At 43.6% G+C, this 60,948-nt stretch overlaps 2 protein-coding genes across 2 annotated transcripts; both read left to right on the forward strand.

Annotated features, from left to right (window-relative positions):
• On the forward strand, positions 6,095-49,712 carry PKD2L1 (polycystin 2 like 1, transient receptor potential cation channel). The gene is given in 15 exon segments (XM_005698393.3): positions 6,095-6,426; positions 6,826-6,939; positions 40,929-41,056; positions 41,521-41,774; positions 42,717-42,941; positions 43,106-43,334; positions 44,003-44,173; positions 44,356-44,537; positions 44,825-44,945; positions 45,820-45,918; positions 46,120-46,241; positions 47,551-47,677; positions 48,809-48,930; positions 49,179-49,302; positions 49,611-49,712. Coding segments are annotated over 15 exon segments (2,355 nt in total). The 5' UTR covers positions 6,095-6,191.
• On the forward strand, positions 52,062-60,729 carry BLOC1S2 (biogenesis of lysosomal organelles complex 1 subunit 2). Its single transcript, XM_013975173.2, has 5 exons — positions 52,062-52,153; positions 52,531-52,647; positions 57,733-57,852; positions 58,551-58,655; positions 60,243-60,729. Exons 1-5 carry the CDS (start codon positions 52,099-52,101, stop codon positions 60,272-60,274), a joined length of 429 nt encoding a protein of 142 aa, XP_013830627.1. The 5' UTR covers positions 52,062-52,098; the 3' UTR covers positions 60,275-60,729.

Below are 60,948 nucleotides of genomic sequence, written 5' to 3' on the forward strand. Positions count from 1 at the left end.
TGGGAAGCAAATCTACTGTGTGATGACTCCCATGTCAAGAAACAAACACACTGATGTTTCACTGATATGGACAGCAGGTGTTGTGAAGGCAACCAGCCAAGAGGTTCTCTGAGTCTGAAATAAAAATGAACCTCAGATTTTTATGAACATAACTACTGACAACTGGCTTTTTAAAAATAATTATTTTTTCCAAATATGAAAGTACTCATAATCATTGTAGAAAAAATTAGCAAAACAATAAGCATCTATAATCACACCATCCAGAGCTACCATTACTAAATATTTTTATTCTTCAATATTCGTCCTTTTTTTGATGCATCTATCTAAGTACATACAGAGAAAATTTGAATTCTGTACATGTATATGCCAGAAGTTTTAACATAGCTTTTAACTGAGCTTTTTCTTACGACATTAAATGTTACTCAAAAATGTTGCTAATTTCTGCACAACAATCCATTATGTGAATGTGTCTTAATTTACTGGATCTTTTTTTCTGTTGTTCGATATTTGAGCTTCCTCTTTTCCAGCTTTTTAAAAACTTAATAACTGTTATCAATCACGCTGATAGAGATACCAAGCTAGATTTCTCGATTTGAGATAACAGGGCCAGTGGAACAAAAGAAAAGAAAGCTCTTGGTTCTGAATTCCTGTTCAGGAAGTTTTTTTAAAAAAATTTTGAAAAACGATTGACCTTTATTGAGGTGTGATTGCCGTACAAAAAGCTGTATTAATGTGTACCGCGTAGTGAGTTTGGCAATAAGTATACAGCTTTAAAACCATCACCTCAGGAAATTTTAATCAATTTGTAGTTTCACCAGCTGCTCTAGATCTTTTATTCATCTGTCTCTTTTTCAGCTTTTGAAGAGATAACCAATTTCAGGAGTGAAAAAGTGATTGGATTCCCTGATTTTGGAAAGAAGCTAAGGCATGAGTAATTCAAGCTTAGCTCAGCTCCCATTCCAGTGACCATGAGGGACAAAGATGGCTGTAAGTTTCACTGTTTCTTGCAGTGTTGTGACTTTCTTCTCGTTTCATCTTTTAATTTGGTCTGTTTCCTTGTGCGTACTATCAATAAAGCATGTCTGCCTCTCAGAAAATGTGGTGTGCTGCAGGGACAAGGAGCAGGAGGAGAGAGAGAAATCATCATTCCGTTCCTCATTGATCTCAGAATGCTGGATCTCCTGCTGCAGAGCCACACAGCGCCTGTTGCTTCTCCCTTGCAGTACTTTTTATGATGATAAACCATCAATGATTTGTATATTTGTTTAATGTTTCTCTTCCTCAACAGGATGTAAATTTCATGAGGCAGGTGGCCCTAATGATCTCCTTTGCTATTTCAGTAAACATCTGTGGAGTGAATTATGATTAGAATGAGAACTCAGGATGGAAAAAGATGTGGCTTCTCTAATGGGGCTTTCAGAGGGAGGGACAAGGAGGTATGGTGAATGTTTGCCCTGAGAGCCTGAGGTGATGCTGGAAGACTGAACCCTGAGGGACCTGCCCTGGGGCTCCAGTCTCCCCTCTTCACAGGCTTGGGACAGTCAGTCAAAGTGCCTTATGTGAAATGTGGTGAGTGGCTCTGAGGAGAAGAACCTCATTCTCTCACGTCCTCTTCCTCGAGCCTCTCTATCCTCCATCTCCTTTCCCTCTCATGCCCTTCTTTCTCCTCTCCTCCTCTTTCTTTCTAGCCTGATGTCTCCTACTCATGCGGAGCTCTTTCCTTCCCTAATCCACCCCCTCCAGCAGGTGGCCTGATTAACACTCCACGAACACACCTGCTAAAGAACACTGCCTACCACAGCAGGAGCTCTGCCTAGAAAGGAAACTGCTGATGGATTATGTCAGGACATGTGAGCTCAGATCCATTTTCCAGGGCTTAGTCTAGTGACAACCTCTTTATTTTTGTTTGTTTATTTTTTGGCTGAACTGCGTGGCATGCAGGGTCTTAACCACTGGTCCAACAGGCAAATCCTAACTTTCTTGTTTTTGGAGATAGTGTCATCTGTCTCTTACCACCTAGGTTTGATTGCTTTCCTCCATCTGTCTAAACCTCTGTAGAAGGTATGGACAGATGGACATCAATGTCCAGGGGGATCCTCTAGAAATGGGAGGGAAGCTGAGGGTCTCGTTCACAAGGATTCCTTTTAGAGAGATGGAAGGTGCAAAATGTATTCCAGAAGGACTCTGAAATCAGGGACGTAAAAGGAAAGGATGAAAAGGCTAACGTGGGTCCTTTTAATGAAGAGGTGGGTCACGTCCAGCCTCTCTGTGAGGTGTCTGATGAAATAAGACAGAGGCTATTTTCTTGCTGTCTGGGCTGGGATAGCTGCTACAGGACTTCATATACCTGGACCTTCCAACAGAACTGACTTGTTCACGTTAATATGTTATGGAGAAGCTGGGGCTTGTGGAGGCCCCCTGGTGTAGTGCTGTGGTGTTCGTTACACGGAAAAAGGCAGGGGAGGAGTCCCTTTGGCTTAGCTTACTCAGCTTGGTTTGCTTGATCCACCATATTTGTTTGTTGTCGAAAACTTGGGCTACTCAAATTTCAGCATTTTTACCAGGCAGATGACTGTGGTGGTATATCAGTGAAGGTTAAGCTCTTATACCAGGCTTCTTTCTTATAGATGAGTGATTTCCAGTGTCTTCCATTGAGAATCACTGCCATAGTGAGCCACTGTTACTTATAAAAGGCTTCTTACTGTTTATGTCTATTCGGGTGAAAAACGTTGAGTCACTCTGTACAGTGCAGAAGGTGGTTTGCAGCTTGCTTCACCCTGTAGAACCTGGACTATGAATCACCCTAGAATTCCTTTCTCTAAAGTATGGAAAGTGTCCTATCTCAGAGGAACTTCCAAGGAAAACTTATAAGGAGATGGACCACAAGATTCCATCTTGAAGACTTTGATGTCTCTGAACTCTTTGTCAAGGCCTATCAAATCCCGGAAACCCTGGAGAAGCTGGCTGGGATGGGGAGGCTGTGAAAAGGAGTGTACTGGTGGAAGGCATGGGGTAACCCTCTTTCTGGTGACTGCATGAGGAGAATATGTGATCAAAAATTTTATCTCACGGAAGCAACGGGACCAAGTCATTGAGTGGTTCATGATGAAGAGGTACTTTTGGTTTGAATGAGTCACAAGGCTTGTCATGTGGTTGTAAAACTCTTCTAAGAGGTGCTTTCATTTAAAGACTACTTGTATAATACTTTCCAGGTGAAATGCTATCATTCCATTCTGTTGGTGTCAGCTGAAGTGGAATGGGTGTGGACACAGAGAGTTCTTGGACCCCACTTGTCCTTCAGGGGGCAATGATAACAGAGTCCTGGCTGAAGGTGTCTATCTTAACCATGAACTGCTGTGTCTGAGTGGAATGCACTCAGGTGGGTGTAATGCCAGGATTATTCAATTCGTTGTGTGCTTTGTAGTGCACAGATTATAAAGACTTCTATTTCAGTTCTAAAATAATCCTTAAGTTTAGCAGGACAGGCCTTATTATCAACACTTTGCGCATAGGTAAGCAGAGCCTCAGAGGGACTCTTATTGTTACCCAGGACCATCTGATTAGTGTGTTTTTCAGCCAAGAGTTAAACCCGGGAGTTTTGGTTTCAAGTTCAAGCCGCTTGGGTTTTGCTGAGCCGATAAGAGGCAGTCTGAGCCACAGGACTCCCCTGAAATCAGTTGCTTTTTTTTAACAGAGCAAAGTCAAGTGCCAGTAAGGAGCTGGAGGGCATGGAGAACTGCTGGTCATTGAATCATCAGGAGATCCCACTTCATTACCACATTTGCAACTTCTTGAGTAAGATTTAGCATCCTGAGAATGCAGAATGCCTTTTGAGAAAATTTCTCAAGCTCTGTTGCATAACCCGTGCCCACTGTGGGCCTTATAGTATCCTCCATGGGGAGTGCTCAGGACTGAGCAGGGAAACACGTTGGCCAGGTAGGTGACCGAGACAGGTCTCATATCCCTGGCCTTAAGCTCCCTGGGGCCTAGGACCTGTCACGTGATGAACCTCCTTGAGTCCATCCAAACCCCTGCTGATCATAAGCCTCCTTTAGGATATAAAATCACCCCAAAGGAATCAGAAACCGTCTCCATTTCCTCTCCCCACTTCTTTGGACTCTAGCTTCCTTTTCATCGCCTCTGTCCCAGAGCTCAGTTTTGCAGGCCAAGGGTCCTTTTGCAATTGTTTGAAAAGCCTGTGGGTGAGAGGTAGAAACTCTTGTTCCTTCACTGTCAGATGGTTTCAGAGCAGATGGGCAGTACAGGCCCGAGTCCTGATCTTTTGTCTTCCCAAAGAAAACCATCACCTTGGAATGTGTCTCATTAACCAGTAAAATGCAAAGAGGGGAAGTCTTCTGTCTGGGAGAGCTCACAGAGTTGCTACAGCCCAGTCAGCTACAGTCCAGATGGAGAGTTCATTCCCTCCATAGTGTCCTGGACTGGGGTGGGAGAGCCATGCAGCAGGCCCCGGGGGTAGGACTGCTGCTGTCTCAGATGCTGTAGATGAGAGGAGCTCACTCATGAGGAGCTGAGCCCAGCCCTGAGTTGTCTGGGATCAGGATCTCTTTGTGGGGATACCTAAGACTGCTCACTTCCACCAGGCTGATGTTTTACTGAGCACAAAGGTGGGTGGGTTTCAGGCCAAAACAGCAGTAGAATAGCCCAGAGAGGGAGTCAGGAGCAGGAGAGAGGGCAGCCCCTACTGCAGCCATCAAGGAGGAGGTAAGCATCTGCACCTGTAGGGCCAGCCCTGTTCTGAGCCACAGCACATGCCTGTAGGCAAGCCAGGGCACTTGCTCAGGGGCTGGAGCTAGGCGCAGGCAAGTATTGCTGGGAGTCTTTGCTAGGGTTTTAATTCAGAAACCTAAGATTGGGGGGGAAAAGCCAATCAGCCTTGCTATTTCTCCTGCTGCATTTTGTGCTCCTGCTCACTGTTCTAGGTCCAGCATTAAGCAGAGGCTAAGATAAGCTTGTCAGCTGAGCTGGCTTCAGATGTACACTCCCTTTAAGGAGTCCCAGGTCACACAGCCCTGCCCTTTGCTCTCTGGTCATCTTCCCAATCAGTGCTTAGCCTCTTCCCTAAACAGCTCTCCACCCTGCAGGAAGACCTTTCTGGCAGTATAGCTCAGCTGTGAGCTAGTAAGTAAGTAAGTAAGTGAAGTCGCTCAGTCGTGTTCGACTCTTTGCGACCCCATGGACTGTAGCCCACCAGGCTTCTCTGTCCTTGGGATTCTCCAGGCAAGAATCTTGGAGTGGGTTGCCATTTCCTGCTCCAGGGGTTCTTCCCGACCCAGGGATCGAACCCGGGTCTCCCGTATTGCGGGCAGGCACCTCTGATCCACCAGGGAAGAGTGTGGACCATCTAAGAGGTCAGGCCTCAGAAAAAAGGATGCAGGTGATCTGGACCTCTGCAGGCATTCCCCCTCCTCATCTGCGGTCAGAGACCCTGTTACATAAGTGCCTAAAACAGGGGGACCTCCTCTCATGATCCTTTCCCCCAGCTGTGGGGGTGGAATGAGGGGGAAGAGCCCCCCTTCTTCACCCCACCAGGGCTCAGCTCAAGGAGAGACCATAACAGAGCCTCAGACACCATTGACTGGGCCTGGAGGCAGGCAGCACTTTTCCGTCCCTGTGCCTGGCCTGGGTCCCCACCCCGATCCACGGTGGCCCTTTCCACTCATTTTAGTGGAAATGAGTTCAGACCTGCAGTGAAGTTCCAAGGCCTCCCTCTGCTCTCAGCCCCACCCATTGCTCTTTCATTACCTCTTCTACCAGGTCGGGGAGCATCCTTCCCAGGCCCCATCTGCAAACAGCCCTGCTCTCCCCAGTGTTCAGCTCTCTTGCCCCACCTTCCTTCCAAACCCAGTCTCCACACCTTCCTATTCCCCCATCAAACCCCTGCCTCCCAGCTCCCTCCCACCCTCTTTCTTCTTGTCCCCTGCACTTGCTGAGGCGAGAGAGCCCCTGACACAGCACTGACGTCATTCCCCACCCTCCACCTCCTCTGCTCCCTCCCTGCAGCGGGCACAGACTCCCCTACAGAAGGCTGCAGGCAGAGGCTGCAGGAGACCAGCTGTTCTCACATTCCCTTCCCTTTGCCCTCTGCTGGCTAGGCTAACCTGTGCCTTTGTTCTCTCTTTCTCCAGGTGAGAGTGGGTACCTGAGGTGCCAGGTCCCCTGCCTCATCCCCCATGAATGCTGTGGGAAGCCCCGAGGAGCAGGAGCTTCAAGAGCTGGGGAGCGGAGCCTGGGACAACCCCACCTACAGCGGCACTCCCTCCCCTCAAGGGACCCTCCAGATCTGCACCATCTCCAGTGCAGTGCTGCCTCAACCCCAGCCCAAGCAGCCTGAAGATGGACCCCAGGAGAAGGCACACAGGACCCTGGTGTCCAGCTGCTGCCTTCGCATCTGTCGTGGCATCAGAGGTGCCTGGTTGGGGGAGGCACCTCCTGAGATACTGGGGTTGGGAGAAGGGACCAGCTGAGGCTTTGGGAAGGGGATACAGTATGAAGAAGATGTATCTTTGGGGTTTGTGAATGGTCTGTGTCAGATCTGAATGCCTCAGAGTACAGAGGCTAGTGTGGTGGTCTCTCAGAGGGAAAGCCTGGCACGGTCATCTCTTGGGGACCCAGACGCATATGTGGGAGCTAGTTTGAGGGAAGACATGGGTGTGATGATACCCTAGCCTGCCCCACCTGGGGTAAGGTGATGGGAAAAGGGGCTGGGGTGGAAACGAGCATAAATTCCAGGGACTGGTTGTGGGATAACTGGAAGGAACCCTGCTGTGGGAATTCTGGACATCTTTCCAATGCCCCTCCCTTTAGGACTGTGGGGAACGACCTTGACTGAGAACACAGCTGAGAACCGGGAGCTGTATGTCAAGACCACCCTGCGGGAGCTTTTGATATACGTCGTGTTCCTGGTGGACATCTGTCTCTGTGAGTAACGTCTGTCTCTGTGTACATCTGTGTGTGATCAGCACCTGTGTGTACAGCAACTGTGTACACACCTCTGTGGGCAGCGTCTGTGGAGACAGCTTCCTCTACTTGTGTGAGCAGAGGATCCTAGGATCCTTGGATTCACCGTGTCCTAGGATCTTTATATCAATAATAACATTCTATTTTATACCTTTCCAGCTTCAGGCCTTTTAATTAAAAAGAACACGTCACTGAGTTCAGGAGAAAAAGGCAGACTGTGGGAAAACTTCATACAAGTTGCTTTGCCAAGAGTTACAAGGGGGAATCCACTTTTTTGTTGTTGTTTGTTTCATTTTTAGGGGAATCCACTTTTTAAGTTCAAGTTCTTGATACTGACTTAGCAACCACTGTTCTCTGTTAGTAGGTGGAAGTTTTTAACCTTCTGTAAAGAGTGGATGACACTCTTTTCTGTTCAGAAAAAAATAGTTTTGGTGGGTTTCACATAGGTATCATGGACTAGGTTTGATCCACGTTTCTTTGGAGGCGGGAAGAAAAAGATTCAGGCAGGCCTTAGAACTCACGTCCCTAATAAAAGGGTTAAAGATGCAAATGGTGTGGTAATCAGTGCAGCTAGGATTCTCCCATGTGAGAGAGCACCATGCCACAGGTATGGAGGAAAGCTTATCTGAAGCTCTATCTATGGATATAAGCTGGGAAGGTTTGGTCTGTCCCTTGAGAGAAGCAAGTGAAAATCTAGATCAATGAGTCATGGAAGAACAAATAACTGGAGTTCGTGATAAAGATGGATTGAACAGATGCTATAAGGCCTATAGGTAAGCGTGCTTTGAACTTGGTTAATTGCTGCTTTAAGTTCTCACATAAGTGAATTTTGGTTAGTTTGATAGAGTTGTGTGGGTACGTGTGTGTTGACTTGAAGCTGCAGCTTAGATCATACAGCTAAGGTGCCTCCGCTACTAGGTGACTTTATACCTCACAGAGGGCTTGCCTGGTAGCTCAGCTTAAAGAATCCACTTGCAATGCAAGAGACCCCAGTCGATTTCTGGGTCAGGAAGATCCCCTGGAGAAGGGTTAGGTTACCCACTTCAGTATTCTTGGGCTTCCCTGGTGGCTCAGATGGTTAAAAAAAATCTCCCTGCAATGCAGGAGACCTGGATTTGATGCCTGCGTTGGGAAGATCCCCTGGAGGAGGGTATGGCAACTCAGTCTAGTATTCTTGCCTGGAGAATCCCCATGGGTAGAGAAGCCTGATGGGCTACAGTCCACAGGGAGGCAAAGAATCAGACACGACTGGGCAGCTAAGCACAGCACATACCTCACAGAAGTCTCTGTTCTTTCTAGGTTGCATAAATATTCTGCAAGTAGAATCTGAAGATCTGATAATATAATTTTGGTTAAAAATTTCATCATGTTTGTGAGCTATCCACATCTATATGAGCCCTCTAGGAAAGCTGAGGGCTGTTTTGGTTGTACTCAGTTGGGACTCATTCTGTGGGGAGAGGAGGGTGGTTCTATGTTTACCATAGGCCATCAGCACGGGCTGAGACAGAGTACATGGGGAGCAACAGTCGACCCAGGGCATGTTTTGTGGGACCCATTTTATTCCTCTCGGCAAATGACTTTCACAAATTCATTTGTTGACATACTGTCTTTTTGTCTCAACCATCTGCTAGGAAGGAGTGTTTCTCTCCGTTTTCAGATCCTATGACAGCAGCTGTAACATGCAGGCAGAGCCTTTCTTTATAAATGACTGGAAAGTCTCTATTTCCAGAGCAAGATTGGGAGGTTTCTGGATCCCCACAGTTAGACTGAACCATTCTGGCTTCAGGGTGGGAAGCTACAGTTCTCAGAGCCCAGTAGTCCATCTGCTCACATTCTCCACTTTTTGAGATCCCAACGCACTGCCGAACACTAGGTGGTCTGTAACTTGCCAAAGTCTGAGTCATAGACTCAATCCAATGATCACAGAATCTTTGAGTGGCCAGGAGCTTTACAGGTCATCTAGTTCAAAGAGAAGGAAACGGCAACCCACTCCAGTGTTCTTGCCTGGAGAATCCCAGGGACGGGGGAGCCTGGTGGGCTGCCGTCTATGGGGTCGCACAGAGTCGGACACGACTGAAGCGACTCAGCAGCAGCAGCAGCAGCAGCAGCAGCTCAAAGAGATAGAAATCCTTTCTCCTTGACCCTCCCTGTGGTGCTCTGTCAGGTGACTACAACCTGTGGTGCATCCGTGAGAGTTCCACTGTTTCACGGGGCAGCCCTATTTCCTTCCATCCACGGAGCTCCCCCTTCTGTACCAGACCCTGGACCGAGATACGCAGAGATGACTGATCCTTGGGCCTTTCAGGGGCTCAACCTTCTCCTTTTGAGAAGTCCCCTCTATTGAGCCATCTACTTCCCTGTTACTCTCCAAAGTGACAATTCTTCAGCTGTGTGAATGAATGTGGTGATCTGTTCTCTGAATTAGATACCTGCTAATTTCCCACTAAACCAATCATTATAAAATGGTTTCCAGAAGTGGTATTATGCTGAGATTGAAGGCATGGGCTCAAACACAGACTTGGGTTCAAACACCATGTTCTACCATTTACCAGGTGAGGGACCTTGAGTAAGTAGCTTAACTTCTTTGAGTTTTTGTTTTCTCTTCTATACCTACCCAGTCTAATAGGATTCTTACATGAGATACAAGAAGTAAGATCCATGGACTCATTACTTCCATGCCTAGCATATATATTCCATAATGCTCACCATCCTGATTGCCTGTCTCCAGGCCTGATCTATGTGATACCCCTAATGGACAAAATACTCCATAGTCAATCCAACCAGTTCAGAGTTCTATGATGCTGTTACTCCAGAACTGAGGGATGTATGAGGACAGGCAGAGGAAGTAATGTCTGAACTAAAACCTGAATGAGGAGGAGAATTCCGCTCCCTGAAAGGTGAAGATGAGGAAGTTTCTGGGTAAAGGGAATAATGTGTGCCAAGCCCCAGAAATGACAGAAGGCACAGTTTAGTGAGAGTGCATCAGTGTGGCTGGAGCAGGGATTTGAAGAACAAAGTGGTAAAGGCAGACAAGGCCAGCCATTTAAGCAGAGGGTGTAGTGAAGGGCTTTATAAGGTATAATAAGTAGTTGGGATATTATCCTGAGGACCCTGTAAAGTCTTATAAGTACAGACTGCCAGACCCCCTCAAGAACTTTCTTTTGAAAGAGAATTTGGAGGCCTTCATATTCTGATGATTCCTACAACATGCAACAGAATACCACTAATACTAGTTTCCTAGGCCCCCTCCTCTCACAGCCCCTTCCTTGCTTCAGGCTAATTTTCAGGTAACACTGAGCCTTTGACAAGGTCTCAACAGGGCTTCTTTGGTGCTCTCCAGGGTCCTGACCTCACCTTTCTAGCATCTTCGCTTCTTCACTCAGCCTCCCTGAGCTCTGGCCATCTGCAACTAGACTAAATATTCTCAGTGGGGATGATGTAGCCCTTAAAGGAGTGAAAATAGTTGCCTTCAGGGCAAAACAACCCCACAGAGCTATTTTTATAGCTTTTGGATCTCCAAAGGACCCTAGTGCATGAGCTAATGTAGAAAATATATGTGATATTAAAATTTAATTAGGGTATAGGATAGTTAGGAAAAAAATGTCTAAAGAGGCTCCTGGGTTAGGGTACAATGCAAAAAATGTTAAGAAACACTAGACTATACCTACTTTAATTTTGCTAGTTACTGTGCTGGCTAAACTCTCCTGCCTAAGGATAGGGGTGCAAGTCCCAGCCACTGAATCTGGCCTAAAGCAGAATGGCTATTGTTCTATCAGGATGCTATCTTCTAAGAACTGCCATGACATCTGGTTGGATATGTACTGTATCAATTCGCTTTTTTCCCCATCAGTTCCTGAGACTAGGTTCAGCTGCTACAGGACACATATTTGGCATTAAGCTATGGCATAATGGAAAGACCAGGATATTGGAGTCAGAAAAACTAGATTCAGATGCCAGCTCTTCTCCTTACTAGTTTTGTGATTTTAAGTACTTCCTTGTTGGTAGAACAAGGATAATAATACTTATGGAGATAATGTATAAAGAACCTCACACAATCATTGATAGTATTTATCTTTGTGTGTAGGGGATTTCCAAATACTTGAACTTTTAGTCTGCTGGTAAAAAAAAGTACCTTTCAAGAAAGAAGCAAGTCTGAAAAGACTGTATACTGTAGGATTCTGATTATGTGACATTCTGGAAAAGGCAAAACTATGGAGATAGTGGAAGGACCCCTCACCTCCACACACACAGAGCCAGGGTGGTGCCTGTTATGATTGATGAGGTTACGTTGCCACATCATCATCATCCAAAGTCCATACTTCACATTATGGTCACTCTTGATGCTGTATATTCTGGGGGTTTAGAATGGAATTCTCCAGGCTAGAATACTGGAGTGGGTAGCCTTTCCCTTCTCCAGGGGATCTTCCCAACCCAGGGGTTGAACCCAGGTCGCGTGCACTGCAGGCAGATTCTTTACCAGCTGAGCCACAGGGGAAGCCATATGCCATAGTATATGACTGATGAAGTCATGTTGCCTCGTCATCATATTGTGTACTTTCATTTGGAATTATATCATAGTTGCTCATGTTTCTAAGTGTTTTTTATATTTTCATTTTAAAGACTACAGTCATACCACAGTTGACTAAAACATTTCTCCTGTTATTTCAGTATTTGCCTAGAATAGGTAAATATATCAATACTTGCTGCTTTTTTTCACCACTTTTGTTGAATTACCTCCTTAGAATTTCCAGGGAGAGAGGTTACTATGCCAAAGACAGGAATGTCTTCTTAGTACTTGCTATGTGCTATTATTTTGCCTCTGTAAGCAATCATATAAATTTATTATATTGCTAGCATTGTAAGAGCACACCAATTTTGTCACAACTTTGATAACATTGAATATTCTTATTTATAATTTTTATTATTAAATAGGCATAACAGTACAGTTTGCCTTAGTTTATTTGTCTTTGGTCAAATAAGTGAGGATGGACAGTTTTCTCATGTTTTAATATATTGTGTGTTTATTTTTGTATAAATTGCATAAGAAATACATTTTAAGAAGAGCAAGGAAGAAGATTGGGGGTGAAGTTTGGCACATTAGACCCTAGGTGAGGGACCAACCACCAAGGGGCTCACTTCCAAGATGTGGGTTCCTGGGGCTGGAAAGAATAGTCAGCTAGGTCAGGCATCACCTGCATAGCAATTTGGCCTGGGATGTGCACTAGTAAACTATGGTGGTTAGCCATACTAACTACGTTTCTTCTCCATTATGCTTTGGTTCAGGAACTGGGTGGATCTAGACACCAGGGTATTTGGAGTCTCATCTGGTTAAAATAAATCTGTCTTTTTGATAGAGGCATTATGGGTGAACTATCAATCTTTTCATAATAACCATATCAGTTGTGCAGTCCTTTAAATCTTACAAAGAGTTTTCACACCTGTTATCTCATTTGATCCTGACAGCAATCCTGTAAGGAGTAGATACTATTATTTCCGTTCCACAGCTTAGAAAGCTGTTATGATTGTCATTATGAATAGTCCAGGTATGATCAATAATTCAGTCTGGTTCCTAATGGGTAGAGTCACTCCTCTTCCTGGGCAGAGAAAGTGCTTAAGAATGATCTTCCTGCCCCCACCCCTTCCCTCCCACCATCATGCTATTTCTGAAAGGGCTTCCAGCCTTTTGTCTTCTTGGCAGGATGGCTATAGCCTTTTGTTGATGGAGGAGACATTGAAGGTCTTTGTGTAGAAACAATGGCTGTTTGTTTTAGGAGACAGTATTGTTATCTCAAAGGCGCACCTGGGACTGTCCCTCACTCCCCTCGAATAGAAGCAGCTCTGAGGCAAGACAAGGCTGGATCTCGTCACCATGGAGCTGTGGAGGAGGACAAAGACCGTTGGCCTTATATCTACACACCAATTAATGTCAACTGGATGTTCTTTATCCACTACGTTGTCAGGAAATGTCTGCCTCTGTTCACTCAGCTTTCTTTTAGTGGATTTTAAGGTTCTGTCTGTAGACTGATGGAATCTTACACTAACAGGAGAGGCTGGAGTAAGCTTGGAGATTGGGAAGAATATGTCTCTTTTTTAGATTGAGATACAATCGATAATGTACCATTGTATTAGTTTTAGAGGTACAACATGATCTGATATACTTACATATTGTTAAAGGATTACCACAGTAAGTTTAGTTAAGTTTAGTTTATCAGCACATATAATTACAGGTTTTTTTTCTTATAATGAGAACTTTTAAGATCTACTGTCTTAGCAGGTTTTCAAATATAGTCACCAGCCCTGTGGCCCAAGACTCACTTCTTATAACTGGAAATTTTTACATTTTGGCCACTTTTCACCCATTTTGCCCACCTCCTGCATCTGTTAACCACCAATCTGTTCTCTGTATCTATGAGTTCAGGAGGTTGAGACAGTTTTCTTTTTTGGGTTTTTTTTTGTTTGTTTGTTTCTTTGTTTGTTTTTTAAGATTCTACCAGTAAGCAAAGTCACACAGTATTTCTCTCTTTACATACACACATACATGCATCACCTTCTCTATCCATTCATCCATCAGTGTTTCCATGTCTTGGTTATTGCAAATAATATTGCAGTAAACATAGGGGTGTACAGACTTTGTTTCCTTTGAATAAATACCTAGAAATAAAATTACTGGATCATATGATAATTTTATTTTTAATTTTTTGAGAAACCTTCACAGAAGATGGCTTTCTTAACTGAGTGTCCCTAGAATTAACAAAGAAAGGAACAGAAAGATATTAGAGGGTAAGGAAATATCTTTGGGTGAGCCCCAACCCCCATGTGGCTGTAATGATGGCAGAAGATAATTGGTCATATAGAATCATAACATTAGTGAAGGCACAGTGGTGATGGAGATAGTATGGGACCTGGAATAAGATGACTTCCTTCAAATGATGGTGAGACCACTTATTAGACATGTGCCTTTGATAAGATGTAAGTCAGGATATTTAAATCCCTGGAGGCCTTGATTTCCTTGTATTTCAAATGAGGATAATGTCTGCTTTGTGAGACTAGTGGGGGAAAAAAAGTACTTAATATGGTGCTTGGCGTATAGTAGGCTTTCAGTAAATACCAGTTGTCATTCCACATCATTTCCATAAATTTGGAAAATATGGAAATGAAACGTTTAACCCACCAGAACCTGAGATCTGTTTGAAAATACCAGTATAATGCTTAGCAAGGATCAGAAAGACCAGCCCTCCAGATGAGGTTGCCAAAGATTAAGAATGGCCGTAAGGGGGCTTCCCTGGTGGTCCAGTGGCTAAGACTCCATGCTCCCAATGCAGGGGCGTGGGTTTTGATCCCTGGTTAGGGAACTAGATCTCACATGCCACAATTAAGAGTTTACTGGTTGCAACTAAGACCTGGCATAGTAAAAAAAAAAAATAGGATGACCATGGGATAATAAGTTCATGCCTCTACTACTTGGTTAACCATGGCCCATCCAGACCCAGAGAATTAAGATGTCCTTCCAGTACTAGGGTGAGATGATCTGAGTCAATTAAACCTAAATGATAGAGATTTAGGCCCTACCAGCAGGCTTTGGGGCTTCCCTAGTGGCTCAGGGAGTAAAGAATCCACGTATAATGCAGAAGACTCAGTTCGATCCCTGGATTAGAAAAATCCCCTGGAGGAGGGCATGGCAACCCACTCCAGTATTCTTGCCTAGAGAGTCCCCATGGAGCGAGGAGCCTGGCAGGCTGCAGTCCATGGAGTTGCAAAGAGTTGGACATGACTGAGTGACTAAGCACAGCACAGCACAGCAGGCTTGGATCTGTGTTTGCTGTAGCAGCATTCCCTGGTGCCCTGGAATTTCCAGGGCTGGATCACTCTTATAAGACCAGCGGGTCTGGACATATCCTCCTGTCCAGTGCTGAATGATAATTTGTCATTTAGTTATCTCCCGTTTTGGGGGCTGTCACTGGTCTCTAGAAACAAACCATACATTTAAATGCTAGATCCTAGGATCAGGGGAAGGGTTTTTCAGAACTATGACTATGCTTGAGGCTTCCCAGGTAGGTCAGTGGTAAAGAATCCACCTGCCAATACAGGAGATGTGGGTTTGATCCTTGGTGGGAAGATCCCTGGAGAAGAAAATGGTAACCTATTCTAATATTAGTGCTTGGGAAATCCCATGGATAAAGGATCCTGGCAGGCTATAGTCCATGGGGTCACAAAAGAGTCATACATGACTTAAGAACTAAAAACCAACAGCAACATGACATGCTTCAGGCAAGTGCAGAAGTGCAGGCACCACCAGCTGATGAAATCTGGGCCGCTGCCAGTGTGAGTGGCCAGGGAAAGAACACACAGTTCACATTTAGAAGGCATGAGGCTGAGTGCTGACTCTGCCTCTTGCCAGCTAAATGACCTGAGCTAGTCAAATAACTCTGAACCTCATGATTCATAGGGAACTGCTCATGGATAAGGTGGAATAATCACACCATGTCTGACCGGCTATTTGGAAATGTGCAGGGGAAAGGTCTTTGTAAAGTATGTACTGTGGTACACAGATAAGGGATTATAATAATATTGATAATGATCTCTTACACTATGGGATGGTGGCAGGGGAAAGCCTAGGGTTTTAAGTTCAGGCAGATTCTCAAGTCTGGGTGGAGGCGCTAGTCACAAAAATAGGCAAAGGGCAGTGGCTCTAAAAGGCGTGCTCTAAGGACACCTGGATACATCCTGAGACCCTTTCAGGGGCTCCTGAGAACAAAATGTTTGTGAACCACTGACTTAGAGAATGAATCTGAGCTAGTCAAACCAAATTATTTCACAGCATTGAGGAAAAGGACGAATGAGACAAAGAGAGCTTATTAGGAAAAAGTTCAGATGAAGGACAAGAGCCTGGGTATTCACACATTGATTCATTCAAACATATATGAAGTCCTGGCTTCCCTACTGGCTCAGCTGGTAAAGAATGGAGACCTGGGTTCAATCCCTGGCTGGGGAAGATCCCCTGGAGAAGGAAATAGCAACCTCCTCCAGTGTTCTTGCCTGGAGAATTCCATGGACAGAGGAGCTGGGCAGGCTATAGTCCATGGGATCTCAAAGAGTCAGACATGACTGAATGACTGACTTTCACTTTTCACTATGTCAGGCCCTAGGCCAACTGTAAAAGGGTTTGAAATACAGAGATTCACCCTCTGCCTTCAAGGAGGAAAGATGGTAGAAATGTAAAGCAACAGTGTCATGGTGTGATGAATACAATGGTGAAGGGGTGCGCTGGACTGTGGCAAGAGGTGGGGGATGAAATGGTCAGAGCAATCTGGAACGCTCGCAGCTCCCAGAGGCAGGCAAGGGTTTGCATCTGAGGAGATCCAGAGTCAATGCCAGAGAGGCCTAAAGTCATTGCTGTTTGCTTGCTTGTTTGTTTTAACATCATTGGCTTTCAGCCTGGAGGAGGCAGGGGTTGGAGGAGGTAGCCAGAGCCAGCTAAGGCCTCAGACTATAGAAACACAAGAACTTTGCTGTACTCCGAGTCTGAAAGGACAAGTATAACAGGAAAATGTAAAACAGTATTTTTCCTCATTCCTTAAAAAAAATTCCAACCCCTCCCCCAAATTTCTGGGAATATCTTTATTGAAATGTTGTTTTAAAAAGTCCAATAAGGCCACTGTTATTAACCACTATTAACAGTTTGGTGTGTATCATTTGAGCCATTTTCTAGGCACATAACAAATGGTGGTGGTGGTGGTTTAGTCTCTAAGTCATGTCCAACTCTTGCAGCCCCATGGATTGTAGCCCACCAGGCTCCTCTGTCCATGGGATTTCCTAGGCAAGAATACTGGAGTGGGTTGCCATTTCCTTCTCCAGGGGGATCTTTCAGACCCAGAGATTGAACCCATATCTGCTGCATTGCAGGCAGATTCTTTACAGCTGAGAGCTTATGGTGAACAATGTTGGATTCCTGATCTCCAAAGAAGATTTAGCTTCAGGACCAGGGACCAGGCTTGATCACTCAAGAGCTTTTGTGTAGCAGTTTTATTAAAGTACAAAAAGAGACAGAGAAAGCTTCTGATACAGACATCAGAAGGGGGATTAGGAGTGCCCCCCCCCCAGCGAGTGTTAGCAAAGGAGTTATACTTTTTAAATTGGTTATCACAATAAATTAAAAGAATGTCTCAAGGTTCCATGGGGTCAAAAAGAGTATGACACAACCCACTCCAGTACTCTTGCCTGGAGAATCCCATGGATGGAGGAGCTTGGTGGGCCACAGTCCATGGGTCGCAGAGTCGGACATGACTGAGCGTCTTCACTTCGATTCAAATACACACACACAGACCCACTCCAACAGTTTGCATTTTAAGATAACAGGATTAGTCAGAAGATTTTTAAGAAGTAGAAACCTCTCAACCAGGATACATTGTTGTTCTGTAATCCTTCAGTTCAGTTCAGTTCAGTTGCTCAGTCGTGTCTGACTCTTTACAACCCTATGATCTCAGCACGTCAGGCCTCCATGTCCATCACCAACTCCTGGAGTTCACCCAAACTCATGTCCATCGAGTCAGTGATGCCATCCAGCCATCTCATCCTCTGTCGTCCCCTTCTCCTCCTGCCCCCAATCCCTCCCAGCATCAGGGTCTTTTCCAGTGAGTCAACTCTTCGCATCAGGTGGCCAAAGTATTGGAGTTTAAGCCTCAGCATCAGTCCTTCCAAAGAACACCCAGGGCTAATCTCCTTTAGGATAGACTGGTTGGATCTCCTTGCAGTCCAAGGGACTTGCAAGAGTCTTCTCCAGCACCACAGTTTGAAAGTATCAATTCTTCGGCACTCAGCTTTCTTCACAGTCCAACTCCCACATCCATACATGACCACTGGAAAAACCATAGCCTTGACTAGACGGACCTTTGTTGGCAAAGTAATGCCTCTGCTTTTGAATATGCTATCTAGATTGGTCATAACTTTCCTTCCAAGGAGTAAGCGTCTTTTAATTTCATGGCTGCAATCACCATCTGCAGTGATTTTGGAGCCCCCAAAAATAAAGTCTGACACTGTTTCCTCATCTATTTCCCATGAAGTGATGGGATCAGATGCCATGATCTTAGTTTTCTGAATGTTGAGCTTTAAGCCAACTTTTTCACTCTCCTCCTTCACTTTCATCAAGAGGCTTTTTAGTTCCTCTTCACTTTCTGCCTTAAGGGTGGTGTTATCTGCATATCTGAGGTTATTGATACATCTCCCAGCAATCTTGACTACAGCTTGTGCTTCTTCCAGCCCAGAGTTTCTCATGATGTACTCTGCATAGAACTTAAATAAGCAGAGTGACAATATACAGCCTTGATGTACTCCTTTTCCTATTTGGAACTAGTCTGTTGTTCCATGTCCAGTTCTAAAAGTTGCCTCCTGACCTACATATAGGTTTCTCAAGAGGCAGGTCAGGTGGTCTGGTATGCCCATCTCTTTCAGAATTTTCTACAGTTTACTGTGATCCACACAGTCAAAGGTTTTGGCATAGTCAATAAAGCAGAAATAGATGTTTTTCTGGAACTGTCTTGCTTTTTCCATGATCCAGCGGATATTGGCAATTTGATCTCTGGTTCCTTTGCCTTTTCTAAAACAAGCCTGAACATCTGGAAGTTCATGGTTCATGTATTGCTGAAGCCTGGCTTGGAGAATTTTGAGCATTGCTTTACTAGCATGTGAGATGAGTGCAATTGTGCAGTAGTTTGAGCATTCTTTGGCATTGCCTTTCTTTGGGATTGGAATGCAAACTGACCTTTTCCAGTCCTGTGGCCACTGCTGAGTGTTCCAAACTTGCTGGCGTATTGAGTGCAGCACTTTCAAAGCATCATCTTTCAGGATTTGAAATAACTCTACTGTAATTCCATCACCTCCACTAGCTTTGTTCATAGTGATGCTTTCTAAGGCCCACTTGACTTCACATTCCAGGATGTATGGCTCTAGGTGAGTGATCACACCATTGTGATTATCTGGGTTGTGAAGATCTTTTTTGTATAGTTCTGTGTATTCTTGCCACCTCTTCTTAATATCTTCTGCTTCTGTTAAGTCCATATCATTTCTGTCCTTTACTGAGCCCATCTTTGCATGAAATGTTCCCTTGGTATCTCTAATTTTCTTGAAGAGATCTCTAGTCTTTCCCATTCTGTTTTCCTCTATTTCTTTGCATTGATCACTGAGGAAGGCTTTCTTATCTCTCCTTGCTCTTCTTTGGAATTCTGCATTCAAATGGGAATATCTCCTTTTCTCCTTTGCTTTTCGCTTCTCTTCTTTTCACAGCAATTTGTAAGGCCTCTTCAGACAGCCATTTTGCTTTTTTGCATTTCTTTTCCATGGGGATGGTCTTGATCCCTGTTTCCTGTACAATGTCACAAACCTCCATCCATAGTTCATCAGGTACTCTGTCTATCAGATCTAGTCCCTTAAATCTATTTCTCACTTCCACTGTATAATCATAAGGGATTTGATTTAGGTCATACCTGAATGGTCAAGTGGTTTTCCCTACTTTCTTCAATTTAAGTCTGAATTTGGCAATAAGGAGTTCATGATCTGAGCCATAGTCAGCTCCCGGTCTTGTTTTTGCTGACTGTATAGAGCTTCTCCATCTCTGGCTGCAAAGAATATAATCAATCTGATTTCAGTGTTGACCATCTGGTGATGTCCATGTGTAGAGTCTTCTCTTGTGTTGTTGGAAGAGGGTGTTTGCTATGACCAGTGTGTTCTCTTGGCAAAACGCTATTAGTCTTTGCCCTGCTTCATTCTGTACTCCAAGGCCAAATTTGCCTGTTACTCCAGGTGTTTCTTGACTTCCTACTTTTGCATTCCAGTCCCCTATAATGAGAAGGACATCTTTTAAGGGTGTTAGTTCTAAAAGGTCTTGTAGGTTTTCATAGAACCGTTCAACTTCAGCTTCTTCAGCATTACTGGTTGGGGCATAGACTTGGATTACTGTGATATTGAATGGTTTGCCTTGGAAAAGAACAGAGATCATTCTGTCATTTTTGAGACTGCATCCAAGTACTGCATTTCAGACTCTTTTGTTGACCATGATGGCTACTCCATTTCTTCTAAGGGATTCCTGCCCGCAGTAGTAGATATAATGGTCATCTGAGTTAAATTCACTCATTCCAGTCCATTTTAGTTGGCTGATTCCTACAATGTCGACGTTCACTCTTGCCATCTCCTGTTTGACCGCTTCCAATTTGCCTTGATTCATGGACCTAACATTCCAGGTTCCTATGCAATATTGCTCTTTATAGCATCGGACCTTGCTTCTATTACCAGTCACATCCATAGCTGGGTATTGTTTTTGCTTTGGCACCATCCCTTCATTCTTTCTATAATCCTTAGTACAGAGTTTAGACTGAGTTGCTTGTTGTGTAATCCTCAGGCTTAAAGAAAAAAGTGTTTTATGTGACTAAGAGCATGTGACTAATGCTGTTTGTTGTTGTAATCATCAGGCTTAAGGAAAAAATGTTTTATGTGACTAAGGAATGTAGAGGGAAAAAAAGTTTGTCCTTTCCTCCTCCTTGAAAATTCCAGACCCCTATCTCCCCCTGGGGACCCCAGACTTCTTATCAACCCACCTAGGAATTGACTCTCTCACCACTGAGCCATAAGGAAAGCCCAGGCACATATAGGTAGAAATTTTAGAAAAGAGACTTTGGTTGATTTATACTAGATGGTTGTTCTGGGCAAACAGATGAAATGTACCCTGAAGATGATAAGCATAGGAGGCCTTCCCAAGATGTTGATGGCTGATGGCAATAAAGTCAGTATAGGATCTCTTGATGCACTTTGTAGAAACTAACTCACACTTCAGAATATCTGCGAGAAACTGACAGCTTGCAGTGAAGGCAGGAATCAGATACAGTGCTTCTTGCTGGGTACTTCTTCGTTTTTAAAAATATTTATTTATGTTTTTACTTATTTATTTGGGTATGACAGGTCTCAGTTGCAGCATGTGGGATCTAGTTCCCTGATTAGGGATGGAACCTGGGCCCCCTGCATTGGGAGCACAGAGTCTTTGCCACCTAACCACCAAGAATGTCCCTGGGTACTTCTATATCCTGGTCCACCTCTCCCAGTGTCTCCTTTCTTCTCTCTCATCTCTCTCCCCAGATGCTAGTCCACTTTGCTTTCTTCTCATTTATCTCTGCCCAAAGTATTTGAATCTTCTTTCTTTTTTAAAAAAACTTTAAATAGCATATTTATTCCCTGCCTTATTTTACAGAGCAATGTAAGGTAAATGTAGTAACCCACACACTAAACTAGAAAATCCTATACAGATAAAATGTATTTTCAGAGGAAACAGAGTTGGAAGATTAAGACCAGGACAGAATTAAAATAAGATTATGCAAAAATACCTTCCTTCAGACAGATTAAAGTTGGGCTTCAATTTTGAATTTCATTAGTATAAGTAAACAAGAGAAGAAATTTGTTACACAATTTGCACTGTACATAAGGATAAAAATGAACGTTTATTAGCAGAAGTAAATTTTACGTTGGTACCTAGGTCAATGAATACATTATAGTGAGGCTTCCTGTAGTTGGTAAACCAGCTCTTCTGATGGCCTGGGTTTTTTCAACTTTTTTTCCCATGTTTATTTTTTTCTGTTTCCTTTAAATTTTTTTAAATTATGCAAATATACACATTTAAGGAGACTTGGAAAAAACAGAACAAAGTTACATATAATTCTGCTATACATTACAATTATTTTTTAAGTAGATAAATTAAGATTTTTAATTGGAGTTTCAATATCAAACTCTCAAAACTTAATAGAATGAATATACAGAGAAGTAGAAGGATATACCTGAAAAGCATTCAACATAATTAAGATTTATACAATTTTCACACAACAATAGGATACAAATTCTATTGAAGTTCCCATAGACTATAAACTAGAAAACACTAGAACATATCCAGGGACTTAAGACCAGGTGCAAATATATCATGGTCTAAAGGTATTGAAATCATACAGAGTCTGTTCTCATCATTGTGGAATTATACTAGGGATTACTATCAAAAGATATTTGAAAATAATCCACGTACCTTCACTTTACCTTTACCACGTAGTTTTAAGTGCAATATAACATTTCTAAGAGAGATCTTTGACATACCCATTGAAAGCCTCAATAAAATTAGAAGATTGAAAAAGCACAGAGGGTGATTGCAGAGAAGAAAGCATTTAAATGAGAAATTAATATCAAACAGAAATTAATACCAAAGATACTTTAAAAATCCCATGTATTTGGAAATTAATTGTCCACTTTTAAATGATGGATGTATCTAAGAAGCCATAGCAAGGAAAATTAGAAAATATTTTGTAATAGAATAAAAATGAGAATTCAACAGAATTTGTTGCATATAGCTGAAGCTGCTCAATGCAATTAAATACAATGTGGAGTCTTGAGTAAGATATGAAATCAAATAGTGGACACTAGCATAAAATTTTGTGAAATTTGAACAAAATCTGTACTTTAGTTAATCATACTCTATCACATGTTAATTTCCTATTTTTTTAAACATGATATTTCTTTATATTCTCAGAATTGGATTAGAAGTTTCAAGCCTCATTCAAATTTTTTATTTTTTAAAAACTTAGTAAGATAATAAACTTTCTAGACTTTTAGCAGTAATATTAGATGCCAAAATATGTGGAACTATATCAAAGTTTTGAGTGAATATAAATTCAAAATCTCTCATTCTATTCATACCAAGTCAAACAAGTGGAATCAAAATGTTATAAAATTTTTATCTAGGCAAAAATCCATAAGTTTTCTAAAATATATTTATTATATTATACATACTATTTATATACATGTATACAAAAGCTTTTCTGTGACTTTTGATAAAGGATTGAGAAAGAACATAAAAAAGAGAAATTGGAAACCATAAACTAAATGAAATGGGAGAAGTGAATATGAAATAGAAAAAGAGAAACAAACTAGATAAAAGTAAAAGATCATCATATAGTTTAGTTGTTTTTAAAGGTGGTTGCTGATTAGAAACATATCTGGAGTTTTGGAGAAAAAAAGCAATACCTGAGTATTTGTATTTTTCAAAAAATTCCAAGATAATTCTGATATGCCTCTGGATTGTTAAGTGATTGCAGGTTTTTCTATTAAATGGTAGTTTCAGTGATACAGAATTCTGTTATTTTCTGCTGACCAGTCATGATATAATTGTTGTATTAAGCAGAAATCACAATAATGGAAGAGGTTTATCAGTTTTCATTGTCAATGGCCAGACAAAAAGATCATTACAATTGTAAACCGTAATGGAAATGTGATTAACCTAACAATATAAAATAATTATGTATAATTTGGGAGGTTAATTAGAGTGTGATAAGTAAAAGTGCATACTTGCACATGTTTTATTTTTTTTAAATAATTATTTTAATTGGAGGCTAATTACTTTACAATATTGTAGTGGTTTTTGGCAAACATCGACATGAATCAGCCATGGGCGCACATGTGTTCCCCCTCCTTCCACCTCCCTCCGCATCCCATCCCCCAGGGTCATCCCTGTGCACCAGCCCTGAGCACCCTGTCTCACTTGCACATGTTTTCATCCACCCAGCCAGTCTGTCTTTTGGTTGGTGCATTTAATCCATTTACATTTAAAGGAATTACTGATATGTATGATCCTATTGTCATTTTCTTAATTGTTTTGGGTTTATTTTATGTAGATCTTTTCCCTCTCTCATGTTTCCTGCCTAGAGATGTTCCTTTAGAATTTGTTATAAACCTGATTCGGTGGTGCTGAATTCTCTTAACTTTTATCTGGAAAGCTTTTGCTTTCCCTGTCAAATCTGAATCAGAGTCTTGCTGGGTAGAGTGTTCTTGGTTGTAGATATTTTCTTTTCATCAGTTTAAGTATATTGTGCCATTCCCTTCTGGCTTGTAGAGTTTTTGTTGAGAAATCAACTGATAACTTTATGGGAGTTCCCCTGTATGTTGTTATTTTTCCTTTGTTGCTTTTAATATTTTATCTTTGTCTTTAATTTTTGTCAGTTTGATTACTATGTGTCTCAGTGTATTTCCCCTTTGGGTTTATCCTGCCTGGGACTCTCTGCACTTTCTGGACTTGGTTGACTATTTCTTTTCCCATATTAGGGAAGTTTTTAGCTATTATCTTTTCAAATATTTTCCCAGGTGCCTTCTCTCTCTCTCTTCTCCTTCTGGGACCCCTATGATGTGAATGTCGGTGCATTTAATGTTGTCCCAAGAGTCTCTTAGGCTGTTTTCTTCTTCTTTTTTTTTTTTCTTTCTTTTTTCTATATTCTGTTCTACAGCAGTGATTTCCACCATTCTGTCCTCCAGGTCACTTACCCGTGCTTCTGCCTCAGTTATTCTGCTATTGATTCCTTCCAGGGTATTATTCATCTCTGTTCTTTAGTTCTTCTAGGTCTTTGGTAAACATTTCTTGCATAGTCTCCATTCTGTTTCTGTCCTAGATCACTTTCACTATCATTATTCTGAATTCTTTTTCTGGAAGGTTGCCTATCTTCACTTCATTTAATTGTTTTTCTAGAATTTATCTTGTCTCTTCATCTGGGACATAATCCTCTGATTTTTCATCCTGATTAGCTTTCTATAATATGGTTTTGTTCTAGCTGCTGTGGGATTGTGGTTCTTCTTGCTTATTCTGTCTGGTGGATGAGGCTAAGAGGCTTGTATAAACTTCCTGATTGGAGGGACTAGCAGTGATAAAAACTGGGTCTTGATCTGGTAGGAAGGGCCATGCTTGCTGCTAAGTCACGTCAGTCGTGTCCAACTCTGTGCAACCCCATAGACGGCACCCCACCAGGCTCCCCTGTCCCTGGGACTCTCCAGGCAAGAATACTGGAGTGGGTTGCCATTTCCTTCTCCAATGCATGAAAATGAAAAATGAAAGGGAAGTCACTCAGTTGTGTCTGACTCTTTGCGACCCCATGGACTGCAGCCTACCAGGCTCCTCCATCCATGGGATTTTCCAGGCAAGAGTACTGGAGTGGGGTGCATTGCCTTCTCCATGCTTAGTAAAGCTTTAATCCAATTTTCTGCTGATGTGTGGGATTTGTTCCCTCCCTGTTAGTTGTTTGGCCTGAAGTGACCCAGCCCTGGGGTCTGCAGGGCTCTGTGGTAGGGTTAGGGCTTCCTGGGTAGCTCAGCTAGTGAATAATCTGTCTGCAATTCAGGAAAATCAGGTTCAGTTCTTAGGTTGGGAAGATCTCCTAGAGAAGGATTAAACTACCCACACCAGTATTCTTGGGCTTCCCTGGTGGCTCAGACGGTAAAGAAGTCACCTGCAATGCAGGAGACCTGAGTTCGATTCCTGGGATGGGAAGATCCCCTGGAGGAGGGCATGGCAACCCACTGCAGTATTCTTGCCTGGAGAATCCCCATGGACAGAGAAGCCTGGCAGGCTACAGTCCATGGGGTCACAAGAGTCAGACACAACTGACCGACTAAGCACAGCCCAGAACAGCATGGTAGGGTTAATGGCAACCTCCAAGAGGACTTAAGCCAGGGGGCAGCTTCCAGGACTGCTGCTGCCAGTGCCCTTGTCCCTGCAGTGAGCCACTGCCAACCCATGCCACCACACGAGACCCTCCAACACTAGCAGGTAGGCCTGGTTCAGTATCCTCTGCTGCTTTCCCCTGGGTCTTGATGTGCACAAGATTTCGTTTGTGCCTTCCAAGACTGGAGTCTCTGTTTCCCCTACTCCTGTGGAAATCCTGTAATCAAATCCCGCTGGCCTTCAAAGTCAGATTTTCTGGGGATTCCCAGTCCTTTTGCTGGATCCCCAGAATGGGAAGCCTGACATGGGGCTCAAAATATTCAGAACGGTGGGAGAATTTCTTGGGTATTATCATTCTCCAGTCTGTGGGTTGCCCATCCAGCAGATATTAGTTAAGTTGTTTGGTCATGCCCGATCTTTGCAACCCCATGGACTGCAGCATGCTAGGTTTCCCTGTCCATCACCAACTCCCAGAGCTTGCTCAAACTCATATGCCTCGAGTTGGTGATGACATCCAACCATCTCATCCTCTGTCATCCCCTTCTCCTCCTGCCTTCAATCTTTCCCAGCATCAGGATCTTTACTAAGGAGTCAGTTCTTCTCATCAGGTGACCAAAGTACTGAAGCTTCAGCTTCAGCATCAGTCCTTCCAATGAATATTCAGGGTAGATTTCCTTTACGATTGACTGGTTTGATCTCCTTGCTGTCCAACGGACCCTCAAGAGTCTTCTCTAACACCACAGTTCAAAAGCATCAAATCTTTGGGGCTCAGCTTTCTTTATGGTCCAACTCTAACATCCATACATAACTCCTGAAAGAACCATACCTTCGACTATGCAGACGTTTGTTGACAAAGTAATATCTCTGATTTTTAATATGCTGTCTAGGTTGGTCATAGCTTTTCTTCCAAGGAACAAGTGTGTTTTAACTTCATGGCTACAGTCGCTGTCTGCCGTGATTTTGGAGCCCAAGAAAATAAAATCTGTCACTGTCACTATTTTCATTGTTTCCTCGTCTCTTTGCCATGAAGTGATGGGACCAGATGCCATGATCTTCATTTTTTGAATGTTGGGTTTTAAGCCAGTTTTTTCACTCTCCTCTTTCACTTTCATCAAGAGGCTTTTTATTTCCTCTTCACTTTCTGCTATAAGGGTGGTGTCAGGTATAGGATTTGATTTTTATCATAATTGCTCCCCTCCTAGCGTCTCATTCGGAGAAGGCAATGGCACCCCATTCCAGTACTCTTCCCTGGAAAATCCCATGGACGGAGGAGCCTGGAAGGCTGCAGTCCATGGGGTTGCTGAGGGTCGGACATGACCGAATGACTTCACTTTCACTTTTCACTTTCATGCATTGGAGAAGGAAATGGCAACCCACTCCAGTGTTCTTGCCTGGAGAATCCCAGGGACGGGGGAGCCTGGTGGGCTGCCGTCTCTGGGGTCGCACAGAGTCGGACATGACTGAAGAGCCTTAGCATAGCGTCTCATTGTGACTTCTTCTTTGTCTTTGGACATGGAGTATCTTTTTTTGGTGGATTCCAATGTCCTCCTATTGATGGTTGTTCAACAACTAGTTGCAATTTTGGTGTTCTCACAGGAGGAGATAAGCACATGTCCTTATACTCTGCCATCTTGAGCTGTAACCTTCTTTCTTTTGACTTCTTTCTCTGTTCCACTGTCCATAGCCTTTTCCCTGTCCTCTGTCCCTGATACAGCTTCTTGAGATTTCTTTGAAAGGCTATCTCTGATGGGAACTCCAGGAAAATATTGTTCACTTTTTGTTCTCGAACCTGAGAAATGGAATATTGCCTGCCATATCAGTAAACAAAGGATGTTGTAGCTATCAGCAGTTGCATCCCTCCAACAGGAGCTGGTGAGTCCTGAGAAAACTCAGGAATGAAAGAATACCTGCTATCTAGCAGCCATCAGACTGCAGCCACTCCCTATGGTAACCCTGAGGAAACTCACGATGTCAAAATACAGAATACTGGCCCCACATAGCTGAAGTGCATGCCAAAGGAATGATTTCAGTGAGCCCAGGCTCTTGCATCTTCCCATACACATAAAAGCACTAAATTCCTTAAATTGGGATATTTGGTTCTCTGTCATTTATAATAATCTTTTGATGTTCTGACCACTTGCACTTTGTTGCAAAACTTCTGTATAATCTGGCTCCCCCCTCACCTCCTCAGAGCAGTTCTCTTAGGGTTACTTGAGATGTTGCCTGCCAGACTTGAAATCCTAAAAATCTCCACCAAATAAACCATTTATTTTCAACTTTTAGATTGTGAATATTTTTTAAAGTCGACAAGCCCCAAGGAAAGTTTGCTTTTTTAATTTTTAAACATTGTTGTTTGAAATATAGTTGATTTATAGTGTTGTGCTAATTTCTGCTGTACAGCAAAGTAATTCAGTTATACATGTATGTACATTAAAAAAATTCTTTTCCTTTTGATTTATCATAGGATACTGAATATAGTTCTGTGTGCTATACAGTAGGACCTTGTTGTTTATCCACTCCATAAGTAATAGCTGATACCTGCTAACTCCAGTCTCCAACTCCATCCTTCCCCAAGCCCTTCCCCCTTGGGAACCACCAGTCTGCTGTCTATGTCCATCAGTCTGTGTCTGTTTCATAGATAGGTTCATTCGTGTCATTTGCATACTCCACATATAAGTGATATCAAATGGTATTTGTCCTTTTCTTTCTGAGTTGCTTCACTTAGTAGCATACATACCATATCTTCTTTATCAATTCATCTGTTGGTGAATGTTTGGGCTGCTTCCATGTCTTGCTATTGTGATTAGTGCTGCTGTGAACATAATGGTGCATGTATCTTTTTTGATTAGTTTTGTCTGGATATATTCACAGGAGTAGGGTTGCTGGATCATATGACAATTCTATTTTTAGTTTGTTTGAGGAACCTCCATACTATTTTCCATAGTGGCTGTACCAGCTTACATAGGGAAAGTTTGATAATGTGTTTCAAGGCATTCAGGCCCTTCAAAGTGATAATGACATGTCTCTCTTGAAATTATTTTAAAGTCAGTTCATATGTTAATTACCTAAATATGTCTTCCCTCTCTATAGAACCATTTGAGAGCCTCTTGTTGGGTACTGAGTGAGCATGCCCTATAGTAAAGGAGGTGATGTATTTTTGTGATGTGTCTGAAGCTATCTTCCTACATTTTTTCTGAACTGCTTTAATTTTGCAATATTTCATGAGCCAATCAATGATGAGGCTACCCTTAACAGACCCTATAACTCCAGACAGAACCAGTTCTTGGCATTGGATGATCACGTAGTTTAGTCATGGTATTGACTATCCTATAATCTTCACAGAATCATTGATGCATGCAGGCTGCACAGCAAAATTACAGGTGAAGTCCATGACTTCTATGTCATGAAATCACTCCTTACCAATGTGACTACCTTAGTCACATTTTGTGATATTTTGTAAGGATAGTGCATGAAATGGTGGCGTCATAATTGGGGTAGCCCCTATATATGTCATTTATCTGTTTTGCCTCATTTTCAACTTTGTTGGGTCCAAATTTTCAAGAATTCTAACTGTGATACCCTTTAACTTAAAGGGCTCTTCTCTTAATGCTTCCTCAGATTTAACATGAAATAGCTCTTTGGTATAGCTATAGGCTGTAAAGTCTTTACCTCAGGTGTATACTCCTCTCTATGGCCTTTTTTTTTTTTTTTTTCATGGTTAGTCTTTGGGAGATCTCAGGCAAAATCACTGAAGGAAACACAGATAAGAGCAAGCACAGTCTTCTTCTGTAACCTTCTAGGAAAATATGTGTAAGAACCACTTCAGACATATCAGCTAGGAAAAAACCCCATACTAAGGCAGGTCTCTTATGTTATACCCCGGTAGGCATCTTCTCTTGAAACAGTGTGCCCTTCTTCTTAGAGACCAAAGCTCTATATGTCTTATATATCTCTCATGACATTTTTCTGAAATTCATTTTATGTCTTGAGGGTTCTGGATAACACAAGAACTATGCTGTTTGGGTTCTGAAATGATGGAACAGTTTACAACCCGTCAGCTAAGTTTATATTAATCTGTAAGAATCAATTGTTTTTGCTCTCCCTTGCATCTGTACTGCGAAATTGAATAGAACAGAGAAGTTCCAGCAGCTAATCATAAGTGTATCCTTGTGGCCTGTTCCCTAGTCCCATCTCCAATCATCTAGGTATCATTTTTTACAATAGATATAATTTTTATTTTTCATCTCAGTTCAGTTCAGTTCAGTCATTCAGTCGTGTCCGACTCTTTGTGACCCCATGAATTGCAGCACGCCAGGTCTCCCTGTCCATCACCAACTCCTGGAGTTCACTCAAATTCACATTCATCAAGTCAGTGATGCCATCCAGCCATCTCATCCTCTGTCGTCCCCTTCTCTTCGTGCCCTCAATCCCTCCCAGCATCAGGGTCTTTTCCAATGAGTCAACTCTTCGCATGAGGTGGCCAAAATACTGGAGTTTCAGCCTCAGCATCACTCCTTCCAAAGAACACTCAGGACTGATCTCCTTTAGAATGGACTGGTTTGATCTCCTTGCAGTCCAAGAAGTTGCAGTCTTCTCCAACACCACAGTTCAAAAGCATCAATTCTTCGATGCTCAGCTTTCTTCACAGTCCAACTCTCACATCCATACATGACTACTAGAAAACCATAGCCTTGACTAGATGGACCTTTGTTGGCAAAGTAATGTCTCTGCTTTTGAATATGCTATCTAGGTTGGTCATAACTTTCCTTCCAAGGAGTAAGTGTCTTTTAATTTTATGGCTGCAGTCACTATCTGCAGTGATTTTGGAGCCCCCAAAAATAAAGTCTGACACTGTTTCCACTGTTTCCCCATCTATTTCCCATGAAGTGATGGGACCAGATGCCATGATCTTAGTTTTCTGAATGTTGAGCTTTAAGCCAACTTTTTCACTCTCCTCTTTCACTTTCATCAAGAGACTTTTTAGTTCCTCTTCACTTTCTGCCATAAAGGTGGTGTCACCTGCATATCTGAGGTTATTGATATTTGACCCAGAAATCTTGATTCCAGCTTGTGCTTTTTCCAGCCCAGCATTTCTCATAATGTGCTCTGCATAGAAGTTAAATAAGCAGGGTGACAATATACAGCCTTGATGTACTCCTTTTCCTATTTGGAACCAGTTTGTTGTTCCATGTCCAGTTCTAAATGTTGCTTCCTGACCTGCATATAGGTTTCTCAAGAAGCAGGTCAGGTGGTCTGGTATTCCCATCTCTTTCAGAATTTTCCACAGTTCATTGTGATCAACACAGTCAAAGGCTTTGGCATAGTCAATAAAGTAGAAACAGATGTTTTTCTGGAACTCTGTTGCTTTTTCGATGATCCAGTGGATATTGGCAATTTGATCTCTGGTTCCTCTGCCTTTTCTAAAACCAGCTTGAACATCTGGAAGTTCATGGTTCATGTATTGCTGAAGCCTGGCTTGGAGAATTTTGAGCATTACTTTACTAGTGCCTGATGAACTATGGATGGAGGTTCATGACACTGTATAGGAGATAGGGATCAAGACCATCCCCATGGAAAAGAAATGCAAAAAAGCAAAATGGCTGTCTGAAGAGGCCTTACAAATTGCTGTGAAAAGAAGTGAAGCGAAAAGCAAAGGAGAAAAGGAAAGATATAAGCATCTGAATGCAGAGTTCCAAAGAATAGCAAGAAGAGATAAGAAAGCCTTCCTCAGAGATCAATGCAAAGAAATAGAGGAAAACAACAGAATGGGAAAGACTAGAGATCTCTTCAAGAAAATTAGAGATACCAAGGGAACATTTCATGCAAAGATAGGCTTGATAAAGGATAGAAATGGTATGGACCTAACAGAAGCAGAAGGTATTAAGAAGAGGTGGCAAGAATACACAGAAGAACTGTACAAAAAAGATCTTCATGACCAAGATAATCATGATGGTGTGATCACTCACCTAGAGCCATACACCCTGGAATGTGAAGTCAAGTGGGCCTTAGAAAGCATCACTATGAGCAAAGCTAGTGGAGGTGATGGAATTCCAGTTGAGCTATTTCAAATCCTGAAAGATGATGCTTTGAAAGTGCTGCACTCAATACGCCAGCAAGTTTGGAACACTCAGCAGTGGCCACAGGACTGGAAAAGGTCAGTTTTCATTCCAATTCCAAAGAAAGGCAATGCCAAAGAATGCTCAAACTACTGCACAATTGCACTCATCTCACACGCTAGTAAAGCAATGCTCAAAATTTTTATTTTTAAAAAACTTTTATTATTTTATATTGGGGCATAGTTGATTAACAGTGTTGTTAGTTTCACATGTACAGCAGTGACTCGGTTCTACATAAACATGTATCTATTCTATTAAGGGCTTCCCTCGTGGCTCAGCTGGTAAAGAATCTGCCTGAAATGCGGGAGACCTGGGTTCAATCCCTGGGTTGGGAAGATCCCCTTGAGAAGGGAAAGGCTACACACTCCAGTATTCTGGCCTAGAGAATTCCATGGATTGTATAGTCCATGGTGTCACAAAGAGTCAGACAAAACTGAGCGACTTTCACTTCACTTCACTTCATTCTATTTTAAATTCTTTTCCCATTTAGGTTATTACTGAATATTGAGCAGAGTTTTCTGCTCTATACAATAGGTCCTTATTGGTTATCTATTTTATATATAACACAGTGTGTACATGTCAGTCCCAAATGCTTAATCTATCCCTCCTATAACCCTTCTACCCTGGTAACCATAAATTCATTCTCTAAATCTGTGAGTCTGTTTCTGTTTTGTAAATAAGCTCACTTGTATAATTTTTTAAGATTTCACATATAGTGATAATCATATGATATTTGACTTTGTCTGATTTACTCACTTAGCATGATAATCATCTAAGTATCTTATTTCAGTATTTCATCTCCTGAGACAATCTGTTGCATTGATTCAGGATGGAAAGATATTTATAAGTCTTTCTTACCCCTGTCCTAAGATCTCAGAGCTACCAGAAACTTTAGGGAGATCACTGGTTAGTTCTTGGATTTATTTCTCAGAATGATCACTTTAGCCTTATTGAATTCCTTCAAAAGCAGCTCATAACCCTTTGGCCTTGAATATGATTTCCTAAGAAGAAACTGACTATATGTAGTCATAGGTTGCTCTAGAACTTTAATCCTTTTAACCCCTGAAAGTTTTCATAATGCTCATGGACTTAGTTACCAAAGCAGCTGTGAGCGATCTAGTTCTCTCAGCTGTGTCCTCTTAGATACACCGATGTGAAATCCTTCAGCCAACACTCTGAGGACTTAACACTTCCTTCATTTCCCAACTTTCTTCTGCCTACAGTCCATCTTAAGAAACATAAAGTATTTGGAATCCAACTTTGGATAATCCAGTAGCATGAATCAGAATGTGTGAGTAGGATGGCAGGTAAAGAAAAGAATGAAGGGAGGAATTGCCCAAGAAGAAGAACAAAATTTCTTAATAGGGAATGTCTTACTAAGAGAAGGAAAAATGTTCTGTGTATCCAGTAACTGATTTTAACAAGAGGTCTGTGATTAGATTTCACTTTCCTTAGGACAGAAATTTTGTGGCTAACAGCTTGCTGATTTCAACTCTACCTTTTTCCCTCTATGCCTGTCCTAATTTTCTTAGAAAAATTCCTTTTGGAAAGTACCCTTCTGATATGGATATATTCATATGAATTGCTTCTGTTGGGATATTAGTTTAGCTGCAATAACAGTGGCTTTAATAAGACAGAAGCTTGTTTCTCTCTCATGTAATAATCCGAGGTACAAGAAGCCCTGGTCTAATGTGGGGCTCCATAATCATGTGGGGCCCAGGCTCATTCTACCATATTGCTTTGTCATCCTCAACATACGGCATCTGTCTCATGCTCTAGCTCCTGCTCTTATGTCTAGGCAGAAGGAAGTAGGAAAGTAGAAAGGGAAAACATTTTCCTTCTTTTTAAGGACATAAGTCAGAGCTGTACATGGAAACCTATCACTTCACTTTTATTCCATTGGCCAAAATTTACTCAAATGGCCATTATACCTAGCTGCAAGGGAAGCTGGGCAATGTGGTATTTAGTTTGGCAGTCATGTGCACCTAGATAAAATTATGTTACTATACAGAAAGGAGAGGAGATGTATTGGGGAATAGCTAATAGTCTATGCCAGGTAAGGGGAGAATAAATCTTCTTCATAGTTTGGCAGGAGAACAGCAACAGCTAATAGAACCTAGAGAAATCCCTGACATAAATCATAATGGAGGCTGATGAGATCTGATTTTTTTCCAGCAGGAGTATTCAAATGTTTATTTAAGCTCTTGTGAAACTATTTTTAGAGATTGTTGGGGAGGCATTAAAGAAGGGTGAGTTTTAGGGCACTGTATTTTATTTCACAAGAAAGTAGAATTGTCCTTTAGGGACAACCCTGGACCTTGTTCATGTGCTCAGTTGCTCAGTCTTGTCTGACTCTTTGCCACCCCATGTACTTCAGCCCTCCAGGCTCCTCTGTCCATAGAATTTTCCAGGCAAGAATACAGGAGTGGGTTGCCATTTCCTATTCCAGGAAATCTCCCCAACCCAGAAATCAAACCCACATCTCCTGCATTGGCAGGCAAATTCTTTACCACTGAGCCACCTGGGAAGCCAACCATAAACTTTATTTCCCTCCAAATTATTTATGTGACCAAAGCCAAAAGGGATCCAGTGTTCTAATAAATAGGTAGAGATATTTCAGACAGCTTCTCAGCAAGCCAGGTGATAAGAGAGGTTCAGGAAGAGGACATCAGAGGAACTATAGATTAAATATATAGAACTGGTAAAGCCCAAGGAACTTCCAGCTCTTCTGCAATTGGAGAATGGATAGAACAGAGGAAGTTCTATCCACATGATGACTGCCAGGGCTGGAACTGGAGTGAAAGAGACCTGCAGTTTCCTAGAGAAGCATCTGCAGTGCTTTTCCTCAGAGCCAGCCAGTTTAGGAAAGAGCAGCTGGCTTTTTAGTGTCAAAAAATTGAAGACACAGATTTTCCAGCAGAGGAGTAGCGTAGACACATAAAGGAATTCTACACTTGCTGGTGGAAGCACCTCAGCTCTTCAAGGTACTTTGTCAGTTAGTTGAGAGAAAGGATCTCATTCCTGCCCAAGGAGAATGCTGTTAGAAAAGGATGGCTATGTTCCCTTAAATAGTAATTAGGGACAGGGAAGGAGCTCAGAGGTGGGTGATGATGACCTATATGACGATCCCCTGGGAAAGGAAGAGAACAAAGCAACTTCTGACTAATTGCTCTGTGATGAAAAGGTCTTCCAGCAATTCAAAAAAGACAAGAACATTCACTCTCTACTATGAACACTGAAATGGAAAAAATCAAGTTATAACCCAAGCTCATGATGATGATGATGAATAATAATTATTACAGCCACACTTACTTAATAATACATATTTGTGCCCTACCTATGTCCAAAAGGAATCTGAGCCAATTTACATTAAGAAGCACAGATACAATAAAATACAACCCTTTAAATCTGTAATAAAGAGACCTGGCAAAAGAAGAGAAGGAAGGGGAGGAAGATAAAATGAACAAAGGCACTACAAATGAGAACAAAGCCTGAGGTTCCTGGCAACTAAAGCAAAGAAAGCACAAATGGATTGAGTAGTTCTCATTGTAAGAAAGAGAACACCAGTTAATAAGACGCTAACTGTGGAAGAACTGGCTTTGTTGGATTTTGTATATAAGGGACATGGAATATCATAATGGATAAAGGCAGTATTAAAAACGTGTGCTACTTTTGATTGTCTTTTATGTCTGCCTTTCTTAAAATCTGTATAATATCCTTATTCTATGAAGGCAGTTTTTAGGAGTAGGGATATAAGTAAATTTCATGATATTCTAGAAACCTGACTTTAATAAAGTTCAGAAAGTTTTGCAAAATGAATGATGAGTGTGTTCCTAGAATATCCTCATCATCAGTTGGCTTGGTCACCAAGCCCTCTTTCATATAGCGCTGTAATGTATTTTAATTTATTCAAACTTTGGCACAGATATGCTAGTCATCCACTGCTTTCTAGAGATGTTCAGACAGTAGCAGAAGCTTTTTTAGCTCCATTTTCCTCAGAAATAATGCAATCTTTTTGAAAATGTCTTGATTTCCATACAAGTAAGGACTGTTACAATAAAATAAAATCCAGTGAAAACAGGCTTACACCTGAATGGGACTTTTAGTCCAGATGAAGATCCAAAGGAGGGCAAGGTTCAGGGCTGATCAATTCAGTTGCTTCATGACTTAATGACATCATCACTTATTTCTGTTATTTAGTTTGTCAGCTGCATGATCAGTTTCATCCTAAGTCTGAATCATCTGGGGCTGTCTTATTCATATCTAGCAAGAGAGAGGAGATCCCCAAAGGTTCCAAAAATCTCTCTTCATGAGTCTTTGATCTGAAATGTATTAGATGCTCATCTCTGAACCAATAATGGTACCAAGGGAGAGGTATTTGTGGATCAGCTTAGTCCTGAGCCCCCTCTCCAAGTCCTAGAGCCAGGGATGGACTCAGCATCTGGCAACTTAGGTGAGATGATCAGGAGAGATGTGATACCTCAAATAAAATCATGGTATGAACCAAGAGAGGATCTTAGGGAAGCAGTCACAAAGCCCAGTAGAGCATCCAGCGTCTGGAAATTTCAACTCATGACTTGAAAACAAAAATGTAGGAAGATTTTTTAAAATGAGTTTCTATTCTATTATTATTATTATAGCATTAATTAAATATATTATACTTTTCATTAAAAGTTCAGTTTTCCTTTAAATTTTTACATGCTTAACATTTTAAAAATATTTAAATGTAGTGATAGCAGGGAAACAATTTTGCATTCTGCTTTTACTAGCATTTCAATGGCTGTATCATACTCCATTAAGTGTCTCGGTGATTTAATTTACTTAACTATTGCCTCTCTGTAGGACATTTAGGTTGTTTGTAATTTTTTGATATTGTGAATAACCCAGGTAACAATTTTACGCATGTGATTTTTCCCCTTCTTTGGGACTCATCTATGTCAGAATGTGACTCTTGATACAGATTTGTGTACATTTTCCATTTATACCAGAATGAAGAAATTTGAAGTTTCTTTTAAGGTGTTGCTATTTTGAGTTTACCAACTGCGTTCATAATTTGCCTCCTGAGTCAAATGTCAAACTCTTCAAATAGTTTTCTTATAAGGACACCTTATAAACCTGTTTTGGAAGGAGAGCCAGGGTCCATTATCATAAAGATGTTGAGTAGTAGAGGGATATATTATGTATAATGTAGAGCAATGGCTAAATTTATGGTCCTTGGAGTAAGTCAGACTTGAGTTTGAATCCAAATTTTACATGCTTGCTGTCTGATCTTTGGACAAGTTATTTAATAACATTTTGGATTTCTGTTGTCTGCATAAAATACAGATAGTTCCTACTTTATGAGGTTTTTTGTTTCAGGATTATGGAAGACAGTGTATGCAAAGCCTGGTGAATAATGAGTCAGTAATGGCGATTATTATTATTATTCAGCAACTGGGAATTTGATCTGAAGCTAAAGTTAAGAGATATGATATAGTGTGTAGGAGAACTTAGTATCTATCTGAGAGAAAAAAAAAACAAAACAGAGAAGGCAATGGCACCCCACTCCAGCACTCTTGCCTGGAAAATCCCATGGACGGAGGAGCCTGGTAGGCTGCAGTCCATGGGGTCGCTAGGAGTCGGACACGACTGAGCGACTTCACTTTCATGCATTGGAGGAGGAAATGGCAACCCACTCCAGTGTTCTTGCCTGGAGAATCCCAGGGACGGGGGAGCCTGGTGGGCTGCCGTCTATGGGGTCGCACAGAGTTGGACATGACTGAAGCGACTTAGCAGCAGCAGCAGCAAGAGGAAAAAAAAAAATCAGGTCCTCTGTACTGGATGGCCACCTGGTCTCTGAATCCCTTTCATAGCATTCTCATGCAGTCATTGTCCAGTATCTGAAAATTTCCTGGAATGAGGCCCTCACTACATCAGAAAGGTGGTTTAGCACTGACATTTGACATACTGACAAATTCGAATTCCTCCCCGTTGCTTGTCTTTCTCTGCCCTAGTGTTATCTTTTGAAACATATGAAGCCGTTCCACTCCTTCACTGGATCTTAAAGGAAGGAACTGGAAAGGCCAGCCACTGCCCATGGCAGAAACCCCCTCAATGTGATCCTCAGCACATGGTCCTTTGCTGACACTGTCAGGGGTGAAATGCATGTTTGTGAAGTGGCCTATTTCTTAATAGGAAGCACTCATAGTTTGGAAGTTCTGCCATTTATGGAATTTAAGTTTTCCCTTCTATAACTTCTACCTCTTGGATATAGTGCCATCCTTGATTCCTGGCTCCCTTAGGTTATTTACACTGGGCAAGTGACTCCAGCCCTCTGAGAGTGGAAAAAAGGGGAAATGATAGCACCTAATACATTGGGTTGTTGTAGGATTAAATGAAATAGTCATGTCAAACATTTAACATAGAGCATATAATAGGTGTTCTGAGTATCACTGGGCATTTGACTAGGTGAAACCATTTTTCTCAGAATATATAGTCTTTACTGTCTTGGTTAATAATCAGAGATGTTATGCCTCCTCCATAAAGGGTTGAGAACCAGTTCAGAGCAATACTAATTCTGAGGGGTAATTTAGGATTGGAGAAGAGAAAAAGACAGAGCTGTGAATACCACCTAGTGGCCTTCTAAAGGTATAACAATTTAATCAGCCATGTCAGGTGGCACAGCAGTAAAGGAATCCGCCTGCCAATGCAGGAGACGCCAGAGATGAGAGTTCAATCCCTGGATCAGAAGATCCCTTGGCGAAGGAAATGGCAACCCACTCCAGTATTCTTGCCAGGAAAATTCCACGGACAAAGGAGCCCGGTGGGCTACAGTCCAGGGGGGTCGCAGAGTCAGATATGACTGAGCACAGCACAGCAGCAGTATTTAGGAAAAGTTCAGCTCACTGACCATCAGTTCTAACTGTGGTAGGCTCTCAGCAGACAGAAGAGTTTGATTTCCAACCCATTTTCCAGATCCAGATGAGTTGAGTCAGAGTCCTCCAGATACTAAGGGTAATCACAGATTTTATTTAGGGAGAAGTCAAGTCATCTCTTGGAATTAGTAGAGTGGAATGGGGAAATGTGAAATAATAATGCTTTCTTTTTGCTGATTTCTCCCTGGAAATGAATGATGTTGCTTGTGCCTAACCTGAGACTACTCATTGGCCTCTCTTTCCTCCCAAATTGTGAGTGAACTTCAGTTCATCCCAGGGCATTTCCTTTCTAGATGGGGTACTGGAAGAAAATAGGTTCCAAGATTTGAAAATGAAAATTCTTAAAGGGATTTGCTCACAAGAGGCTGACAAATCCTACTTTAATTTTTAAAAACTTTAATTACAGATGTACAGAAAAGTTACAAGAATAATAGAGTTCTTATATGTATTTCACCCAAATGTCTCAAATGTGAATATTTTACTGTGGATGCTTTTCCTTTATCACTTTCTCTTCATCCCCCTTCTACACACACACACACACACACACACACACACAATTGCTGCTGCTAAGTCACTTCAGTCATGTCCGACTCTGTGCGACCCCATAGACAGAAGCCCACCAGGCTCTGCCATCCCTGGGATTCTCCAGGCAAGAACACTGGAGTGGGTTGCCATTTCCTTCTCTACACACAAAACTATTTGAGAGTAAATTGCAGACATAATGCCATGTTATTCCTAAAAATAAGGAAATGATCAAAGTCAGGAAATTATCAATGATCCAGTGCTATTATCTAATGAACACACCTTATTACAGTCTCACCAGTTATTCTACTAATAGCCTTTATAGAAAAAGGAAAAAGTATGGCCCAGAATATAATCCTAACTAGATGTTCATATGGAGAAGGCAGTGGCACCCCACTCCAGTGCTCTTGCCTGGAAAATCCCATGGATGGAGGAGCCTGGTAGGCTGCAGTCCATGCTAAGGGTCGGACACGACTGAGCGACTTCACTTTCACTTTTCACTTACATGCACTGGAGAAGGAAATGGCAACCCACTCCAGTGTTCTTGCCTGGAGAATGCCAAGTACGGGGGAGCCTGATGGGCTGCTGTCTATAGGGTCACGCAGAGTCGGACACGACTGGAGCGACTCAGCAGCAGCAGCAGAGGTTCATATTGCATTTTATTTTCATGATTCTTTAGTCTGTCTTAATCTTTAAAAGATTTGAATACTTTAAAAGTATTTTAGAACAATTTCTTTGTTTTTCATGACCTGTCTAAAAAAATTGACATATTATAAAATTTTTACAGAATTATAGAAATATTAAAGGGTTTCATACTGAATAACATATATAATAAATTAGTGAGGAAGTAGAAAAAGCTCTTCCTGAAGAGAATGCCAACTAATAAACAAAGAAGGAATGATAGAATGAGCAAATCACAGCTTGACAACCGGAATAATAATAATTAGGCAAAAGTCATCAATGGGTGTTAAAACTTGCAGGTTAAAAATTGATTAATAAAGGATATTTGCATAGTTTCAAAGTATTTTCCCATAAAATATGTGTTCATTACAAAGAGAAAAATAATACTTGTATATTGAAGAAAGCTGGAAGATACCATCTTAACAAGGGATCAAAGCTAGTGTCACCAGTAATATGCAGTTAGACAATTTATGCCTCCTGATATCATGCACTGGAAAGGACAGTCTCACTCTGGTATTCCTGACCAAAAATGCATAACCTGAATTTAAACACAAGGAAACACCAGACAAGTCTCATTTGAGGGGCAATCTATAAAGTAAATAGCTTACACTCTTCAAATTCTGCCAGTTAATCAGAAAATTTGTAACTTCCCTTGACAGCCCTACTTTGGTCTAGATGTGTGTGTCAAGGTGGTCAAGGGGGATCTGGTTCTTCAGGACAAAGGCCAAGGTGCCATGCCTACCCCAAGGCCGCAGAGTCACTGACTCCAAGGTCCAGGACACCCATCTCCATGGCGAGGCGTTTGGCCATGGCTTTGGCATACTTGAGTTTGGAGGCATTTTTCCAAGGGCATTAATATAGGACAAATAAAAGGAAGCACTACCTGATGCAGAATGTAGAGTAAGAACTTGGCTCTGGGGAGTAAGAACTAGGAAGTTAAGCTGGCTCAGGAGAGAAAAGTGACTATTTAGAATGACAATGTCAAGAGACAGTTAGAGTGGAGTTTAGTCTTTCTAAGGTGAGTTGGGAAGAGAGGAGGAGAGCTATAACTGCAACTTCCCCTTAATTCCCTGGTTTCCCCAATGCCACTGTCAGCCCCTTAGCCAACTCTAGGGGGGTAGATCCCATCCAGGTAGCATCTTTGACCTCAGGTAGTCTCCTCTGGATATTGGAGAAGGAACTCAGGACACAGCCTCTTGGGTTGGTTTCTAGTGACCTATGGAATGACAAGCTCCAGTGCCTATTACTACACCAAAGTGATGTCTGAGCTCTTCTTACACACCCCATCGGACGCTGGAATCTCCTTCCAGGCCATCAGCAGCATGGAGGACTTCTGGGATGTGAGTATGAGATCTCCTCTACCTCTCCCCTCTTCTTCACAGTGGCCTAAAGCCTGAGGCCACGGGCCAGGTTTCAGGGCTGTCAAACGGTAGATAAGGCCATATCCAGAGACCAGGGCATTCCAGGATCAGGCTGAGTCATGCGGTCAGGCAAGAATTAATGGGTCAGACTAGACAGAGTTCGGGCAGTGATAGGTTAGAGATCGGGATGATAATCAGAGAGTCAAGTCAGTGCTTAAACTAGTATTGAGAGTCAGAGGTAAAGCAGAACTTCAAAATGTGTTTTAAGTACAGAGTAAGGCCACATCAGGCTGAGATTTGGCCAGAGTTCATGGGTAGGCTGAAGAGCCCAGCAGAAGCAGACTGGAGACAAGCTGGAGGGGGTCAGTGAGCATGGGAAAAGGGGATTCTAACGGCAAAAGTCAGCAGAGTCTGGGTCAGGTTCAGTCCAGTTCGTGATCTAGTTTGCCCAGGGCCCGTTACTGGACAGCTTGTATTGGACCAAATGGTACAACAACCAGAGCCTGGGCCACGGCTCCCACTCCTTCATCTACTATGAGAACCTGCTGCTGGGGGTTCCGAGGCTGCGGCAGCTGCGGGTCCGCAATGACTCCTGCGTGGTGCATGAGGACTTCCGCGAGGACATTCTGAGCTGCTACGATGTCTACTCCCCAGACAAGGAAGAGCAACTCCCCTTTGGGCGCCTCAATGGCACAGCGTGAGTGAGTCCCCCAACCAGTGTCGCAGGGCTTGCCCCTCTGAGCCTGATGCCATCCCGGGTTTGGGAACCATTCTCATTCAGACTTAAAGAGCCTTGGGGGTACTTGGTGGGAAGGTGAGAGGCATCTCTCTGAGACCCATCTGTGACTGTTTGGAGACCCTGGTCTGGGTCACTGAGGAACAGAAAAGGTATGTTAGCAGACAGAGCCACAGCCTTCAGAGTTGTCTTCACACACAGGTCCCTGTCACAGCTGCCCTATTCTGGAGGCAGTCTTGCCAGAGGAAGCATCCTTTCTCACCCAGAAGTCCCTCCTGGGTATGGAGAAGGGATCCACATAAGTCATGGCTGCAAGAATCTGACCCTTGGAGCTAATAGGGGAAGGCAGCAAGGGGCCAAGGATGGATGAGGAATTAGGGAAGAAAGGGGAAAGGGTGAATAGGACAGGAAAGAAGGGGAAAGAAATGAGGGTTCAGGGAGGAAAGTCTGTGGACCGAACAGAGAATCATGGGGCTAAGTAGCCAGGTGCACAACCACAAGAGAAGAAAGGGTCTTTTCTGGGCTACATGCTTTCCTCATGGGGACTACTCAGGCTGCAGTCAAAAGTGGACTTGGGTTTATTATCTGTAGACTTGGGTGACATTGTAAAATATCAGGAGATTTACATCTGAACTTCACTTCAGCCACTAACTAGCTGGATTATCTCAGACATCTGAGTATTAGTTTCATCCTCTGTAAAATGTGAATAATATTTTTCCTTCCTTCTCAAATAGTTACGTTAAACAAGATAATATATGTAAAATGTAGATGTGATGTGTATAGGTAATATATATGAAACTGTAAAGCCCAGACAGTTATAAAATGCTGCCATTCATTGCCTTGGGAGACCAGCTTCTGGGCCTGGCTCAGACTTCTGCACTCAGATGGCTTCTTCTGTGACAGATGGACCTACCACTCGCAGGATGAGCTGGGGGGCTCCTCTCACTGGGGCCAGCTTACAAGCTACAGTGGAGGTGGCTACTACCTGGACCTTCCAGGATCTCGACGGGCCTGTGCAGAGGCACTCAGGGGCCTTCAGGAGGGCCTGTGGCTGGACAGGGGCACTCGGGTGGTCTTCATTGACTTCTCAGTCTACAATGCCAACATCAATCTTTTCTGTGTTCTGAGGTGGGTCCCCTTTCCCTGCCTTCCCTCTGTCATCCATGGTTCCCAGTTCACTTTTCCTCTGCCGGAGACCCTTCCTTAAATTTGTTCCCTATGCTGGGGGAGGGGAGAGGATGGGAGGAACTGTCCCAGCACAGGCCCCACCAGACACCCCCCTCCTCCCACAGACTGGTGGTGGAGTTTCCAGCTACAGGAGGTGCCATCCCATCCTGGCAAATCCGCACAGTTAAGCTGATCCGCTATGTCAGCAACTGGGACTTCTTTATCTTTGGCTGTGAGATTGCCTTCTGCATCTTCATCTTCTACTACATAGTAGAGGAGATCCTAGAACTCCGCATCCATGGGCTTCGTTACCTCAGCAGCATCTGGAACATTCTGGACCTGGTGGTCATCTTGGTGAGGGACAGATGTCTTAGACTTGGGACACCTTGGACGGTGCAGGGAGGCCTACCCTGAGAGGGGCTCCCAGTTCTTCCTTCTGGCATCCCAAGTCCTTGGGACTTCTGGTCAAATCACTGTGTAACAGCTCCCTAAGCCAGAGGCTGATGTGCCCCAGGCTCAGCCCTGGAAGAATCCTATCTCCATGTTTCTTCTCCCTCTGGCCTGTGATCCAGGCCCTGCTTCTTTTTTGTACCTGACATTATGTTCCTCTTCTCTTTCTGCCCCTCATGACCTGTCCCCTTGAAACTCCTGCCTTTTCTCTCCTATTAAAATTTTCTGCCTCTTCATCTTCGTCTCCTTCCTGTTAACAGGACACATGCATTTCTGACCAAGGCTGGAAAGAGGTGGGGGAAATAAAATTGCTTGGCTCCATCTCTCCATGGTCCTTTACAATCTACATATTTACCACTGGCCTCACAGCCTTCTCTTGGACTTTAAGCTGTTCCCCCAATCATCCTATCCAGTTCCATTTGAACCTAAGATAGTCAACCACTCAGCAGGGAAAGAGGTGTCTTTTCCCCCTACCTGTCTTACCCACCCCAGGTCTCCCCTGGGACTTCTTGGTTGAACTTCCCTTGAGATTCTCTTGACTCTCTGACACTCCCCAACCCCCGTTGTGACAGCTCTCCATTATGGCTGTGGGCTTCCACATATTCCGAACTCTCGAGGTGAATCGGCTGATGGGGAAGCTTCTACAGCAGCCGAACATGTATGCTGACTTTGAGTTCCTCGCCTTCTGGCAGACACAGTACAACAACATGAATGCCGTCAACCTCTTCTTTGCCTGGATCAAGGTACCCTGGGGCTCTGCATCCTCAGCAGCACCTCAGGGCATGCATTCTCCCTTCCCTAGGACTAGTCTCATTTTCCTTGTCTGGTTTTGGCAACTCCTGTGGCCTCCCGAGGCCCCCGGAGTGGACTGTTTCAGGCTTTTCTGTTTCTTCCCTAATTACTTGGTTCAACATGGCCCTTTCAGATATTCAAGTACATCAGCTTCAACAAGACCATGACCCAGCTCTCCTCCACGCTGGCCCGCTGTGCCAAGGACATCCTGGGCTTCGCCGTCATGTTCTTCATCGTGTTTTTCGCCTATGCCCAGCTGGGCTACCTGCTTTTCGGGACCCAAGTGGAAAACTTTAGCACTTTCGCCAAGTGCATGTGTGTGTCCTTCCTCCTCCACTCCCTGGCCCCTCACCCTCTGGCTCTAGGGGTGTGTGTATCCTTGGGGAATTTGGGTGAATGTGGATCTGGGTGTCTCTGTGCTTAAAGCATCTAGATGAGTCCCCGGAAGCCCTAGTGTGTGTACTCAGCATCTCTGACCCTGTTCTGTCTGCATCAGATTGGGTCAGGGATCTGAGTTCACTGAAGAGCAGTAGGGAGGGAAGTGGGATGGCGTCAAGGTTATGGCTGAGCTCAGGGTGAAGCCCCCCGTCATGACGTCTCAGCTTCACTCAGTTCCGGATCATCCTTGGGGACTTTGACTACAATGCTATTGACAACGCCAACCGCATCCTGGGACCTGTTTACTTTGTCACCTACGTCTTCTTCGTCTTCTTTGTGCTCCTGGTGAGGGTCCCACTGAGGGATGGGGATTTGGGAACATGAGGAGTGGAGATGTGAATGTCCTGCAGGGTGGGGTTTTGCACCCCCCCCACCCAGGTTCTACACTAATAATTAGGGTGGATTTCTCAAACCAAGGATGGAGAGATGGGGGGCAAGGAGAACCTCTGCATTTTCTGAAGGTTGGCCAGTGTGTGGTCAGCACGGTTAGGCAGTTTGCAGGGTATAAAGGAAGCTGCAGGCTCCCTCCCTAAAATCAAACCTCTGTCCTCCAAGGATGGAAAGAGAAGAAAGGCTACCTCATGGGGAGAAGAGCCTGCCCTTGGAAGCTTTTCTGCCTATTTTCTAAGACCCCCTTTCCCCTGGGGCTCTTTGGCTCTTTCCACTACCATTGTTTTGTATTTGCTCTCTCTCCCTGCCAACCATGAAAGATCTGTGTTTGATTTTTGTTAGAAAAGCCAGCAGGTTTCTTTATTTGATTGGTGAACAGGGATACAGATATGGATTTGGGGATAGATGGCGAAGAGAGCACAATTTTACTCTCACCTTGGAAAGTTTCTGGCTTCAGTGACAAGCAGACCCTTCCATGAAGGGAGCCTGTGGCATATGTTGGGGCATCTTCGTGGCCAGATTACTGCAGCAGTAAGGGAGGACATCAGGTTGATGAGGGGGCATGACTCCCACCCCCACCCCCATAACAGAATTGTGCTGAAAGGCTGGGCTCTGGGGACCCTGAGATGTGGGGTTTAGTGGGCTGCAGAGATGGGGCTGGAGGCATCGGCCTTTTGGGAACATATGTTGGGACCTTCATAGGGTCCGTGGGCTTGACGCTGTCAGTGGATCTGGAAGTGCGGACTCTGGTCCCTGCTTTCTCCTTCAGAACATGTTCCTGGCCATCATCAATGACACATACTCAGAGGTAAAGGAGGAGCTGGCTGGACAAAAGGATGAGCTACAGCTTTCAGACCTCCTGAGACAGGTGACTACTCAGTCTCTTTGAGCCGCACATGTGCATCAGGGCCCAGGTCAAGGCTCTGTGTCCTGGTCTGTGCCTCATGGGTTAGGGGCCTGTGCCTTCAGCTTATCCCTGGGATCCTGTCACCCTGTGAGTGCAGGTGGGGACAAGAGATGAGGAGGAGGTTGCAGGTGGGAACCAGGCCTGTTTCTTTTCCCTGTCCAGGGTTACAAGAAGACCCTACGGAGGCTGCGTCTGAGGAAGGAGCAGGTTTCAGATGTGCAGAAGGTCCTGCAGGCTGGGGAGCAGGAGATTCAGTTCAAGGACTTCACCAACACCTTGAGGGAGTGAGCAAGCAGAGATCCAACCTTTTCTGACATTGATCTATAAGTCCTTGACCCTCAAGCATATGCCCTTTGCCTATAACCCTCCAATCTTGGCCCATGGGCCTCTGACCTTGTTTTATAGGCCTTTAACCTTGTCTTATAGGTCTCTTATCCTGACCTTCAGAACTGTGCCCCTGGTTTAAAGGACTCTGATCATGTTCTATTCTGGACCTTGTTGAACAACCCTTAGCACTAGTGTAATACCATGATTCCCTAATCATTGTATACATCCCTCACTCCCACAAAACTCTGAGCTTAATTCTATGCTCCCTCACAAACACAGGATTATTTCCTTAGCCATCCTCTCCCTGCTTCTCAGTTAAACATATTAACAAACATTGATCAGATATATTGCGAGTACCAGCTGTGGGCCAGGCATATAATTAAATGAGATAATCTTTGTCTTTCAGGAATTCACAGACATGTAAGCAAATAAACAGAAATCACAGAACAGTGATTCTGTTCCACAACAGAAATAACTAAAAGTGAGGGAACATGGAGGTATAAACGCACATACAAAGGCAAAGAGGTCTGGAACTGAGCCACATACACAGGAGTAATAAGTAACTGAGCATTGTAAGGCATTACATGAAAGGTTGGGCAAAGCAGGCGAGGCGGAGAAATGGGCTAAGGCCACATTCGGAAAAGCCCTGAATACCACTTCTCTATCCAAAGAATAGGGTGCCCAGGAGAAGTTTTAAGCAGGGAAGGAGTATAGTTAGTCTTGTACTCTTTTTTTGGGGGGGGTGGGGTGGGGGTAGGGGAGAGACATGCAATGCAGCTTTTGGGATTTTAGTTCCCTGACCAGGGATCAAAACTGGGCCCTTGGCAGTGAAAGTTCAGAGTCCTAACCACTGGACCGCCAGGGAATTCCATAGGCTTGTACTTTAGAAAGCTTAATTACATAGTTGCATTATGAAGGATAGATTTCAGGGGTAGGGGATGAAGGCAAGGCCACAGGGCAGTGGGTAGGGAACAGGTAGAGGGTGGGTTATTTGGAGGCTAAAAGATTTTGAAATAATTCTTTTAGGAGATTCTGAGGACCTGAACTTAGTCAGCAGGAGTCAGGGAAGGAAGAAATAGATTCAAGGGATTCGGTGAAGGGTTTCAAATCACTAGACCTTGACATCCTGGCTGTCTCATGTGGCCCTCTTTGTCCCTAGAGAGCAAGACTCTTGCCAGAGTCTAGCAAAAAAAAGTGAGGAGTCCATAATGGAGAGCTCACAGCCATGGCAGGTCAGAGGTCATTTCATCCCCCTGTTCTCTTCAGGCTGGAGCACACAGAGCATGAGATGACCAAGCTCACGGCTGCCTTCACCAGGTTTGACCAAGATGGGAATGGCGTCCTAGATGAGAAGGAGCAGAACGAGAAACGGCAGAAGCTGGAGGGGGAGAGGGTGAGCCCAGACGGCTGGTGGAGAGGCTGCAAGGAAACTGCTCATTCTCCTCTTCCTGCAGTACACCCAGAACACAAACCAACTTGGAAATCCTCCAATGGATGGGCGGGAAAGAGCTCTCTAGAATAGTGGTTCTCAAACTGCTGCGCAGTAGAACCCCCTGGTTCTAGGAGTTTTAAAACATCCTCATGCTCAGGCCACACACTCCAGACCAGAATCTCTGGGGGAGTCAGTGGGGGTCAGCCATCATTTGTTTCAGTGTGGTTCTGCCAGAATTGGACACTGGCTGATTTTTTTTAAATTAATGTATTTATTCATAGCTGTACTGGATCTCTGTTGCGGGCTTTCTCTAGTTGTGGTGTGTAGGCTTCTCACTGCGGTGGCTTCTCTTCTTGTAGAGCATGGGCTCTAGGACACGTGAGCTTAAGTAGCTGTCATACGTGGGCTCAGTAGTTGCAGCTCCCGGGCTCTAGAGCACAGGCTCAGTGGTTGTGGTGCGTGGGCTTAGCTGGTCCCTGGCATAGTGGGATCTTCCCCTATCAGGGACTGGATCCACGTCTCCTGCATTGCCAGGTGGATTCTTTACCGTTGAACCACCAGGGAAGCCTCATCAGTCATTTTTAAAGCTCCCCAGGTGACTCCGGTGCATAGCCAAGGTTGATCATCATTGCTCTAAAACACAGCCTCAGGAGAAAAGGACCAATTGCCGAGGAATCTCTGACAATTCCTTCAGAGCACTTGTCTTCTCCTTGGAGTTCTCAAACTCTGACCCTTAGCTGCCCCTCCTATGCCTCTTCATCCCTAGCCTGCATAGACCAAAAAGCCAAGGGCTAAAGGAGCAGTGCCAGGACACTGTCCCTCCTCTCCCTCAACAGAGCTGGCTTCTAGTGAGTGCCTCATTCATCAGTGCTTCAAGGAGCTTGTGTTTTGTTTCCTGGGGAGATGATTCTCTCCCAGAGGTTAGGCCAGCTTTGTGTCCAGCACCACCACTCTGATTCTGTTGTCTCTAGAGTTTATAGCAATAACTATAGCCAAAGGCCTGGTCCTGAGAGCCCATTAGAGCAAGTGATGGAGCAGGAGCTGATGACTTCCCAGAGTCAACTTCTCCCTGACCTCTGACTTCCTGATCAGGTGGCCGTCCATGCTGAGATTGAGAACTTGGGCTGGTCCATTGTGAGGAGCCCACCAGGCGAGTCGAGTCCAAAGCAGGCTGCCAAAGCAGGTGGCTGGGTTTCGGGAGAAGAATTCTACACGTACGTGCAACCAGGGGGCCCAGAGCTGACTCTGTTTATGTTGTTCTACCTTGAGCTTCTTTTCACAACCTTCCAACTCCCTATCCTACTCCAGGGAAAACCCCTGTCCCCCTTTAATTCTCCCAGCACCACTGGGCCTTATGTTCTTCCCATCCAGGCACCCCCTGTTCTGTACCCCCTTCCCTGGAATCACCCAGCTCTCCAGACACACATTTCTGCTCCTTTGGTCTCTCTCAAATCCTGCACAGGCTCACAAGGAGAGTTTTGCAGCTGGAGACTGTCCTGGAAGGAGTCATGACCCAGGTTGATGCCATGGGCTCAAAGCTGACGATGGTGGAGAGAAAGGGGTGGCTGGCTCCTCTTCCGGGCACAGTGAGTGGTCCTTCACCTGGCTCTTCTTGGCTCCCCACAGCTGATCTCTACCATCTATTCCACTCAGCGGATGGAGGCAAAACATTTTTGAAAGACCAGCATTTCATTCTCCTGGGGCAACATGTTGCCAGTAGTCAGTCTGTCAGTGGAGGTCAGAGGGTGGAAAGAAGAACTGAAGTTGGTTTCTCTGGCCTGAGGGTGGCCTTAGCCTCCAGGAGAGGGTCAGGGGTTGGAGAAACAGATCCAGGTAAAAGGAAAGTGGGACACACTCCTCCTCCAAGTGACCTGTCCTTCTTTTCTTCCAACAGGGGGAACAAGGCATTTGGGAGCACCTGCAGGCAGCCCCAGCTGTGACTCCAGCCCCCTGGGGACTCTAGGGCAGGCAGGAGAGTAGTGGGGAGGGGTCCTAAAGCTTCAGATGGCAGGTTCTTCTGGCACCGCCTCCCGGGAAGCTCCCCCAGCACACGCCCTCCACCTCTAGGGCATTGGGTGTTACCACTGCTGCTGCCAAGCCCCACCCTGTGCCTGGCCTTTGGAGCCAAGGTTTCTGTGTGTAGCTGTGTAGGTCTATGAAATATTTCCTGCCGGGCCTCTCACCCCCATGTGCTCTGAATTCTGCTGTGATAATTTTTTTTTTAAGTCAAAAACAATAAAGGAAAGAAGGGTAATAACTTTCCTGAGCATCTGGATAGCCATGATTTGTGAAAAAAGTAGAAGCTGAGAGAAGAGCAATATTTAGATGTCTTCTTACTTGCCAGTGAACCTTTTCCTCTGTGTGTCTTGAGGACAACTGCCGGCAACCATGGGGTTCACTTCTTCCCCACTGGGATTCCCTGTGAAAGAGAAGGGGAAGCCAGAGAGGAGGGGACACTTTCTTGCGTGGGGAGAGTACACTATTGAAGAGGAGTTGGATTGGTGACCTCCCTCAACCTTCCCCAGCAAAGTCCAGGAAGGCTCAGTGGCAAGCCTGCCTCCAGACATGCCACTATACAGGGATGGGGGTGTAAACCAGAACAGAGCTGAAGCCTGAGGAGAAGCTGGCCAAGAAACGACCTCAGGATTCTAGGATCTTTGGATAAAATGTGGGGGACTCTGATTCTCTCCTTCCACAGGACACTGTGGGTTTGCCTGGTGATTATCAATAAAAAAAAATCCTTAGGAAAACCAGGACTTTGCACTTGCTTTGGGGATGGCAGGAGAAAGAAGAGGGGCTGGAACTGTGACCCATCCTTGTATTAATACTAGGGCTGGAGAAAACTCACCCTCCTGGGAAGCATAGAGCTGGGGCAGTGACAATGTGAAGAAGCTGGGCTTCCCCAGGAGTCCTGAAGGAAAACCTTCTGACTCGTAGGAATGGTTTGAAATGGTGGACACTATGATTGTCCTATTGGAGGAAGTGGAGGTGGTAATCTAGGGTGTTCTGGTCCTTAGAGTGAAGAGAGTAAGGGGTGTGTGTGTGTTTGTGTGTGTTTCTGTGTGGGCAGTGAGAGTGCAGATGGAGAATAAGCAGAGATAAGACAAAAAAGCTCCTACACCAAGATTTCGGGTGTATAGGCCTGCATCTTGACACCTGCTATATATCCCCTCTCTCTTCCCTTGTGATCTTTATTCCTCCCTCATTTTACACATTCCACTGCTCCCCACTTTCTTTTTTCATCCATTCCCTTCACCCATCCCTGTTCTTCCATCCCATCAAATACATTCTATTTGTATTTGAAACAGCTGAATGCAATTAAGAACACCAGACTGTATCCTCAGTTCTGAAAAATTATAACTGGACTTCCCTGGTGGTTAAGACTCTGTACTCCCAATGTGGACACACGTCTTCCATCCTCTACACGGTTGGGGGAACTAAGATCCCACATGCCAGGTGGTGTGACCAGAAAAAAAATATTATGATCTAAGCTTTCTTCAAGAAAGGTTATAGCAACGGAAGAGAAACAGGTGCCAGTCTGCAGTCTGAAAAAAAAGGCCCAGTGAGTTGACCTTAATCTAGGACATCAGAAGTGAAGGGAAGTGAAAGTCGCTCAGTCCTGTCCGACTCTCTGCGACCCCATGGACTATACAGTCCATGGAATTCTCCAGGCCTGAACACTGGAGTGGGTAGCCTTTCCCTTCTCCAGGGGATCTTCCCAACCCAGGGGTCAAAATCAGGTCTCCCGCATTGAGGGTGGATTCTTAACCAGCTGAACCACAAGGGAAGCCCAAGAATACTGGAGTGGGTAGCTATCCCTTCTCCAGGGGAACTTCCCGATCCAGGAACCAGGGTCTCCTGCATTGCAGGCGGATTCTTTGCCAACTGAGCTATCAGGGAAGCAGAAGAGAGAGTATTTTGGCTCAGGTATAACGGCCTGAAGGCTTCCCAGAGCCTGGATGAGACTATCTTCAAAAGCATGGATTTCCTGAACAGTCTTTCAGCGACTAATACCGGCCAGAGTGAGGATTCTCTGGGGAGGGGCTAACTTGTCTCTTTACCACTTATAGTCAGCAGGCTACATTGGGCCATCCCAGAGGTCGTGGGTCTTACTAGGCTAGCGATACTTCCAGGGAGTGGCCGCGGGATTGAGTGCATCCCTCGTTCCAGATGTAGGACCCTTTGTAGCGCATTGACTCACGAAGACTATTTTAGCTTTATATTTGGCTTAGTGCTTACGCTTGGTTATTATTCATTACTTGAGACATAACTTAGCCCACAAGCGCAGAACCACAGGGCATTGAACCCAGGGCGGGGAGGGCGGGGCACGCCCAGCGCGCATGCGCCGCACCTCACAACCGGAAGCAGCGCGGGGGCAGGGCATGGCGGCGGCGGCCGAGGGTGTCCCCGCGATCCACCGCGAGGAGCCAGTTCGAGGTATGCGGAGTGGACGGGGATAAAGTGTCCGGTGGGGAGGCCTGAGTCTCCGGGTACGGGCCCGAGATGCCGGGGCTCACCTGGCGGGAGCGGGCAGATCGGAGGGGCGCGCCTGTGTGTGCGCGTGTTTGTCCTGTCAGAGCAACTGAGAAAGAGTGGCCCCGAGGTCAAGTGTGGGCTGAGGCCGGTGCAAGGGAGCAGAGGCATGAGGCAGAGGCGGGTAAGGCAGGAACGAAGCGAGGGACTGGGAATTACGGATATGAGAACGCAGCGGATTTGATGGAATGAGGTCAGGTGGAGGGGTGTGCGGAGAAGCTGCTGTGTCCGGATTAGGACCGGGGCAGGGCGGGGCACTTACTCATTCTCCTTTAATTCAGATGATGTCGCTGTGGAGACTGCTGAGGAAGCAAAGGAGCCTGCTGAGGCTGACATAAATGAGCTCTGCCGGGACATGTTCTCCAAAATGGCAACTTACCTGACTGGGGAGCTGACGGGTGAGGCGCGGTCCGGATGGATGCGGGTAGTGCCGGGCACCACCCGCTGGAGTGGTTTGGCGTTTGGCACCCGCAAACCCGTGAGGTGCTTTAGCAGCGTCAGCGTGCGGCTCCCTCCCTAACCCCATAAACCTAAAAACATGCCTGTTGAAAGTTTGGGGAGGTTAAGAAAGTGTAGGAAAGAAGTCCCTCCCTTCCCTGGAGAAATTCAGTAACTACTTTCAGAAACACAGGATAAACAGCAAGGTCCTACTATGTAGCACAGAGAACTATATTTAATGTCCTATGATAAACCATAATGGAAAAGAATGTAAGGAAAAAAGAATGTGTGTGTGTGTGTATATATATATATGGCTGAGTCACTTTGCTGTACAGCAGTAATTACAGCATTGTAAATCAACTGTACTTCAAAAAAAAAAAAGTTTGGTGCAGAAACACGTAAGAATACTTAATACAACCCTGCAGGTCTCCATAGGGTAGACTGAGCCTGAGAAAACGAAAAAGAATTCATCACGAAGTGCTTCCTTGGGGGAAGTGTATTTTGAAAGGGGTTGTAAAGAATATAAGAATTCATCGGCAGATAAGTGGGAAATGACTAGTGAGTGAGATGGTATAAGCAAGCTGTTTGGCTAAAGAGATGTACTTATTAGGTTAAAGGGAAATGGGGAGTGATCAGCAAAATTTGGGGTCTATTAGGTTGGTCTGAGGATTTGATGACCCACTCTTTGAGACATGATTAATTTTTTGGTCCAGTGTGTATTTCCCAGTGAAGCATGACCCATGTGTGGAGGAAGATCCAAAAAATGAAGTCCAGGTCAAGTGTAGTTTTTCATAAGGGTCTGTTATATTGTTTCACTTCCCCAGGAAGTTGCTGTGAGCTAAATTTGTGAACCAGAATGTATGAGAAAATGCTTGATGTAGAATAGGAGGGGTTGTGAGTCTCCAACAGCCTATTTATTTGTTTTTTTATTTTTGAGCAAGAGAAACCAAGCAACAAAATCTAGATTTGATTTTATTTTATTTTTGGCTTTTCTTTAAAAATTCCAAAGACTTGGCAGTGCTCCCATTCTTGCAAGGCTCTAATTGACTAGAGTTGGGCATTGTCTCCTTTAAATGGACCAGCATGGTGCAGTTTGTCCCCACTATTCCCTGTTTTCTCCCTTTTACTGAGACCCGATGTCAGTTGCCATTTATTACTCTTCTTATATTGTTTTTTAGTAGTGGTACAGAAATGGTTTTCTGTACCAATGTCTATCAAAATTGATAAAGTAAATTATAGACTAAGACTAAGAAGATCATACTGTTCCAAGAAATGAGAGTGTATTTCTTTGTAGAAGTGAATAATCTTGTGTTTAATATGCAAACACCTGGCTTGCTTCACTCATTTGCATAATATTGCTGGCTCCTGGGTATTTGAGTGTGTCACTGTTATTTGAAAGAGACAAGTCTGATAGCAGTGAGAGTGTGGATATGGAGGAGAGAGGGAATAACAACATTTCAGATGAGAAGATATGGTCTGTGACAGAGTGATGGTAAAAGGAGTGGAGAGAGGAGCATGGACCCAAGATCATTACGGAAGTGGAATTTATAAGACTTGTTGAAGTGGATATTGAGGGATGGGAGCAGCTAAAGACATGTCTGAGGTTTTAAGCCAGTGGCGCCATCAGCCAAAATAGGCAAGTTGGAAAGAGGAACCATGTTTAGTGTGAAAATAACATTTTCAGCTTGGGCTTTGCTGATTTTAGGTATTACTGGGATACTCGGGTGACTGTTACCAAGACATTCAGGTGACCTGAATATGTGAGTCCAGAGCTCAGAGTGATCAGAGCAGGAAAAACAGATTTGGGAGTCACCTGCCTAGTAGTGTGAGTTTAGGACGTGTAGGAAGAGGTTGCCAAGGAAGACCTTAGAGGCAGATAAGAAGACCTGGACTGAAATCTCAGGGAATGCCTGTATTGGGCAATTAGCTTTTATTAACAGGACTTAAAGTACCTAGATTTACAAATGATTATTATAAAATTAATTTAAAGTGGATTATAATTTCCCTATGATTGTCATTCTTATCTATACAGATACTTTTTTGAGTTTGAAACTCAAAAACTCTGGGAGTGCCATAGGAATGTGCCACCTATGTAAACATCAGCCATGAGTCACAGCTGAGGAGGAGCTGAGACCTGATAGTTAAGGGAGTTGGATGAGAAGAGATCTGGCATAGACACTCAAAAAGAGCAGTTAGATTAGAAAATGCTGTAGCAGCCAAGGAAAGGAGCAGTTCATGGAGAGAGGGAGAGCAGTAATGCCAGATACTATGGAGAGGCCCAGGAGGATAATAACTTAGAAAAGGCCAAGGATTTGGTAATTAGGAGAGCACTGACAACCTTGGAGCATGTGATTTCTCTGGGTGTGATTTCTCTGTCTCTGGGGACAGAGACCAGACAGGAACGGTTTATACCAGAGAGTGGTGGTGAGGAGGAAGCAGTGAGTGTAAGTTACTCCTTCAAAAGGGTTAACAGTGAAGCTCCTTTGCTTTACTGAGCAAATGATGTAGGTGTAGAATAGAGGGAGTGCTTTGGGGCTGGAGGAAACTGGAATATAGATAGAGAGGAAGATGCCAGGATGGAGAGAGAATTTGGAAAGGCAAGAGAAAGGAGATGGTTGAAGAGAAGCTCTGAAGAGGTAGAAGGATTGGGATCAGGCACACAGGAGGAGAAGGAGCTGTCTTGGCAAGAATAGGAACACTTCTGCCTCTTGAGAATATATTAAGGTACAGAGAAGTGTAGAAGTGAGGCAGAAAGATTGAGGCAGTTTATGTAAGTGGGCTTGACTTTCGGGAAAGTTGGAGTAAAGGCCATTTGCTTTGAGTAGGGATGGGGAAGGGAACCAACAATGTGAGAAGCAGGCAAATAGTTTGGAAAAGTCAGTGCCTAAAATGGAATACAGAATCACAAGTAGTAAATGAGTTACTAAGAAGCGTTGAGGTCCTAGTTGACTTTATATATATTTTGATATATATATGTATCTTTTCCCCATCTCTTCTACATTTATTTGCAAAGCTGTTTCTTTTCCTTATTTTATTTTCGATTGATGGTAATTGCTTTACTATGTTGTGTTATCTTCTGCCATACAACAGTGTGAATCAGCTCTAAGTATTCATATGTTCCATCCCTCTTGAACCTTCCCCTCCCCCTCACCCCCAGGTTGTCACAGAGCACTGGGTTGAAGTTCCCTATGTTACAGCAACGTCCCACTAGCTATCTGTTTTATGTATGGTAATGTTTATATCTCAGTGCTGCTCTCTCAATTTGTCCCACCTCTCCTTCCCCCATGTGTCCACAAGTCTGTTTTCTATGTCTCTATTCCTGGCCTACAAATAGGTTCATCAGTACGATTTTTCTAGATTCCGTATGTATGTGTCAATAAACACTATTTGTTCTTCTCTTTCTGACTTAACTTCACTCTGTATAACAGGCTCTAGGTTCATCTGTCTCAATAGGACTGACTCAAGCTCATTCCTTTTTATGGCTGAGTAATATTCCATTATATATATATGTACCACAACTTCTTTATCCCTTCATCTGTCGGTGGACATCTAAGTTGCTTCCATTTCTTGGCTATTGCAAATAGTGTTGTAATGTACATTAGGGTCAGTTCAGTTCAGTTCAGTCGCTCAGTCGTGTCTGACTCTTTGCAACCCCATGAATTGCAGCACGCCAGGCCTCCCTGTCCATCACCAACTCACGGAGTTCACCCAAACTCATGTCCATCGAGTCGGTGATGCCGTCCAGCCATCTCATCCTCTGTCATCCCCTTCTCCTCCTGCCCCCAATCCCTCCCAGCATCAGGGTCTTTTCAAACAAGTCAGCTCTTCGCATCAGGTGGCCAAAGTGTCTTTTTGAATTATGCTTTTCTCAGGGTATATCCCCAGTAGTGGGATTGCTGGGTCATATGGTAGTTTTATTCTTTGTTTTTTAAGGAATCTCAATACTGTTCTCCGTAGTGGCAGTATCAAGTTACATTCGCACCAACAGTGCAAGGGGGTTCCCTTTTTTCCACATCCTCTGCAGCATTTATTGTTTGTAGAGCTTTTAGAAGTTATTGTCTTATTTAGCTTTGGCCGTGCTGTCTTCCCTGCTGCATGGGCTTTTCTCTAGCTGTGGCGAGTGGCGCTGCTCTCTCGTTGCAGGGCACGGGCTTCTCATTGTAGTGGCTTCTCTTTGTTGTGGAGCATGGGCTCTAGGGCAGTCGGGCTTCAGTAGTTGCAGCGTACAGGCTCAGAGTTGCTCACGGGCTTAGTTGCTCTGCAGCATGTAGGATCTTCCTGGTTCAGGCGTTGAACCCCTTTCTCTTATATTGACAGGTGGACTCTTTACTACTGAACCACCAAGGGAGCCCCATTTGTAGATTTTTTTTTTTTGATGATGGCCATTTTGACCAGTGTTGAGGTGATAACCTCACTGTAGTTTGATTTGCATTTCTCTAGTAATGAGCAATGTTGAGCTTTTTTTCACATGTTTATTAGCCATCTATATGTATCTGTATTTATGGTACAATCTGCCCAGTTATATGATGTCATATTAGGGAGACCAAGACTGCTTCACCTCCCTTTTTCTGGTACATGAGTTTATCTTTTCCCTTTCTAACTACAGTCCTAAAGCTTCTGGATTTTATTTGGTTTAGTTTGCCAGTTGTTGCCTGAATTCCTACTTAGACATTTAGAATACATATGTGTGTGCATAAGTTGCTTCACTCGTATCCTACTCTTTGCGACGCTATGGACTGTAGCCCTCCAGGCTTCTCTGTCCATGGGATTCTCCAGGCAAGAATACTGGAGTGGGTGATCTTCCCAACCCAGGGATCAAACCCACGGCTCCTGCAGCTCCTGCACTGCAGGCAGATTCTTTACTGCTGAGCCACCAGGGAAGCCCTGGAGTACATAGGCTGAGTATAAACATCATAGATCAGAAATGGCCTGCTTCTTTGACATTCCCTAGATCCTGCCTTGAACTGCCATTTGGTTGTTAATTCCACATTCTAGTCATCTACACAAATCCTAAAGGTATCACATCTTCTGTGTTTGTTTTAAAGCCACCAGTGAAGACTATAAGCTCCTGGAAAATATGAATAAACTAACCAGCCTGAAGTATCTTGAAATGAAAGATATTGCTATAAACATTAGTAGAAACTTAAAGGATTTAAACCAGAAGTGTAAGTAATAATTTTACAATTAAACGTGTTTGTTTGTACTTAATGTTCTTTTGTGCTTGGGCCAGTGGAGAAGGGAAGGGAGCATGGTCTCTGTCCTCAGGTAGCTCATTTTCTAAAAGTGAATTACAAAGTTAAAGTGAATTTTTTCCACTCTGAGGATTAGTGTGCTTTGGTGGTATGGTTATTTCTGCTTCTGAATCTTGATTTGATCCATTTATTTCCGGAAAAATGGGGCAGAGGAAAAGTGGCCAGATTCTAGTGAATTAACGATGAAATCCGTAAAGGACTACTTTATAAACAGAAAACCATAACATATATAATCATAAAATGCTGCTTTAGTTAGCAGAATATATTTTCCTGTTGACTTATATTTGTGTTCCCTGTCTATAGGGCCCTCCTTCTTGGTCTGGGAGTACCTAAGAAACTGAGTCAGTAATGGAAAGATTGCTTGAGGAGCAAGGAATTTAAGAGAGGAAAACTAGTAGATGAGAGGGACTTAACTTTGTTCAGGTCACCAGTCATACCTGATTAGCTCGCTGCTGTCTTCTAAGGCATGTGTCTGCCGGTGATCAGAATCCTGTCGCTCCACCTACTGTGTCTTAGGCAGAGCTGAAGAGACAGTAGCATGGTTACTTTCCACCTTTTTCTGCATTCCTTGCTGATGCTGTATAAACCCTGGTCTGTCTTTGTTTTTAAAGATGCTGGACTGCAGCCTTATCTGGATCAGATCAATGTAATTGAGGAGCAAGTAGCAGCTCTTGAGCAGGCAGCCTACAAGTTGGATGCATATTCAAAAAAACTGGGTAACCATTTTTTTTTGTTTTGATTTGATAAGAGCACCCTCCTGCCAGTATGACCTTATATGATAGTTAACATTTACAGTATGCCTACAGTGATCTATTTTAATCTCATAATTCGTCTGGAGAGTAACTTTTTATGACTAGTAGTAATAAAATAACATTTCCTGAGTGCTTAATAATATATCAGGCACTGTTCTTAATATTTTGTGCCTATTATTTTTTTTATCCTTTAATCTCTGAGGTAAGTACATGATTTTTAGCCCCATTCTGTTGAAGAGGAAGCTGTGGTTGAAGGAGTTATAACTGGCTTAAGGACAGCAGAGTTGCACAGTGAAAGTGCTTAAGGACACAAAGTTAGTATATAGAAGAGCTGCATTCCAAAGTATGATTGATTTCAAAGCTCAAGCTTTTAATTGTGGTTCAGCAGGCTGAAGCATCTTTAATAATGTAGATACACATCTCAGAAACAGAGTAGACAGTCCAATCAAGGCTTTCTTAAGGGGTTACTTTTCCTTTAATGAAGAAACTGGTACTAGTGTTGATGCCTTGCTACCTGACTGGCTCTTATAGCCATGAGTAAAAATAACACAGTTGTTAAAAAAACAAAAACAAAAACAAAAACAGTTGTTTTTACCCTAGATATAATTTACATGTTATTTTTAATCATTGACAATTGTTGACTACTTCAAGCGATTGGTTTGTAGCAGACTGAGATTTGACATGGGTGGTAGTTAACGTCCATAATTAAATTTACTAAATGGTGACTGTGAACTTTAGAAAGCATTGTGCCAGATGCTTTCAGGGTTTTAAAGAAAGAGGGAATCTGTAACATTAAGGGGTTTACTTGATGGTCTTTTAAATTCCAGTATCTTTCAAAATTGTTTTCCTAGTGTGTATGAGGGATAGGAATAAGAAAATAGAAGGGGAAACGTACTTGAGATTTTAGTCTGACTCTCAGAGGGTGCCTGGGACAGAGCCTGGAGGGGCAAGTGCTTCCTGTGCTTTTCTAAGGCTCCTGGTGGCTCAAGTGCTAATAGGTTTGCTTAACCCTGGTAGAGTGTCTGAGCAGGTGCTGTTGACAGGGCTAGAATGTAGGGAACTCATGTTAGATTCTTGGTTATGTGTGTGGATATTTTGTGGATATTTGACTCCTTAAGTTGTGCACACTGGTTATATTTGGACAGGTATCCAAATATCTGTCCGTAGCTAATATGATAGTTAGCATTTATGGTGTTCCCGTAATTTGGATACAGTTTGGACAACTACAAGGACTGAAGTTAATAGATATTTTTTTAATGTAATAGACATTTTTTAATTTGCCTGGAAATGCTAACTAAAGAGTATCTTTGTAAGAGCTGATTTTGTTTTTTTATGTTTTAATTTTTGGCCACATTGCACGGGCATGTGGGATCTTAGTTCCCCGACCAGGGATCAAACCTGCACCCTCTCTGCATTGGGAAGTGAAATCTTAATCACTGGACCCGGCGGGGAGTCTTTTTTATTTTTTTCTTTCTTTCTCCCTCTCTCTCTTTTTTTTATAAGAGCCAATTTTAAAAGATATAACTCTTCCTCTCCCTCTCCCCACTGCAGAAGCCAAGTACAAGAAGCTGGAGAAGCGATGAAAGACTACTGTGGAGACAAAGTCTTTTTTAATGTGGTTAAGAATGTTTTATAATACCTGAATCTTGAGGTTGATGAATTGTCAAAACTCCTCAAAAGGCATCTATGCTGGTCGTCCCAGAAACATCGCAACATTGGAGTGAACTGGAGAACTGTGGCTATCCCTGGAGGAACTTCTTTTGAGGCAGAATCCTCAGAAACTCAACACTTATAACTCCTTACCTTTTACTTGAATGCTTCATCATCCATTCAGGACAGAGAGTTTCTCAAAGTTCAGATAAACCTGGGCCTGCCAGTAGAATCAAATGAGAGGACCTCTTTTCCCTGGTAGCAGTTGATTACTATATTATTTTCTTAAATGGTTGGTTTTTGAGTTACTGTGTAAAAGGTGGTTTTTTTCTATCAAGGATGTAATGTATTGCTAACAAGATTCTAAATTAAAAAAGGAAAACAAAACGGTCTTGTTCTTGTCAGTTTATTACCTTGTGAATGTCACTAATTTACTTTTCCATACATTGCAAATAACAGAAAATCTTAAAACCGTCTCAGGCCAGGTCTTCTAGACTGAACAGAAACAGTGAAAGGAGTGTCATTGCGATAGCTTGGTGTATGTGATGGGCCCCTCTGTCTCCTCTTTATGAGTCAGATGGCTAGAGATGGATGACATCTTGGCATG

This window comes from Capra hircus, chromosome 26 (genome assembly GCF_001704415.2).
Source record: "Capra hircus breed San Clemente chromosome 26, ASM170441v1, whole genome shotgun sequence".
Lineage (NCBI taxonomy): Eukaryota > Metazoa > Chordata > Mammalia > Artiodactyla > Bovidae > Capra > Capra hircus.

Bases quoted from the DNA above. Each gene is read 5' to 3' on its own strand.
- BLOC1S2 (XM_013975173.2), top strand. From the start codon at position 52,099: ATGGCGGCGGCGGCCGAGGGTGTCCCCGCGATCCACCGCGAGGAGCCA. The intron at 52,154-52,530 runs GTATGCGGAGTG...CCTTTAATTCAG, and splicing joins CCGCGAGGAGCCAGTTCGAG to ATGATGTCGCTGTGGAGACT. The intron at 52,648-57,732 runs GTGAGGCGCGGT...TTTGTTTTAAAG, and splicing joins CCTGACTGGGGAGCTGACGG to CCACCAGTGAAGACTATAAG.